Below are 71706 nucleotides of genomic sequence, written 5' to 3' on the forward strand. Positions count from 1 at the left end.
AACGATCACAGAATCAAGTCCTTAAAGAAAACTTTCATCATAAAACAAATGTTAGAACAAACGTCTGACGTTATACACAAACTAAATCTCAAAAACAAAAAGAGAGCTCATAGATTATGTCCGGTGTCTTTGACTGTAGGTGAGTTTTTTCACTTGGTCAGTTCACATCTGGAGCAGCTGGATCCACAAACTGCTGTGAGAGCAGGCAGTTCACAGCACGCCATCACATTTTAATTACACGAATGGGAGACAATAGTCTGGATTCAAGGTATTGGAGACATGTACAGCTGGTATAAATTATAAAGGAGGTCAGAGCACAGAATCAGGGAGACTCTGTGAGAAATGATCAGAGTTATTGAGGATTTCCTACCGTTTTGATGTCCTGCTGTTACTGCAAACATCATCAGAGGAAAGACGCACAAAGATAAAAGCTCCGCTAAAAACATGATGCTGAATAAAGTCAGTTCGTCCCCGTGATCCGAACGGCAGCAGCTGGTTAGGAGGTGAAATCTCTGCAGTTAAAGCACCAAATAAAGTCGGAGCAGTTCCTGCAAACCGGAGACCAAAACCTGAGACCTGGGAAGGCTCGCACACCGAGATGGTCGGACACAGACTGCAGCAGGAACCAACAAGTCTTCACTGTCAGTGTGTGTGTGTGCGCGCGCGCATGCGTGTGTGTTTGTGAGTGTGTGTGTGTGTGTGTGTGTGTGTGTTTGTGTGTGTGTGTGTGTGTGTGTGTGTTTGTGAGTGTGTGTGTGTGTGTGTGTGTGTGTGTGTGTGTGTGTGTGTGTGTTTGTGAGTGTGTGTGTGTGTGTGTGTGTGTGTGTGTGTGTGTGTGTGTGTGTGTGTGTGTGTGTGTGTGAGAGAGACACCTAACTCTGGAAGTAGAAACAGCAGACTCACTCAGCAAGTATTCACATGCACATTAAAACTTTCATCACTTTAAATTTTTCTGTGAAATCGCAGCTCTCAGGAACACGATTGTATCCTTTTTCTGATGAACAGGTTCAACTTTCAAAGACCTGCATTCACTGATAAAACAAAGCAGCTGCGCCACATTTCCCAGAAGTTCGTAGTGGGAGTGGCGGCTTTAAGCGTGCGCGGTCCTGCTTCAGGAGCTGTGGGCTCACGGCCATAAGCAGAGAAATCACAATGAGCGCAAACACAGACACACACAGAGAGGCAGGATCAGTTTATCTACACAACAGCCTACAGCCTGAACGACTGTCTGTCCAAACTACATCTGCTGATGTTTGGTGGTTGAAGCAGGAGAGACAGCAGTGATGGAGCTGCCAACCAGTCCTGGCTGCTGTAAAGAGTGTGCGTCATCATATTTATAACTTACAACATAACAGGGGACCAGATACCAACAAAGTAAACGTGAAGCAAACACTGTGTTTGTGAAGCTCAACTTCTTTTCTCTTGCTCCTCATGAAGCTCTTTAATGACTCACAGCTTTATTCCACCTTGATTTTTATTTTACCCACAGTTAGATTCATTAGCCTCCAGCATGGGTCTCATACGCTCAGGAACCCCTCCGTGGGGAGATCTCCTCTAGGGGTTAAAAACCTGGGACTCGGGATAAAATGAAACAGCTTGATGAACCCAAAGGAGTCCCGTGCCCTTCATTTCAAACTCGTGACCTGACCTGAGCATACACAGACAGTCAGAGCTGTTATAACCCAGATAAGCTCAGGATAAAGGATGGACGTCAGTGTTCGCTGATTAGGAAAACCCAGAAAAAAGGCCAGTGAACGCACCCTTTTGCACCCGGGGTCACTGTTACAGCCCACTCTAATCAGCGAGGGGTCCACAGTGAATGGATATGCTGTGAGCACGGTAAATGTTGAAGCATTACAGGTGCGGTTTGTGTAACTGCTGACCTGTTAGTTCTGGGCATGATCAGATCCAAACGTTGTGTTGCACTGTTACACGTGTTTCAGATGAGCAGAGTTCTTGGCACTGACTGGATGAACTTCCACGAACATCTTCTTCCTTTCCTGCTCGACCAGCACACCTTCCACAGATGACGGCACTGATTCACGCGTCCGTGGCAGGACTGAAACACACCTGCTGTTAGTGCTACACGTGAGGACTTAATCTGACTGATTACACACCAACTGTAGATCTGAATAATTAAATCTGTAAATCTGTGAACAACTGCTCACCTGACTGAGCGATCACCGAGCTTATGTCATGGAGAAGCTCATCATCTGTCTGTCCACAGCTCACAAGCATCACTCCTCTTATGATCAGTGTGTTTAATCAAACAGACATGTTTCAGCGCCGGTCCTTCCTCAGAGTTTCATGAAACATGTGAACACACGTCTCCAGCTCTCGCTGTAAGAACCACAGATTACAGATTAAAGCCTTCGAGGTCTGAACTCGTTTCTCTCCTGTTGACTCTGAGCTGTTTCAGTCTTCCTGACCTGGAAGCTACAGCGTGAACGACACCATGAACCTGTATTAGGAGGAACGATCTGTGGCTTTCAGTGTTATGAAGGAGGTTCCCTTTTCACTGGTGCACATCACCAACATACACTGAAGCCCTAACCTGGGGCAGGCTGGACGAGATCCAGAGATTATAGAGATCACAACAGCTTACTGTGAAATCCTAGAAGGAGGGTCCAAAGACTTTCCTGAAGAGCATCAATTTTAAAAAAAAGAATATTTTCAGACCTGCTTTTCTCCTGTTAGCTGAAATTCTGTCTTCAGGCTAAACTGTATCACCAACACAGCAGCTCTTTTCCAGTTTTACTGACCAAAGCACTCAAAGCTCACACTCTGCTGCTTTTAACTTGTAATATAAATAACAGGAAAACCTTCATTTATCCCATATTTAGGAAATTTATTTATTTATTTATTTTTTTATCTCTTCATATTTTTCTGAAGTCATAGTTTTACTTGCTGTGTAAAATCAGTCGCTCTGCTATCAGTAGACCTGTCCGTGTCTGTGATTGGTCAGAGATTGTCAGTGACACTTCTTAACACACTTCTCTTTGATAAGTATTCAAATGTGACAGCAGAAACTGAGACTCATCAGTCCAGGCAACATTGTTGCAGCTTTCTATTGTCCAGTTTTGGTGAGTGTGTGTGTGCAGTCTGTTTCCTGTTCTTAGCTGACAGAGTGGCACTTAGTCTGGTCTTCTGCTGCTGTGGCCCAGCTTCTTCAAGTAGATGCTCTTCTGCACACTTTGGTTGTAACAATAGGTTATTTTACTTCTTGTTGCCTTCCTAGCAGAGAAAGTTGCATAAATATTTTTTCTTCCTTATTCCGATGCTAGCTGTGAAATTCAGCAGGTTGTCTTGACCATGCACATGCTTGACTGCATTGAGCTCCATGAAATGTAATTGGCTGAAATTTGCATTAACACATAGTTGAGGAGGTGTACCTAATAAAGTGGCCAGCAAGTGCACACTTTGTATGAGGTTCAACAGATTTTTTTAAAATTCAGAACTGTTCAGTAAAAATGTAAAAACTGTAATTTTGCCTGCCTCCAGGTTTGACGCTATAATACTTTAAAAAAATAAACAGCTGTCTGTGCAGTGAGTTGAAAGTGAATGATTCATCTATAGCAGGAGTGTGGAGTAAGTACCACAGGATGGCGCACTTTAACTGTGTATGGTAAGGTCATGGATTGTAGTGATTCAGACAAAAAACGAGATGGCAAATGGACTGATTCTTCTATGGGACCTTTCTACTCTCAAACGCAACACAAGCACTGTCTTCTATGCTGCTAAGTGCCTACTAACTACCATTTACACTCTGATGGATGCTAATTGATGCATCGGAGAGCAACTTGGGTTCATATCTTGCTCATATATCTGGCGTGCAGACTGGGGGGAACCACCAACCTTCTGATCAGTAGATGACCTGCTCTACCTCCTGAGCCACAGCCGCCCCAGCAGTGAAAGTTCCTCCAGTGTTTACTGTTATCTCAACTGTCGGTCACGAAACGGACTCACACTAATTTGTGGTAAAACAACAAACAAACTACTAATTAAACTGAACTGATTAAAGATGGGCAGCTACTCTAAACCAAAACTAGCCTCAAAGTTACATCAGTTTCAGAAAAAAACATTTCATTTTCTCTCACAAAGAAAATAAAAGAAATTATTGGCCTGTCTGGAGGCCTTACACCACTTAAAGATGTCTTTCTTTTCCTTGAGTATGAACTCCAAATTCAGTGAAGATGTCTTTACAGCTGATCAAACTGCTGGGAGTATTGTGCCAAAGATGGTTAATTTTAGTTCTTAACCAGCTCCACATCAGCCTGATTTTGTCATTTTTAAAATGAAAAAATAATACTGTTACTTTTTTAAATCTTTCTATTAAATTCGTGTCATCCTTTTGTTTCTGCGATGTTCCACATTTGATGTTGACGTTATTTTTGTTGTTACCCAGCAGTTTGTAATAAAGGTCGTTCAGTGTGACGGGAGATTAAATTTAACATCCATCACTTTTTCTGTTTCTCTCTGTGATGATGGCAGATTAACAACAGTTAAAATGTTCCTCTAAGGATTTCCTCACTTTGCTGTACAACGCGCTGTTTGTTTTCTTTTACTTTTGCTGCTTCACGCAGCATCACAGCTCAGTGCTCCATCTACAGGTGCATCCACAAGAAGCTGAAGGTGGAGAGCAAACAGATGTAATGATGGACAGTTTGAAGATAATATGGTTTCACTAATAAACATTACTTCTGCACAAAACAAACGTACAACACAGAGCAATTATTTAGAAAAGTATCTTTATTGAAAAAGGTGCAAAGATCCACATTCTATTTACGAAAATATACAAGAAATGTGGTTTAGAAAAAAAAACATTTTAAAAAATAAACTTGTCACAATCATATTTGAGCGACTGTTTATGCACAAATTCATTTTTCAGTAAAATGACAAAAACTGTCCTTGTGAATTCTTTTACATGTTACTATGATGCTGTTATGATAGTTTTCAAACACTGATCAAAAAGATAAAAAATAGAATAAAATTTGAGAATGAAATCAAGGTTCAGGCTACGTCCACACGTACCCGGGTATTTTTGAAAACGCATTTTTCTATGCGTTTGCACCTTTCGTCCACACGTAAACGGCGTTTTCGGTCACTGAAAATGGAGATTTCTAAAAACGCCTGCCAGGGTGGATATTTTCAAAAACTGAGTATTTGTTAATTCTACTCTCTGCAGTGTTTAAAGCACAGGTGTCAAACTCTGGCCCGTGGGCCAAATTTGTTCCAGTTTTGAATTTTGGCCCACGGTGTATTTGAGTTTGACACCCCTGGTTTAAAGGCTTACATATACACACAGTTACTGTCCCTCCACACATACGACTCTGCTTCTGCTTCTATGCCCCAGCTTTGTTTACTATTTCCCACCGAGGCTTCTAGACTTCTGTTGGCCAACAACATCTACACAGTTAGGAATATATCGCCACCTGTTGCTTTGACATGTTCTTAGCAGCGTTTTCCTTCATTTCTGCCTTTACATGTGGACGGGATCATTTTTTTAAAACGAAAACGGAAAATCTCCGTTTTCAAAAATACCCGTGTACGTGTGGACGCAGCCTTATACACTTGAAAAACAAACTGACATATTTCCAAGCAGAAAACACTTTCATTCTGAAAAGTCATAGAAGCCGACTGGCTGAACAGCGCCTTTAAAAATATTTACTGTACAACAATTTTTACATGGCGTAATTTACATGACAGACACACACAATGTTATGAGCAGAAGCACAAGAAAAAGTGAGTAGCTCAATACAAGTGCAATGTAAACAAAACCCACAAACATTCTTACATTTAAACAGTACAACTCTCTATAAAAATAGCATGTAATTACCGTATTTTTGGGACCATAAGGAGAACTGGATTATAAGACGTATTAAGCGAAACAAAAACAGCCAGATACATCAAACTTCACAATCACATCCCTTTTGCTGTGATTGTGATTGGCCTGTTCAGCACTTTGAATTCCAACAGCTACTTTTTCACTGCAACTTTTGTAATGTTCAGCCAGAGAACAACAATCAGTATCCTGTCAAAGTAAGGAATAAAAACCATAGACTTAATATAAAGCCTCACAAATATCTTCAAACTCTAGGAGGCTGTGTTACGACCCGGCTCAAAAGTCGCAACATAAAAAAGGAGATGAATACCAGAGTGTTAGTCAGAAGAGGTTTTATCTTAAAATGGCATAGCAGGTTGGCTAAAATAGCTGGTACCACCAAGGCAAAGACTAGTGAGCTCTTCGGGAAGCTTGCCTCAGGTATGCTTTTATCCACACCTGACTAGGTGTGGCCAACTAGCACCAGCTGACCACACTGAGCAGATCAGAGGCTGCAGAGGGACGTAACACCTCCCTTAAAAGGGTTCCTCTAGGACCCCTAAATTTATTAAAACCCCTCTGAAGCCTTCAGGTCCTTGACCCACAAACCTGGAATAAAAGTAAAAGCTAACAGAAGCACAGTGTTCACATTAACACAAAACCAAAAGTGGCAACAAATAACCACAACCAAGTGATCTGTTGTCTCTACCACACAAATGGTCACATACAAGTGGCCTCATACCACAACAAGTTACTTTAATCTAATTCAGTAAAGCAAGCATACTAGTGACCAACCACAAAATGGAGAGCTATGGCCACACAATGATCACATCAAGGGTGGCTCAGCATCCGGCCAACACCACTCACAAGTGATCCAACCACAGTAGCCATATTCCCCACAACACTAAAGGTCACAGCACAAAACACTCACCACACGAGGATCTCATTAGCATCCATCAACACACATTATGCCAACTTAAAAACGACCCATCCGCCTCAGCTACAGACCATCATTAACAAATTGTCTCAAACCTCTTGCAGAGTTTGGTGCCACTTGTTTACTATGTGCAACTCCCAGCCTGAAATGCTACAAAAACAATAAAACTTTACCGGTCTAGTCTTCAGTGGTGTACCGGGCTCGAGGCAACTTTAAACGCAAATTCAAGGGTACCGAACCCTCAAGCGTACCCCCATCCAGGATAACCACCAAACACAATAAACTAAAACAACAAGCAAAACAACAAACAAGTGCTTCGATGGAAGCACAGCCACCCAGAACGGATGCGAGGGAATGCACAAAGCACCACATACAAACACCGGGACATGAACACACGGTAATTATATATGCATAAATGCTGACAATGACAAAGACTTATAATAATAATAATAATGGATTGCATTATGCCCTCAAAGTGCTTTATAATTCCACTATTCATTCACTCTCACATTCACACACTGGTGAAGGCAAACCACAGTTGTAGCCACAGCTGCCCTGGAGCAGACTGACAAAGGCGAGGCTGCCATATCGCGCCATCGGTCCCTCTGGCCATCACCAGTAGGCGGTAGGTGAAGTGTCACAACGACCGAGATTGTCCGAGCCGGGGCTCGAAAAGGCAACCTTCCGATTACAAGACGAACACCCAACTCTTGAGCCACGATTTCTCACAGAAGCCTAAATCAAACCTTAGTCAACATTATTAGTGTTCCCTTTGCAGTTCTCCAAAAGCATAGCACAACACAATGCTTCAAGGATTACAGATATTTAAAAACAATTCTGATGCCAGCAGCAGGTTAGACTTCAGAGGGTGAACTGTGCTGGACGTTTGATCTAAGACAGTTTCATCAGATTGTTTTAGGGGTTTTACTTGAATCAATGTAACAAGCTAATCCACTCACTCTTTTTTAAATTAACGGTGTTATTAATTGTTGAACCCATTCTCTCACACACACACAGATAACTTTTATGTGCACCTTCATCTTTGTACACAGTGCTTTCTAACTAACTGGCACATACACACGGAGAATCTGTGTTTCAGTAGTTTGCCCATGAACAGTGTGAAGTAGCTGGGGATCAAACCACTGAACCGTTCCTTAGAACTTGTAATTCTTCTGGGCCTGTCTCAGAACCTGGTGCTGTTGTCTTCTCTGAGGAACTGTTTGCCCTCCCAAGGCAGCCTGAAAACACATTTTCATGAAGTTAACTTTTAGAAATCTTACAGAAATTATTTGCTATTCTAAAAACATTTTAATCTCATTCTAATTCAACACACACAGACAGAAACTGACTCAAAGTCTGTATCCGGGTTTAAGTGGCTCAGCGATTTATTTGCCAGGAATCAAAGAAAAACCTGCAGCTAATCCTATAAAATTAAAAAGTTACTGAAGCAGAATAAAAACAAAACGAGCAGAAAGCATCACTCTAAAATCAGATTAGAATACTTTAAAAACCACATACGAGGGCAATCCCAAAAGTAAGATCTCGAAAAAATTGGTGACATAGAGAAACTGTACAGCTGTTGGCCACATTGTTGTAGTTGTTGCTTCCTCCACTCCCAAATAAGCATGCACAGCTTTGCTGGGAAGCAGACCAGGAGTGACATGTTTAGCCGCATGTTCTGCTTAAATTGCTGGCTGTCTGAGTGGTGTCCCAGAAACGATGTGGGCTTCATAGATAATTGGCAAACCTTCTGGAGGAAACCTGGTCTTGTTAGGAGAGACGGCATCCATCCCACTTTGGATGGAGCAGCTCTCATTTCTAGAAATATGGACAAATTTATTAAACCCCCCAAAATATGACTATCCAGAGGTTGCTGTGTGGCAGCAATTTTTCACACCAGCCTATTAATCAAGTAAAGACCAAGACAGACTTTTAATTCATTTGAAAGCCTGATGCTTAGCCTCGTCCACCCCAGCTGTGAAACTCAGAAACCAGTCTTACTTGTTATCATCTATCGTCCACCTGGGCCTTACACAGAGTTTCTGTCTGATTTCTCAGACTTTATATCTGATTTAGTTCTGAGCTCAGATAAAATAATTATCGTGGGTGATTTTAACATCCATGTAGATGCTAAAAATGACAGCCTCAACATGGCATTTAATCTGTTATTAGACTCAATTGGCTTCTCTCAAAATGTAAAAGAACCCACCCACCACTTTAATCACACTCTAGATCTTGTTGTAACATATGGCATAGAAACTGAACATTTAACAGTGTTTCCTGAAAACCCTCTCCTGTCTGATCATTTCCTGATAACATTTACATTTACAATAATTGATTACACAGCAGTGGAGAGTAGACTTTATCACAGTAGATGTCTTTCTGAAAGCGCTGTAACTAAGTTTAAGAATAGTTTTCATGTAAAAATAGTTTGTTGCTTTATAAGAAAGCCCTCTGCAAAGCCAGAACATCTTACTATTCATCACTGATTGAAGAAAATAAGAACAACCACAGGTTTCTCTTCAGCACTGTAGCCAGGCTGAGAAACAGTCAGAGCTCTTTTGAGCCAACCATCCCTTTAACGTTAACTAGTAATGACTTCATGAACTTCTTCACAAATAAAATTTTTATCATTAGAGAAAAAATTACCAATAATCATCCCACAGATGTAATATTATCTACAGTTACTCTTAGTACCATTAATGTTAAGTTAGACTCTTTTTCTCCAATTGATCTTTCTGAGTTAACTTCAATAATTACTTCCTCCAAACCATCAACGTGTCTTTTAGACCCCATTCCTACAAAACTGCTCAAAGAAGTCCTGCCATTAATTAATGCTTCGATCTTAAATATGATCAACTTATCTCTAATGATCAGCTATGTACCACAGGCCTTCAAGCTGGCTGTAGTTAAACCTTTACTCAAAAAGCATCTCTAGACCCAGCAGTCTTAGCTAATTATAGGACAATCTCCAACCTTCCTTTCATATCAAACATCCTTGAAAGAGTAGTTGTCAAACAGCTAACAGATCATCTGCAGAGGAATGGCTTATTTGAAGAGTTTCACTCAGGTTTCAGAGCTCATCACAGCACAGAAACAGCTTTAGTGAAGGTTACAAATGATCTTCTTATGGCCTCTGACAGTGGACTCATCTCTGTGCTTGTCCTGCTAGACCTCAGTGCAGCGTTCGATACTGTTGACCATAATATCCTATTAGAGCGATTAGAACATGCTGTAGGTATTACAGGTACTGCACTGCAGTGGTTTGTATCATATCTATCTAATAGACTCCAGTTTGTGCATGTAAATGGAGAGTCCTCTTCACACACTGAGGTTAATTATGGAGTTCCACAGGGTTCAGTGCTAGGACCAATTCTGTTTACATTATACATGCTTCCCTTAGGCAGCATCATTAGAAGACATAGCATACATTTACACTGTTATGCTGATGACACCCAGCTCTATCTGTCCATGAAGCCAGATGACACACACCAATGAGTTAAACTGCAGGAATGTCTTAAAGACATAAAGACCTGGATGACCGCTAACTTTCTGCTTCTTAGTTCAGATCAAACTGAGGTTATTGTACTCGGCCCTGAAAATCTTAGAAATATGGTATCTAACCAGATTCTTACCCTGGATGGCATTACCTTGGCCTCCAGTAACGCTGTGAGGAACCTTGGAGTCATTTTTGACCAGGACATGTCCTTCAATGCACATATTAAACAAATATGTAAGACTGCTTTCTTCCATTTGTGCAACATCTCTAAAATGAGAAATATCCTGTCTCAGAGTGACGCTGAAAAACTAGTTCATGCATTTATTACTTCCAGGCTGGACGACTGTAATTCATTATTATCAGGAAGTCCTAAAAACTCCCTGAAAAGCCTTCAGCTGATCCAAAATGCTGCAGCAAGAGTCCTGACAGGGACTAGAAAGAGAGAGCAGATTTCTCCTGTTTTGACTTCCTGTTAAATCCAGAATTGAATTCAAAATCCTGCTCCTCACATACAAGGTCTTAAATAATCAGGCCCCATCTTATCTTAATGACCTTGTAGTACCATATCACCCTATTAGAGCACTTCGCTCTCGCACTGCAGGCCTACTTGTTGTTCCTAGAGTATTTAAAAGTAGAATGGGAGGCAGAGCCTTCAGTTTTCAGGCCCCTCTTCTGTGGAACCAGCTTCCAGTTTGCTGTGGTGGTGTGGAGAGCTTACAGCCGGTTGTTTGGCATGAATTTCAGTACGAAGGAGCGGGAGACCATCAATTCCCCAAGAGTCATGAAGGTTGAGGAAAAGATCGGCGGATTACTCTGGATGCTCACTGCATTTTAGTTCTTGAGGTTTCCCAAAGCACCATCCACAGGATTTTAATAGACAAGTTGCAATATCGGAAGGTGTGTGCAACACGGGTACCACGAAGACTGACAGAAGACCATGGCAATGAGTTGATTCTTCCCGTGAATTTCTTCGCCGCTATGCAAATGAAAAGGACATCTTCTTGGACTCGATTGTCATTGGTGACTAAACCAAGGGGTTCCACTTTGCACCTGAGACCATACAACAATCATGCAAGTGGCGGCATACCTCTTCGCCCAAGCTGTGAAAATTCGAACAAACACAGTCTGCTGATAAAGTCATGGCAACTGTGTTTTGGGACCGAAAGGGGGTATTGTTGGTCGACTTTCTGCCTGCTGGGACCAGAATAACTGCTGACAGGTACTGTGAAATACTGAAAAAAACTCAGAAGGGCAATACAGAACCGGAGAAGAGGAATGTTAAGCAAGGGCGTAAGCATTTTCCACGACAACGCTTGTCCACAAGTTGCCCATCAAACCGTCGCTGTCCTGCAAAACTTTGGTTGGAACCTTATCACCCACCCTATAGCCCAGACTTGGCACCCAGTGACTACCACCTGCTCCCCAGATTCCCCAAGAACATTTGCCCGGAAGGCGATTCTGCTCTGACAAAGAGGTGAAACGTGAGGTTCAAAGCTTCATGAAGGACATGACAGCGAGCTGGTATGACATGGGCATTCTAAAACTGCCACAGCGTCTACAAAAATGCATTGACTGAAATGGTGATTATGTAGAAAAATAAATAATTATTCAACCCTTCAAATTATGTAAATATTATGGAAAATAAATGGTTGTTTGTATTTCTAAAACAATAGGAGACCTTACTTTTGGGATTGCCCTCATAATAATACAATTAATAATACAATATTAATGTTACAATTTATTAATATATTTAACATATTGGTCGCTTTACACAGCATATTATTAAATAATTACTTTAACTTACCTGAGTGAATTTTGATGGTCTTTGTAGCCACAAGCCATCCAGTGATAACTAAAGGAAAACTTAGCATTCCAATGAACCATCCACCCAGCCATCCAGTGATAACTTTTCCACATGTGCCTGAAAGACATCAAAAACCTTGTGTGATGCAGAGAATGTATTTAAATCATATAATTAATTGAATAAACCTCCAAAGAAACGCTCCTAAAAGCTTTGAAACTTTAAATCCAATGAACACAACCAAACACTGTGGAGATTCTCATCTGACAAATTGATCTTTTGATCAATCTGTCTCATACACAATAATATTTTGTGAACCTGCCTTTAGCTTTGACTTAGCACTGAAACACAGCATATGAGCTTATGCAATGACACAGCATGTACAGCATGTGAGGTAAATCCCCTGTTGAGCTTGTAAGTTTGCTCAGAAATAAACAGTGTCTAACCTTTTTGGTTGTTTCATTTTATTGACCCCCTGCAACACATGACTTACTACATGGTGGAGAAACCTTTGCTAGTAAGCACAATAATAAGACATTTCTCATAGTTTGTCGTCACGTTTGCACTCATCTCAGGAGGTATTTTGGCCCGCTCCTTTTTACAAAAACTCTAAATCCTTCAGGTTTCTTCACTTTCACGTAGCATCTCCTTGCTTGAGCTCCCTCCTCAGATTATCTAAAGAATTGATGTCTGAAGACTGGCCAGGTCACTCCACAATCTTAATTTTCCTTTTCTTTAGCTACTCTTTTGTTGTCTTGGTGATACGTTTTGGGACATTGTCATCCATCTACTACTCATCTTCGATGTTCTTGCTGAAGAAGAGAGGTTTGGGGTACCTGGTCCCCTCTACTGGCCCCTTGGTGAAGTCATCCTGTACCCTTCGCAAAAAACAAAACAAAAAAACAAACAAAAAAAAAAAAACGCCCCAAAGATGAATGTTTTCACCTCTGTGTTTGACTGTGGGGATGGTGTTCTTTCGGCCATTCTCAGCATTTCTCTTCCTCCAAACACGGCAGAAAAGCTTTGGCCCATGCCTTCTCTGACTCGCTTATATTTTCAGTGGCAAACTTAAGACAGTCCTGTAGTTGCAAGATTTCAGTCCATTGCAGTCTAGTGTGTTACCAGTGGTGTTGTTGGTGACTGTGGCTCCAGCTACCTACAGATCATTAACAAGCTCCTCCTGTTTAGTTGGTTTAGCGGATCGTTGAATGAAACGGATGAACCAGAATTGGTTTGTAAAAATGCTGCAACTTCAGTGGTGTGGAACTGGTTTAGCTTTCGTCCGTCAGATACACAACAAAGCACTATTTTTGGTAGAGCATGCTAGCGGGCCGTCGTTATTACCGATATTACCAAAACGATTTTATGTGGTACACGGCGCTCAAAAATCTGTCAAAAAATTTTTTAGTACGACTTTGCTGAGCTACGAAGCCGCACCGCTTGATGGATTGTCGGAGTATTACAGCTATCGTAGGCAGGAGCCTCGCGGAGTGATACGTACTGCGCTTCAACATAATATTACCGTATTGTGTGTGTATAAACTATTTTTAAGTTTTGTGGATATTATACATGGTTATGCTGAGTTTCCACTGGAAATGCCTTTTGGTTAAACTGTCAGCAAGGAATTTGCATTTGCACTGTTAAATTTTTATATAACTTTAATGCACTTAAAAAACAGCTGCTTGTTTAATTGATGGGGTATTTTTTGCACTAAAAAAAAAGTTGTGGAGTTGTAAATTACTGATGTAATCTGTGTCTCAAACTGCCATAGAGCTGGTCTGGAGGAACAAGAATTCTGGTTGGTATTCCAATGACATTCAAAATCAATTCATGAATTTCATGTAATGATGTACGAACCAAAAATAAAATTCACATAGATTCCACTGAATGTCGTAGCAAATATGGAGGAAAAGCACAGCTTTAAAATTAGCTTGAAGTTTTAGTTGAATTAGTTTTTAATAATTCACTTACAACTACAACATCGCAGTTGTAAGTTTCTTGTTCGCGTGGCCGCCATCTTGGCACAGTGTTTACTGTGATTGCTTTGCAAGGGCCAGCAGTAGCAGAGTTGGAGTGGTTTATGCCCCAGTGTCTAAATAAATGGTGCGGCAGTCCGAGCCACAAATTGAATGCCTGTGTCTGACTGGTCTCTCTACAGTGCACCCCAATCAATCACAAGATCACACAATGCAGTCCAGGGTGTAGGGAGACCCCTGCACTGGTTAAGGTTTGACAAACAAGTCTAAGTCTTCAGCTTCACCTCCTCAGCTCAGGCCTGAAAATCTGTTTTCTGCTCTTGATTTCACTCTTTATTAGCTCAGATTAGTTCTCCACAATCTGGACTCTGTTCAGTTCAGCTGCATGTTCTGCAAAGCCACCAAGCCACCCGCTCTTCGCACATTCAGTCACAGCGTTCCTGCTCTGGCTCTGCTCAAATCTCATCCTCAACTTGACAGTAATTATTCATCTTTTATTTAACTACAGTCCCATATATGTTCATTTATCAATCTCATATAGAGAGCTCTGGCTCACATTATAGAAGCCTTCAATGTCTGTAAACAATAATGTTGCTAGGCAACCAAGCATTAATTTCTATGGGGTAACAATGGCGTCCTCGGCAGTTTTAGGTAAATGCAGTCATGTGTGCGTTTTTCCTTTTTAATCCCACACAGCGAATAATTCAATATTTGAGGAATAAGCACATTAAGGTTTTAATTTAACAGAGTTACACAATATTTAAAATTCCAAAAGGGTCAAAACAAAGCCCTTATCAATTCTGATGTTAAAAAAGGAACATCAAATAAATATTTGCTGTGGTTCAGTAAAAGTTCTCCCACGTAGACAAACCTACAAGTTACTTAGAAAGTAGGTTCTTCCAAGCGTTCTGTCAGAAACAACAATTGCAGTTATTTGTTCTACAAAATGCCAAAAAACAAATCTTACCAGAGAAAGCGACGTAGAGCTCATGCTCAGTCTTATGGCCGATCTCCTCCTGCGTGGCTACACAGTGGAAGGGGCTGATGTTTGTCCTGGTCACCGTGGTGAGGAGGGTGATGTCATAGCGCTCTCCTGTGCGTGACACCTGTGGCTCCTCAGCAGGAAGGATGTTCCCATCCCCATCCCTCCACTCTACTTTAGGCTTTGGAGAAGCACCTCTGACCTCACACTTCAGCAGCGCCTCGTCCTCTGTGATGTTCAGGACATGAATGAGTGGCTTCGGAGCTGCACCTGTGAACACAATAAGGCTGTGTCAATCACTTGATCAGTCTTTTCACCTCCTTTACTGTCTCAGAAAGAATAAAGAATCAGCACCTGCTTAAAACCACAGCACTACAACGCTGAATACTGCAAAGAAATGTTTGTATTTGTTAAGCTAAATTACAACGTGAATAACAAATTAATGTGTCACTGCTCTCAATTACTTTGAATATAAAAAAAAAGTGTGATCTCTTCTGAAGAAAAACTACAATTATAGTAATTGGTCTTTAAACTGACTGATTCATTAAACATATGTTAGGAAACAAATCGATCCCAGCACCTCACTAAGTCCTTATAAAAAGAAAAACGAACACTGATGTGGGTTCACATTAAATCAGTCGTCGATGATTTTAATAGTTGACGTAATCGTGGCAGCCCTAGCTGGAACATCATTAAAATGGCAGGAAAAACAAAATCGTACACTCGTGTGATGGTTCACTGCAGCGGCCGTGGCAACAACTTATTAAGTTGCAAAATCATGAGACCAGCGGACGCACCACAAAGATTGTGTTGTGTGACACATGATGTGATGTGAAAATCAGTGCACAACACAACGGACACGTCGAGCATAACCAGCATAACTTAGCTACACAGCATGTGCCTGACACCAGGACCTGCACTGCCATCTTCAAATCCACATCACAGTTATACTAATTCTCAGGTTTATAATATATTTGCTGCTCTCAGGTGTTTACAGTGCAGGAGAGTCATACGTGCGTCAGCTTAAACATGACGTGTAAATGCAGCAACAGAATGATGATATACCATGTTTGTACGCCACAACACTTTCAGCAACAGCCTATTCACATTTTTAAAAAAGGTCGGGTGCTGTGTCAGTCTTCAAGGCGACAACAATAAACAGTGATACTGAAGTCAGGTTCAGGACAGATTTCTCCTTATCTGTCATTACTGACAGGACCACAGATTTCAGTGATATCTTAATAAATTGTTTATGGCAAGTTTAAACATGTTTGACAGATGCTGAGGCTAACAGATGTGTAGCTACACAAGTTACAGATGTAGACAACAGCATCATTACTCACCTGGAATTTCACAGACTCTGTCTCTCATCACAGGCTCTGCAAGACAAATAATAGGCACATGACTATGGGCTCAAATTGTGGTCATAAATATCTTGTACTTGTAAATCAAATGTGTATTTGTGAACTGAGTTTTGTAACCTTGTGAGCTAAAATATGTGAACATTTTATGTTTGTGCATCTACAGATGAGAATTTGTGTGTGAGTAAAAAAGATATTTAATAAATAAATAAATTTAATAAAATATTTACACGAGTTACACATTTTTTGTTAAGGTCTGGTTACAGATACAAAACAAACTTTAAGAAATGAATATAGCCACTACAGTGACCATCAAAACGATGAAAAAATATTGCGGTAAACAGTTTATTTTGCGACACCACGAAACAAACGATAGCGTAAAATGAAACGATAGATGTTTTTATATCGTCATCCGATATATATGTTATTGTGGTGGAAACAAAACAGCAAAATAAGACATTTATCAAATGTGAATCGTAGTTTGGATCTTCTTTTGCTGCTGGTTCAGTGAATTTTGGTTGGAGAGAGACAAACTCTGCAGCTCAGAATCGAGCACAAAAAAAGACGTAACCACTGCGCGGACCCGACACATCAGAATCAGTGAGCTGTCGGCTTTCAGCCCCGACGGCGTGTCCGTGCTGTCGGGTGAGAAAGCTGAGAAAGAGAAAGCTGATTCTGATGCGTCGGGTCCGCTCTGCGTTTACTTCTTTGTGCAGAATCCGTTGACCTGCTCTCATTTGTGGTTTGGTGGTTTTAGAAATACTTTTGTGAGCTTTAACCTGAGATTCTGGTGTTTCTGGCAAAATATATTTATATTCAAAAGTCAATTCAGGATTTAATGAATCGATATCGCTTTATTCAAGCTTCTCACCTCCCTCACTGGGGCTGATTTTTAGCTCAAGAGCCTCATGATTAAAAGTAGATTCTTGATCCAAACTTAATCATTGACTGTTTGATTGACTTGAATTTATGATCCTAAAGCAGAGACCCTCTTTGCACTGTTAGCCTTTATTTCCAATTCACATGTAATCTAAGTCTACATGCAAATTTGAATTTGTAATGAAATTGTTGCTGCGTTTGCACACACTGTTTAATAAAAGTACATTTAAGCAAATGTTAGTGTATAAGGAGTGAATTGTATTTTGTTTTTCCACATACTGTACAACTGAGTGTGGACAAAACAACATCAGCATTTAAAAAAAATTGAAATATGAGTTTTTAGAGAAGGTTTTTTTTTCCAGATGCATTAAAACTAAAATACTCACCAACAACAAGTTCAATGCTGAATGTTTGTTTTTGTTGCAGATATAAATCACAGGTGTAGTTTCCACTGTCAGGCACCAGGGTATTGTTGATGATGATGGAGGCGTTACCAGACTGCAGCTCTAGTGGAAAATGTGACACCCGTCCTCTGAAGTGCTCGTCTTGACCTGAAAGGCCGTCATTGTAATGAAGGCCTCCATCATACCTGAACACCTCCTGTTCATTTGGATCAACTTTCTTCCAGTTAAACAGCTTTTGTTCAATGTTCTCCTTGGTGCTGAGTGAGCAAGGCAGGACGGCGTCACTTCCTTCTAATACAACCACTTTGATCCGTGAACCTGAAGGACAAAACATTTTTTAATCACAATGGGGACCAAATGGGGATAGTGAGCAATGGGGTTCCATTGCTCTGTAAAAACAGGTTACATGTATGTTAAACAATAGCCTGGCTGCTGGCTATTATTTTTTAAAATAATTATAATAAAGTACATTTAAGCAAATGTTAGCCAAGAAAGTTCTCCACAAGACAACAATGAGACCAGATCTATTTAAAGCTTACTTTCAGAGTAGTTTAACATTTGTTCAATTTTTATTCCATTTACAGAAACATTTCACCGTCCTTTTCTACAGGTTTAGATAAAAATAGAATTACTGACTTGCCGTTGCACTCCTGAAAAGTGTTTCATAAGAACTTTACAGTGAAGATGATTTCAGAACTTTTAGGTATAAAAATGCCGTAATATGACTGCATTACTGTTTTGGATCACTCTCTCTTTTCTGATCTCACTACAGTCAAAGTCGCTTTCAGCTGTAAATGCAACCTGTTGCATGTGTGAAGGTGATTCGTTATAACCTAAGTAAGGAGGCTTAGAAAGGACTCCTCTCTTTAAAATATTTCTTAGCCGGTTTAGAAGCTACACCACACAGAATACACCTGAATGAGATGAAGACAGGTGTGAACAGTGAAGGTGCAAGGAGGAGAGGTAGTGAAAGTAGAGTTTAAAGACTTTAGGTCAACCTTCCAAATGCATCTGACAGTGCAGGCGGCTTTTTATCTTAGTTAACTTTACTAATTAACTAAAACTGGATGATGATGATGTTTAGCGAGGCTTTAACTCTTTTTTAAGCAAAATGCGTCCTTTAAGGTTGAGTTTTTAGTGACACAAGTATAAGAAAGCCACTTATATAAAAATGTAAAGTTTAAAATATCCATCCATCCTCTTCCGCTTATCCTTTTTCAGGGTCGCGGGGGGCGCTGGAGCCAATCCCAGCTGTCATAGGGCGAGAGGCGGGGTACACCCTGGACAGGTCGCCAGTCTGTCGCAGGGCCGGTGTTCCAGATCTACTGGCGTTTAGATCAACTGGCGTTGGTCGAACAGATGTGTGTCAGTCTTGCGTTTCAGGAGCTGCTACCGACAAACCAGCAAAAAAAACGCCAAATGTGTCATCTGTGACATTTGTGAGGTTGTCTCAAACACACTCCGTCAGTCTTGATGCTGTTGAACAACAAAATGCTTAAAAATGTGGCGAGTTTACCTGGTGATATCCTCATGCGCGACGCGATCGCGAAAACAGCAAACAAGTAACACCACGCCGTTGTTGTTCACGGGACAGCAAGAGTAAACGATCGGGAGACTCTTGTCGTCGTCATCGTTCCCCTCGCACGGTTTATTTCTCCGAATTCAGCGTTTTTGCTTCACAACTACAGCGAGCAGTTTACTTTGTGCACTAACATGGAGTCGAGTCAACCAGCGCCACCTCTGGCCAAGTGCCACAGCCTACAGCCAGATCAACCTGTGACACACATCTGCAGCACGTTTGAATTCGTGTCATGCACATTTGTACCTTTCAATTGTGTCTGTTTGTGCGTCATGCAAATAAACCTTTGGAAAGAATGAAATGATATCATATATTTATTATCAGCCTACATTTGTACAAAATTCCAAATTATATACACAAAGTCATAGAAATCACCACTCCAGTTGGTCATCATGATTTTGATATTCTCTTTTTCCATAACAATGAAATACGCCTTGGACAAATATGACACATCAATATTTCATTAGTGTTGTCACATCACATCCTGTAAGCATCGTCTGTCTGTGTCTTTTCCCTGGAAATTAATATTTCCAGCCAATATAGGCAATTCATCAACATGGCTGGAGTTATATACAGTCTGTATAAGTGTGGTTAATCTAATGAACATTTGTAAGGAGACGGCAGTTACTGTGAATTCACAGCAGTTACACAGTGATTAGTAATAAACAGCCAGTGAGAGTGAGTGGATATGACTGTTCCCACCACTAACACATGACCATAGCCCACTACTAGATTAACTTGTGACACATCTGCACCTGCTGCTATGATGACATTGAGTAGAGGCTGAGTGGCTGCACTTACCCCTGGTACATCCAAATCTGCCCACAAACATGTTGAAAGATGCAATGCCAGCAATGTGGATTGTCAACACTAAAAACAATCAGTAAGCAAAGACAACAGGGATCAATTTTTTCTGTTTATTTAGCACCCACAACATTTGTAGTCGCCTTCTGCACAAGGGAAGTCCACACACACCGTGTGGTACCACTTTCCACAGAAGGTGCAATCTGCAAGATTGAATGAGATTGTCAGAGTCATTGTCTGGCTGTTTATTACTAATCACTGTGTAACTGCTGTACATTCACAGTAACCGCCATCTCCTTACAAATGTTTATTAGATTGACCACACTTATGCAGACTGTATATCACAACCAACTCTAACATGTTTGTTTGCAGAGGGAAGACACAGGCAGACTACGCTAACGACATGTGATGTTACAACACTGGTGAAATATTAGTGTGTTCACGACATTTTTCGTATGGGCAAAAGTATTGATATCAGGATGGTGATTCTTATGTGTATGTCATTTGGCATTTTGTACAAATGTAGGCTGATAATAAATATATGATATCATTTCATTCATTTCAAAGGTTTGTTTGCATGACGCACAAACAGACACAACTGAAAGGTACAAATGTGCATGACACGAATTCAAACGTGGTGCAGATGTGTGTCACAGGCTGATCTGGCTGTAGGCTGTGGCACTTGGCCAGAGGTGGCGCTGTTTGACTCGACTCCATGTTAGTGCACAAAGTAAACTGCGCGCTGTAGTTGTGAAGCAAAAACGCTGAATTCGGAGGAATAAACCGTGCGAGGGGAACGATGACGACGACAAGAGTCTCCCGATCGTTTACTCTTTGTGTCCTGTGAACAACATCGGCGTGGTGTTACTTGTTTGCTGTTTTCGCGATCGCGTCGCGCATGAGGATATCACCAGGTAAACTCGCCACATTTTTAAACATTTTGTTGTTCAACAGCATCAAGACTGACGGAGTGTGTTTGAGACAACCTCACAAGTGTCACAGGTGACACATTTGGCGTTTTTTTGCTGGTTTGTCGGTAGCAGCTCCTGAAACGCAAGACTGACACACATCTGTTCGACCAACGCCAGTTGATCTAAACGCCAGTAGATCTGGAACACCGACACACAGGGACAGACAACCATTCACACATTCACACCTAGTGACAATTTGGATTATTCAATTAACCTATCCCCACAAGCTGCATGTCTTTGAAATATATACAAATATATTTGCACAAGTAGTTCAGTAAGACATGAAAGCATGTAGTCTGACCCAGCATTCATACTACTTAGCTACCTTAGCATAAGTTAGCTAAGTAGTATGAATGCTGGGTCTGACTACGAACTTATATCCGTAAACTAAAAATTAGCATTGGCATCCTTACCTGGTTCACCTTCAGCTGATGCAGATAGTATCAGAACGGCGAGACACAACCACAAACACTCTGGTGCTGACAACATCTTTAAAAGATTCACTGTCCGACAGGTCTCTTAACGTTAGCGCTTATGGCTACAGAAGCTATCCTCCGCCTTAGCTATCAGGCTGAATATAAGTCAAAGTGACTGTGGATGATTTTGGAACTCCCGATAAGCCATCCCAATATAGAAAAAGTTAGTAGACTACAAGTTAAACGAATTTCTACAGCTGTAGGGCGTAAATGGCACCAAAACAAAAACTTCGTGTTTGTTTACGATTTCCGATTGTATTTCTTTTCCTCCTCCTTATTCTTCTTCTTCTTCTTCTTCTGTATAGGTTTATTGGCGGTTGGCAAACAGCAAAATGGTGCATTACCGCCGCCACTGGTGTGGAGTGTGGACCGAAATGACAAAAATAAAATAAAATATTCAAATTCTCCCGAACAAATGGGTCTGCCTTAAAAACCAAGATACAGCCTGATAGCTTTCACTTATAGAGCTCACGCGGAATAATATGGAACGCCAGGACTGCCATAATGAATTAATTAAATACATCATTAAATAATTAATTAAATGTGGCAATAATTAATTAAAATTGGAATTAATTAATTAAATAAATAGTTATGACACATGTAATTAATTAATTATTGACACATTTAATTAATTATTTATGTATTTCACGTTTTAATTAATTATTGACACATGTAATTAATTAATTATTGACACATTTAATTAATTATTTATGTATTTCACATTTTAATTAATTATTGACACATTTAATTAATTATTGACACATTTAATTAATTATTTAATGATATATTTATTTATTTCATTTTGGCAGTCCTGACGCCTGGCTCTCATCATGAAATAATTTTATCTGTCAGCCTCACCCATCAAACTCAGGGGGCGGGGTTAACGCTGATCGAGTCAAAACCATTGCTTTGGCCTGGTGGCCATTGTTTCTAGCGCACAACAACCGGCATGTGGAAGCTAACAGAACTGAGCTTTGAAAAACCCTGTTTGTGTGTTACCAAATACCGTTTTAATATTTTTTTAGCCGAGAATGTAGTGGTTTAATCTTCATGTGTCTGGTCGGTTTGTCAAGATACAGCCTCTTTGCAAAAGTGTTTCGATGATTTCGGAGATGTCTGCCCAGTCTCACGGCAAAGCGTGGGATAGACCCGCTCGCCTCGCAAGCAATCCCACCGACAAAGCGCAGGCCCCGGTACACAGCTGTAGTAACCCCCGCTGACTTCTTTTACTGAGGTTATATTTATCGATGTTTTATTTCCTGATGTTCTTATGTGTCCTACGTGTTTCAGTCGCCAATTCTGAATTATAACTAACATTAAAAACATGTTTAAGGAGGAGAGAGAGCAAATAAATCTGTTTAACATCTGATCTTTGGGTTTTTGTTCAGTAATCAGCGTGACCTGTGTATAAACACATAAAAGAGATAACGTTGGTGTTTCCGTCATGTAGTAACTGCTGGCTTTAACTGTACAAAGGTTGTTCGACACTATGAAACACATACAGACTTCATGATGTTCGGCTAATATTTTTATTGTGAATATTAATCATGCTGACCTCGCTCTGTACACCACGCAGCGAGGTCAGCATATCCACGATATCCTCAGCTCCACGAGTTAACACAAAGTTTCCCAGCTGACTATCTAACTGCCAACTATTCCAGAGACGTGAAAATATACAGCATCAAGAAAAGTGTAAGAGACTCAGCAGCAGATTAGAATAACAGTTATACATTTAATAAATCACCAAATGAATCCAAGAAACGAGCAAACCTGTTCCGACAATTTGAATTTGTATTCCCTCAGCTGCAGACTCGCTGCTGTTTAAATGTTTGAAAAGGAAGATTAGATATAAAAAACGTCAAACATAGACTCAGTCTGCCTTCACATTTGATATGAGGCCAGCACGTATAGTGGCCTCAGCAGGCTATTACTGAAATACACGTGCTATATCATAAACTATGATATAAACAGGGAGGTCCTATTAACATGTTTAGTTTTAAAGGACACCTTCCTGCCTTTAGTCTCATTCATGAGCAGTATTAGTTTTCTTCTAACATCCAGAAGTCTGCACAATGTGTTTCATAGTTTGTAACAAGCCTTTGACAGGTAAACATAACATGACCGAAAAAGCAAAAAAAAAGAAAAAAAAAAAGAGAGAGAGTGTTGACATAAGAAGAGAAAATGCTCTCAATTATGGAGACAGACAAATGGTTCATTTATGTTTGATGTGTGTTTATTCCTCCCTAAATATCGTCGGTGAAGTTCGCCATGCATGTCAGATTTTCCTGCGCATTTTTATACCTCTGCCAACAGAGAGAGAAAAAAAATCACATTCTAACAGACAGCTGGTGCTTAGAATACAGTTGAATAACTATTAAAAAACAGATGATATTTAGATGATAGTTCAGTCTAACACATGTGCCAGTGAACCATTAAACGTCTGTGAAACTATGCAGTTATGAAACGTAACTTTAACCTCAGCCAAACCGATTTGCTCAGTTGTAAATAAAACAGCGAAGTAAACGTGACCCGACAGACAGAACCTGAGTGAATGAAGTCCAGCATTTAACCACTGAGAGCTAAAACTCAGCTGAGGTTTGAAAGCTGTGTGCCGGTGATTGGACATCAGCCGCTGATAAAGCTGTTCGCCTATAAAGTGCTCTGTAAGGAAACGAGCTCCAGCAGCTCTGCGCTCGGGGAAAACACTATATTTACTTATCTTGTGCAGAAAAATGCGCTGACATTGCGTTATATCGAGCACCGGCTGCCCAGTTAAACTGTGACTATCACCAGGTAACTAGGCGTGTTTCTTGAATTAGCAGCAGGTGTTAAACAGCTGACAGATGAGGAGGAGGATGCATGCAGGTAAACTGAGGGTCTGTTGAGCTGATCGCTGGTTTCGTGAGAAAAATGTCAGCTCGTTCTTTATGTTACAGAAGCACAGAGACACAAGACCAGGCGGAAAGAGACGATCGTTCGGTGAAAATGAGAATCTGCGAATGCAACATGTGGAACACGGAGAGTGGAATATGTAAACAAACCGGTTAATGTACCCCCTCGGTGCACTCTGCATGCTAACTGTTAGCAGAGGTAGTGAAATCTCTGAAAACATCTGAGCACTTTTGCAAACATGTTCTATGTTGACAACCTGACCAGACATACGTCGCGACATTCGCGGCTAAAACACTGTTAAAAGTGTAGCTGGTGACAGAAAAACTACACCACCACCATTGCTGCTTGTGATTTGATCTGCATTCTGGGATAACTGGCTGCCCCAAGTCTGCACAAGCAATCGATTATCTAGGATCGACCTGTTTTGACTTACTTTGCACGGCAACCAATCAAATGTTAGAGAAGCTGCATGGGCAGCGTTAACCCCGCCCCCTGAGTTTGATGGGTGAGGCTGACAGATAAAATTATTTCATGACGAGAGCCAGGCGTCAGTACTGCCAAAATGAAATAAATAAATATATCATTAAATAATTAATTAAATGTGTCAATAATTAATTAAATGTGTCAATAATTAATTAAAATGTGAAATACATAAATAATTAATTAAATGTGTCAATAATAAATTAATTAAATGTGTCAATAATTAATTAATTAAATGTGTCAATAATTAATTAAAATGTGAAATACATAAATAATTAATTAAATGTGTCAATAATTAATTAATTACATGTGTCAATAATTAATTAATTACATGTGTCATAACTATTTATTTAATTAATTAATTCCAATTTTAATTAATTAGTGCCACATTTAATTAATTATTTAATGGTGTATTTAATTAATTCATTATGGCAGTCCTGGCGTTCCATATTTGGTCGCATGGCAATGATGTAAATCGCGACCTCTTCCATTTAAGGATTCACTGCTCAGTTCTGACACTGTAAACTACTTAACAATATATCAGGAGTCCCTTTACCACTAAGAGACAAATCCTAAACAGTTTATGTGTATACATGTTTGTTTTATTTACAATAACAGGTGTACTTCCAATATAATCACCGCTGTATAAGGAAACCGGAGACAGAATGTGTCGTAAGTTTTAGCTGAGGAAACCTTAAAGCATTAGGTGTATGGGATGCACATTTTTAATGCCAGAATAAAAATGATCACTTACAAGAATGAAAAAAAAGTTTTTAAAAATTAGCTGTTTCCATTTTAATAAACATGAAAAGATTTTTATTTCGTTTACTGTCAGAGCCATAAGGAACCCTGTAAAAAAGGTGTGGTTGGGACGTTTTATAGGAGTGGTTCTCAAACTTTTTCTGACATGCCAGGGTTCACACACAGAGCCACCTGAACACAGCTTAAACTAGAATATTTGGTTAATAACCGACAACAGTTGAGAACAGCGTGATGATCATATTATTTGAAATGAGTAAATGTGTCTGTATATTAGTGTATTATGCATTTACCTTTTAGTTTTTGTAAAATATGAAAGCCATCACAAAGAGTCGTTAATGGACTCTTCACCCTCCTGCCCTCTGGGAGGCGCTACAGGAGCCTCCGGACTAAGACCACCAGGTACCGGAACAGCTTCTTCCCCACAGCTGTCAGACTCCTGAACTCTGCCTCCTGACATCTGACCCACGTTAAACTCATGGACTGAACATACACACACCCACAATGGACAACTGTACCCTCAAACACAATAATAACATGGACTGAACCACCACTCACAACCACTAGCACTTTATATACCTCTGTAGAAACTATCTACACCCTCACTTATCTTAACTGCACTACTGTATAGCTCTGTGTAAATAATCATTCTGTACATACGATAATTTTCAACCCTACAACTGTTTACAACTTGCACAGTTCCCATTTCTGTATAGCTGTATATCTCAGATTCTGTAAAGTTATTTATTTCATATTCTGTATAGTTTTTCACATTTATATCCTGTTCATAGCCTGTACATAGCTTGTACTCACTACAGCCTGTACATACTTATAGTTATAGAATATTCACAACATACTTCATACCGTGTACATTATAACATAATAGACCCATTTCTGTAATATACTTACATATCTATACTATTGCTAATATATATTGTAATATATCTATATCACTAAAGCACTTCTGGATGGATGCAAACTGCATTTCATTGCCCTGTACCTGTGCATGTGCAATGACAATAAAGTTGAATTCTATTCTATTCTATTCCAATGCGTTAATTAGAGAAATTTGGTGGAATTTGTTGATTGAAAATTAGACTTGTTTTGAGATAAAACTTACTTCATTGTTATGATTTTAGCACAGATTGATATTAATCACTGGATCGAAAGCATCGAACAACACAGTGATTACAAATACGCTTATCCCAACAACGGGAATTTAACCCTAAAAGTCTTGTAAACAACCTTACTCGTCAGTTAAAATGTGAGCAGCTAACAAGCCAATCTTTACCTCGTGTCCTTATTCAAGTCCTTTCACCACAGAGATCAGCCACAGCTTCATCCTTTTTTAAAAAATAATATCCATTTTACATGCAAACCTTATAATAAAACTGTTTTCTTTCACTCTCTCACATGTCGTTTCTCGTCTCTGAATAATTTTAACCGCCTCTTGAAGAACTGGAGCGTCTTCTCAGCAGGTTTGAAGCGCTCCTTCTTCTTCTTTGAGTTTGGTTGACAAACCAGCTTCCCAGTGCATTAGCGCCACCTATCGCTATGTGAAATGGCCTGTATCCCTAAGGACCCCAAAGCGCTTTACACATTCAGTCATCCACCCATTCACACACTGGTGATGGCAAGCTTTATTGTAGCCACAGCTGCCCTGGGGCGCACTGACAGAGGCGACGCTGTCGGACACTGGCGCACCCGGGCCCTCTGACCATGTGGTGTGTTTTTGTTTTCTCTGTCACTCTCCTCTCCACTCCACTCACTCTCCACTGTGTGCCTGGGTTGCTATTTAAGTTTGCGAAATGTGAACAGGCTAGTTTGTCTAAGTAACTGGCTGAATGAGACGGACAGTAAATAAGCATGCACAAACACAGAAATGGAAATGAAAAAGAGAGTAGCATGACAATGCAGCGTGTGATCTGGACACAAGCGATGGAGGCACAACTTGTAGAGCTTTGGCAAGCTCATCCTAGCCTTTTCAATCTGGCCTCACAAAATGATCACGACTGCACCAACCGTGAAAAGAGCTGGATGGACATTGCTGCTCAATTATGTTTTTCATCAGCAATTTAGCAAAGTTGATGGTTATGATGGTGTGTGTGTGTGTGTGTGTTAGTGAAAGACAGAGAGGGAGAGCGAGAGACAGATTTTGTGTTACATATTAGCTTTGTAATATAAGTTTTGGTAACACTTTATCACCAAGTTCAAATTTGGATGCAAAATGTGAGCACTCTGTGATTCTGTTGTACAGTTTGAGCAGGAGCTGAATAACGCAACTGGGGGAAAATAAATAAATAAATAAATAAATCGCAGTGTATGCCCAGCTTAGCTCCACAAAGAAAATGAGCTAATAGGAAATACCATTTTTTATCAATACATCTGGAATTTAAGAATACCCTGAAATATTTGGTTATATATGATGGATAATATTTCATAATGATCTTTTTGGAGGGAAAGAGGTTAAATGATTTAAATGAACAAAAGATAAAAAGGAAATTCACTCTTCTGCACTGTTTGTGTAGAATGCAAACTTGTTGACTGTGACTGTATATGTTGTTGACAATTTGTAAGGAGGAAATAAAGATCCCAGTTGTTCACTTCCGAGACAACCCCCTTTTGTAAATCTCTAAATCAAAACCACCTCAATGTCTAGGATCTCTACTGAAATTGATATTGTACTGGTCCTGACTAGAGGCACTACATATACCAGATATTATTTTGTGTATAAAATCAGTCAATAGAGGATAAGAGTCCTGGGTTTATATGTTTTATTAAAATGGTTTCCTGGCCTCAAAATGTCTTTTATCAAAGCACAGCTGCTTCAAAATAAGAATTTTTTTGAAATTTGACTAAGACATTAATACATTTCCTCTCTTTATGAATCTTTAAAGAAACACATACACCAAAAACAAAATAGTAGACACAGAAGTTTGTTGTTTCATCTCTTATTCAGACTTGTGCACCCTTAAGCGCTCTCTGAAATGGCATGAATATAAAAAAAATCTGCCAACAATTAACAGCATAAATATAACTTGTAAAAAAAATAAATAAATAAAAAAAATTCAACGGAGCCAACAACAACATACTACAGCACACGTGTACCTGACAGGCCTGCTTGGCAAACAGATATATTTTTATATAATAATAATGACAATAATGTATTCTTAATTGTTCCCTGTGGGGAAATTCCTCCCTGCATTTTACCCATCCACTCAGTGAAGCAGTGGGCAGCCACTGGGCGCTGGGGGAGCAGTGTGTAGGGACGGTACCTTGTGCTCAGGGATACCACACAGTAGCCGTTCAGTGGATTTGAATCCACGACCTTCCGATCATGGGGCCACCACTCTACCTACTGAACTATCTCTGCCCCTGCAAAATACTCACATTGATTTACAAGAGAAGTGCTGCGGGTTCAGTTTAATCAAGTATTCCAACATGAGTACACATGTTTAACTAACCTGAGTTAAATATGAGTTTATATTCTTCACCATCTGTATGACAGCTTTGGACTGACAAACCTGATATTTTAACATCTCAAGTCTTAACATTATGGGTCCCTTTTATCTTAGGTAAATTTAATTTTGCATTTCTTATTATTTATCAATTTTTGTTAGAGCTACAATTATCTTAATCTGTTATGATGAAAACAAACCATCACTGTCCGTATTAATAACATAAATGTCAGAGAAATCTCCAAAAGTTGATTCTGTTCATCTGGACGTTTTCAGTGGGAGAAACATTTCGTCACTCATCCAAGTGACGTCTTCAGTCTCAGCTGACTGCAGGTTTCAATCTTATAAACAGTACATTTGCATAATGACTGAAACCAGCCCACTGAAGGAACAATGGGCTGGGAGGTCAGCATGTGTCAAGAAATGTCAGAAAATTTGGTCAGCAAATTATTTATAGAGCTGCACACTTTTATGTAAGAACACATATCACAATGACATGAAGTCATTTTGCCATTTTGACAAAAGTCAAAATGTGTTCTTCTAACAATATCTGAGTAAGACAGTATAATTACTGTTTGGAAGCACGCTTTGATTACTTTAAGCTTAAAGTTAGGCAACTACAGTAAAACCTTGTACTTTGGTGCATTTAAAAGAGGATTTCTTGAAACATCTTCATGTCATTAGCAAAGCTTTCAAATGCAGCTCAGATCTGTACTGAAAATGGGAAAGTAGTCAGGAGTCAGGAGGAGCAATGTCCTGAGCCAAGACGAAGAAGAGTTAACTCAAACCAACTTGTTCACCTGTCCTGATTAAAATCTCAGATGTATCAAAGGGGGGAAAAACAGATTTAAAGTACCACCACTTCACACTTTTGAAGGTTGTTTAGAATCAAGAGCACTTTACACCGCACCATTCTCTCTTCTTTGTGAACCTGCAGGAAGGAAATCAAAATATTCAAGAAGCACACAACTACACTGGTCACCCACTGAATGGAGCAAACAAAGTATTTATCTTCTTTGACATAAATCAAGACCTAACATCAGGGAGTCATGAAGAATTTGTGATATTATAGTACAGTAGTAAAACTCACCTTTCTTCACACAGTGTTTTTTAAATGTAAGCCCAGCCACAACACCAACAATAACACCAACAATAACACCGATGAGTGCAGCAGCCCATACGGGGAACCCTGAAGAAGAAGAGAAAAAAAATTCCAACTGTGACTACATGTCAGCAACAAACAGCAGGTTTAAACAGCGACCTGAGTGATGTCAGCATAGATAATTCTGTGAAGGAGATGTTCTCACGTCTTAGTGGGTGATGCCATTGACTAGCCAATCAGTGGCATCCAGTCTGTTGACATCACATTTTCGACACTTGCTTGGAATCTTAACCAAGTAGGTACGAGAAAAAAACAACAACCCTTAAATCTCTGTGTGGCGGGGGCGTGGTCTCTGACCTGCTGCAGAGGAGGGGTGATGCAGTGTGCTCACGGGGTGGAGCGAAGAGCATGTGTGCCTGGGCAGGGGATTAACGTGGACTTGTGTTTTTTGTTGTCAGTGAGAAGCAGAGAGGCAGAAGGCAGCAGTGAGCCACCAGGGGAGTTTCTGTGTCCCAGGCTGAATGAGCAAAAACCACAGTGTATTTGTGTGTGGCAAGTAAAAGGGCTGCTACCCAAATTAACCATCTTGTGTGGCGTATGCTTTGGAGAAGAGTTACGTGTGACACTCTAACTTTGTCTTAGTTGCATTTTCATGGAAGCTTCATCTGGACAAACATATTTATCACCTCACTGAAACGTGTAAAATGAATAATTACAGGTTTATATTATCCTGCAATCCAAAATCTTCAAATAGGATTAATATCATTTGACTCTAATAATTTGTTATGATGAAGACAGTGTCCTATCTTTTAGCTTCATTATAATTTTAATTGAAAAATAAAAACAGTAGAACCAAAGTTGTATTAGTGCCCTTATTTTCTTCCACATGTGTGACTGTAACATTGCTGGGTTTTTACATTTTTTCCCTCCATCTAATCTGCCGAGTTATCACTAAAACACTCAGTGGTACATTTGGCTCAATGAGTTTGTTTTCTTTTCACTTGTGGTTTAGAACATATAATTGTTTGTCATGATCTTATTTCCTAAGGATGTCTTTTTATGTCTTTAACAATTGTGTCACACCAGCTTTTTCTAAATTCATCACTAAATTATTGTGAAGTGTATGAGATTACTGTGAGTGTGTTTGAGTGATTTCACAGAAGAAATGTCTTTCATGTCACTTCATACTGACTCATTCCTCCTCTTACAACCGCATCATTAAAACAGAGTCTGTTTTTTTGTTTTAAATTAAGTGAATTTCTTTGAAGGTTAACCCTAAAAAGTCTCAGTCGTCATCAGTGACCTTAACCCTCAGACTATTAGAATGTGATTTAAAACAACACCAACAACAACAACAACAACTAATTAAATACCACCAAAATAATCACAGATCGGGCTGCCTGGCATTAATGTCATCCCCTCCCTCCAACCAGAGGCTGTTCTGTTGCCCCCTTGTGTCTCTCCCCATTTCTCCCCTGCTTCTCTCTCCTCCTTCTGTGCTCACTGGATCTGGTTGTCTGTGGTTCTCGGTGGTGGGGGCTCGCCCAGTGTGCCTCTCCTGGTGGCTCCATGGGAAATGGTATGCCAAGGTCTGATGGCTTTGGGAACTTCCTCTTCTTTCTTTTCCTTTCCCCTTGATCTAACCCCCTGTGCTATGCCCAGTCCTCTAGAGTTGGGTGGAAACCTTCCACTCTCTCAGGAGGTGGCGAGCTGGATGGGCACTCTGTGGGCTGGGTCATTCTGTGACACTTGTGCCTTGGTTGCACCTGTTGGATCTTGGGAGGTGCCTTGAACACTGGTGAGGCCTTCTTGCATGTTTCTAGCTTGGCATGCTGGTGCCCACAGCGGCTTGGTCTTTGCTGTAGGTTGCAGCTACTTGGAGTTTCTGCTTGTGTGGGTTTCTGTCACAATTCTGTGTGTTTGTGTTCAGGCTCTGATAATTTGGAATGCAACAAACATGAGCCACCAAACTACTTGCTGTTTTGTCTGTCCTTACTACGGTGTTTGGTTTCTGGATTTCATGGTGGTGTATTTTGCCCTCTTTGATGGTAGATGGTTTTTCAGGATATTGGGGGTGAGATGTTTGTGAGGACCTGCGCACATATTCACAGGGGACAGACGGGGTGACTGATGTCTCACGCTTTACCAGCTGGCTTATATGACATTTCAGTTTGCTAATACTTTCTTTCTTCCTTGCTTAACACTTAAGCCCCCTCCCCCTCGGCCCCATGATGCTGCCATCACCATGCTTCACTATAGAGATGGTGTTGGTCAGGTGATGAGTGATGCCTGGTTTCCTCAAAACATTATTTTTGGCATTCAGGCCAAAGGGTTTAATCTTGTTTCATCAGACCAGAGAATTTTGTTTCTCGTGGTCTGAGAGTCCTTCAGATGCCTTTTGGCAAACTCCAGGCAGGCTGTCATGTGACTTTTACAGGGCTTCTGTCTGGCCATTCTACCACATAGGCAATGTTCCCTCTAATTTTTCATGTGTTTGAGCAAACACACAAACTCCCTGAGCGGTCCCTTGGACCACTGTGAGCGACATCAAACGTGTGCACTGTGGTCACGCCAGCATCCAATCCATCCAAGTCACATGGTTTATTAAAATAATCAAATTACAGCATTTATGTTAGACTACTTTTAATTGACTGCTTTAGCCCACTTACAATGAAAATGTAAAAAAAAAAAAATTCTTGTTCATGACCTGTGTAGTATGTTAACACTATTGGAAGTAAAAATAACTTGAACTCCAATTTTAAAAACACAACTTTTTTTTTTTATAAAGCCGGCACAAGGGGCCGCTCAGGGAGTTTGTATGTTCGCTCAGACACATGAAAAACTAGAGGAAACATTGATAAGGACGCTTTCATGGCCTGTCAACGACGTTGATTAGCTGCGTATATACGAATGTGAATTGCATTATTGGCTGAACTATGGGATAAGGTGGCATCGTTTTAAGATTTTTTTTGTGCGCAACGCAGATTTTCTGTGCACAGAGACCGTGCCAGCAGTGTGCAATTGCGCATGCAGCTTAGAGGGAACATTGCTTATAGATGTGATTGATGAAGTGCTGCAGAAAAGTTTCTTCTTGAAGAGTTTCCTCTCCACAGAGCAATGCTGAAGCGCTGCCACTGACAGATGACTGATGCCTCTGTGCTCACTGGGTCCTTCAGTGTTGCAGTCACTTTTTTCTACCCTTCTACCAAATTTTCATTTTTCTTATTGAATTGAAAAATTAATTTAATCCATTTTGGAATAAAGCTGTAACAGGACAAAATTTGGAACAAGTGAAGTGAGACAAAGTTTTTAGAATCACTTCATTTATAACTCAGCACCATAAAGTCTCATCTGTTATAAAGTTTAAATTACATTTAAATTAAATGTTAAGGTTTTTCTGACATTGTTATAAAGGTATTTGAGGCTGAGTAAATGTTGATATATCATACAGCATTAAATTATAATGACTGGTACTCCTAATGTTGTGACCCACACAACACACAAAGTTACTGAAATCTATTAACTCCTTTGCACAATATAAATATGGCATTCTGAACAAATCCAACAAATTATAATATGATAAATGGTAAACCTGCACTGTGATTTCTGTAAAGGGATCGATATCTGATTTTACACATGGAAATATGCAGGTCCTGAGCAGTGTCACTCTGCCTGTAAAAACTGCTGTAGAACATATTCTGTCGCTCAGGAGAAGCTGTGTATAATCTTTAAATAAAGTCAGAATAAAGCCATCAGTGTTTTGTCTCCTTCTGAAGAAGTCAGTGAAGCAAATCAAATATAAAACTGACAGTTGCAAATTCCATTTTTTAACGTCATTCCTCTTTGACTTTATAATTTCTGCTCACTTTGCACTCCTCCCTATTTCTCTTTTTACATTTCTAGCCTTCATTAATCTAAAAGCCTGTGCCTGCATAACTTGTAATTTCAACTGCTGAAGTAAATTAAATATTTTTAAACAACAAATATTTCTCCTGTACTTCTAAAAAATTAAACATTACATTATTCGATTTTTTTTTAAAACTTTACCATGACTTCTTTATGTTCCTAACAGATCTTTTTGTGTGACTTATTGTGCTGGTTCCTGGAGTTGGTTTTTTTTTTTTGTCATTTACCTTGCTGACTGGCTGGTATTTTGGACTTTACCTGAGGGTGGTTGATCCATCTTGTCAATGGAAAATTGTATTTAGTAGTCAGTATAATCTTTTAGTGATATAAGTTTGCATATGGTAGAATACTGCATGTAGTTATTTGTATTAGAAAATATTCAACCATGTATACTTAGAGGCATATAATTAATTGTGTGTGATCTCTAACAGGCTGCAGGCTTGGGGTGCATCCCAGGAATGCACCCCCACGTCTGGGAGCATGAGAGCTCATACCTTGTTTTATTGTTTTACGGCAGGATTAACGTAGCTATGTCTGTTTTAGTTTAAGTGCTTCTTTACATATAGATGAACTGCTGGACTTCCTCACCATGTTATCTAGGGTGGGGGAGACTACCCCCTTTCCTGACCAAGGATGTACCTTTTGTGCTCTCATGACCCTTTGATCAGCAGGACACACACACACACACACACACACACACACACACACACACACACACACACACACACACACACACACACCTACTGAAGTATAAATAAAGATTGGGGCAGTTTCTTAGTGCGAGTCTCAGTCTGGAGGCTGCCCTTGCTAGCAAGAAGTTCTGTGTGTTTCTCTTCTCTGAGTCTTTACTGAAGAAGTGTTTTAGAATATTTTCCCTAACACATCTTTTCTGTGGAAACAGTACAAAAAGTTTCTCATTAGACAAGTGTAACAGACAATGATGCATACACATCAGAAAACAACATGAATTTGAGAAAACAAATTGTGTAAAATGGTGACCAAACCTTTCCAACATAAATGTTCATGATCAAATAGATGAGGTGGCTCATAAAAATACTTTTCATTTACTACACTTACTCCAAATAGTAGCAATTATTTCAGTTTAGGTAACAAGCTCCATGTAAAGTTTGGCTACAATAGGTGACACCGGGAGCCCATGGCACATCCATGTTTTTCTCTGTAGAAACCTTGTTGTATTTAAAATATGTGGTGGTAAGGCAGAGGTCTAACAGTGTGCAAATCTGATCAGACGTGAAGCTGGTTCTGTTTTCTAAAAAGCTGTCTTGTTGTAGTCATTTTCTGACAGTCTCCACTGCCTCAGTTGTAGTTATGTATGTGAAGAGAGAGACTACATCACAGGAGATTAGTTTCATCATGATCCATCATCTCGAGTTTTTAATGTGATGGGGCATGTTCCTCATGAGGGGAGCTAGGATAGTGGTGAGGTCCTTGGAAATTTTGCAGTTAGCTGAGTTAATATTGCTAACAATGGGGCAACACTGGCCAGAAAAAAATCCCTCCAAATTGGAGTCTATTAGATAGATATGATACAAACCACTGCATGCACAGTAAAGAAGGTCAGAGATCAACTAGGGAGAAAGACAAAGTCAGCCCTTATGTTGCAGGTTTATCAGAGAAACTCCGGAGATTCTTCTCCAAGCACGACATCCCAGTGTACTTCAGACTCAGCCACACACTCAGACAAAAACTGGTTCATCCAAAAGACAAAACTCCTAAACACAAACTTAAGAACGTAGTGTATGGTGTACAGTTTAGCAAGGAGTACTCAGATCTCTAGACTGGGGAAACCAAACAGCCACTCCATAAATGTATGGCACAACATAGAAGAGCCACCTGGACAGAACAAGAATCGGCTGTACATCTGCATCTAAAGATCAAAGCATCTACATGGATGTTGAAATCACCCACAATAATTATTTTATCTGAGCTCAGAACTAAATCAGATAAAAAGTCTGAGAAATCAGACAGAAACTCTGTGTAAGGCCCAGGTGGACGATAGATGATAACAAGTAAGACTGGTTTCTGAGGCTAAGCTTTCAGGCTTTCAAGTGAATTAAAAGTCTGTCTTGGTCTTTCATTAATTAATAGGCTGGTGTGAAAAATTGCTGCCACACCGCCGCCTCGGCCTTCGAGGTTTCTGGTAGTTAGAATGACTCGGGGGTGTTGATTCATTTAAACTAACATAATCATCCTGCTGCAACCAGGTTTCTGTAAGACAGAGTAAATCAATTTGTTGATCAATTATTAAGTCATGTACTAACAGAGACTTGGAGGAGAGAGACCTAATGTTTAATAATCCACATTTCACTGTTTTACTTGTTGGTGCAGTTTTCTTATGTTTAAGTTGGTTTGTGCAGATTTTTATTTTTATTTTGTCTGTTTGGAAGCTGACACAGTCTCTATGGAGATGGGTTTTTGGGGGGGTAGCAGGAGGAGAGAAGCTGCAGAGAGACGTGCAAGACTGCAACTCTGCTTCCTGGTCCCAACTCTGGATAGTCATATTTTGGGGGGTTTAATAAATTTGTCCATATTTCTAGAAATGAGAGCTGCTCCATCCAAAGTGGGATGATGCCGTCTGTCCTAACAAGACCAGGTTTCCTCCAGAAGGTTTGCCAATTAAATCCCACAACGCTTTTTGGACACCACTCAGACAGACAGCAATTTAAGGAGAACATGCGGCTAAACATGCGAGTCATGGTCTGACTAGGGAGGAGACCAGAGAAAACTACAGAGTCTGAAATTGTTTAAATTTCCATCAATGTTGCCTGCTCTGACCCCTGGAAGACAATTGACTATGGGTGCTGTTGTCTTTACCTCAGGGCTGAGACAGATTTTGGTAGCCCGACTGGAGAAATTTTGTGAGCCCTGTACCTTCATATGTCTCAGAACAGAATCACCAATTACCAGAGTTTGATCCCTGGCAGGTGTGTCGCCAAGTGGGGAAAACAGTTAGATACATGAATGAGTTGGTGGTGTACCTGGAGCTTCTGTTTAAGACTGTGCTTCCTCCTCACCGTCACCCAGCCATCCTGTTTACCTGGCTGCTCAGGACAATATGCTGGGGCTTATGCTACCTTCGGCTGCACCGGCTACAGGGGCCTGGCTAGCTTCGGTTGTTCAAAGCCGTGATGTTAAGTCTCCAATTCAGTAATCCTCCTGCAAAGCTGCAGAGCTGCGGCTACATTTATTACAAGTATCATTATTACTAAAGGAGGCCGAGGAGTAACCAGATGTCTCACACACTGAGCAGGAAAGTGCAGAGGTACAAGTGAAGAGGACACACTGCTAGTGAGTCAGCTACGAGTCAAGCTAGCAAATCCCTAAAGAGATAGTGAGTGAATACTAGGACTATAATTAGCGAGTGAACAAACAGAGTGCTTCAGACAGGGCATACGAAGATTATACTATGAAATAAGACAATAAGACAAGTTTTTAATTAAACTGGGTACACAGATAAGTTACACAAAAACACCACTGTGTCCTAACAGCAACACAAAATGATACTCTAGAGAGAGCCAACACCAAGTAATAGCACCACCCAGAGTGTGAATATGATGCCATTAATGTTTAAAAATGAAAAATAAAGCAGAGTGAGATTTACCATGGAAGTGTTATTTCAAGAGTCTGCAAGCATGCTCAGGTTTAAAAAACACCAATATTTTGATAGAGAAATTAGCTTGGGGCATCATGTAAGAGTTCATAAACAAATCAGTCACAACAGCAAGTTCATCTTCTATAATATACAGTATGTGTTTGCGAGTTTAGTTTTTCAACATTCAGTTAGAAACTGACAGCTTTTTTCCAGCATGCACATCGTCTTTTATGTTCATGTCTTTCCTCCCCGACCACATTCTTAGTGTTCAGTCTAAGCACATATTCACATTTTAGTGTTCACACTTATTTGAAGAATTATATCTCACTCACCATGATGCACACAGATCTCTGAAGAAATCCGATGCCATTTTTCCATCTGTGTGGCTACACAGTGATAACAGCCAGGCTCAGTTACAGTAGTCTGGACGGTGACGTGGAAGCGACCTTGTTGTTCTTCATCCTGCACCGTCTTAAAAGGAAGTGTTTTGTTGTCACTGTCCCACCACTCAACTGTAGGTTTAGGAGAAGCACCTGGAACTTGACACTGCAGCAGCCCCTTTTCTTTAAGTATTGTGACATAGGGTTTTGGAGCTGCGCCTGTGAGCACATCATAGACAACAAACAACAGTGTTAACAATGTAACAATATGACATGTTGTCATCAATTGTTTCTACTGTTTCTGCATAAAGGAGTTAGTTTGATAAAGAAAAAGCAAAGCAGAGTACCACCTTAATCCTCCAGCATTGTTAACATGAGTTTTTACTGTAAATAACCCTCGTACCTTAAAAAGAGATGAGTTTGGGCAAATTTGCAGAGAAAGAGAGAATGATGCATTAGAGCAGCTAGTCTATATATCCAAAATCAATTATTTAAATGTATCCTCAGATGAACAATAATACATGATGTTATGCAATGTTATTATTTATTTAACAAAAAGCAAACTAAAATACAAAAAACACTAAGTATACCCTTACTGCATATGCATATATATATATATGCATATATATATGCATATATATATATATGCATATATATATATATATATGCATATATATATATATATGCATATATATATATATGCATATATATATATATGCATATGCTAGCCTTTTAGCCTTTGATCTTCACAGGAGTGGACATCCCACCAAATTCACCTCAAGGTCAGACCATGTGATCCTCAGATAACCTACAATCATCAGATAACCCTTGCCTTGCAATTAATATTAACAGAATATGCTGCTTGCAAACATATGCAGTCTTTTTCAGCTTTGAAAAACTTAATTCAACTTTGTAAACATCAAAATTTTACCTTTGAAAATGATATAAATCTGTTAAATGACCTATTGTCAGAATTATCTGGAATAAATAATCACAATTTTTTTTAATATAATACACCGCAAAGGCTCATTGGGGTTGAACAAAATTTCCAAAGTAATTTTAAAAACTATTTGCACCATAGAAGAAAAACAATAACTGTGGAGCTACTCCATGTTTATGTTTGGGAACATTGATTTCTTTTTTGGGGGGTTTACAGGGTTTATTTGGAGGTGTGCTCCTAAACTTTAGATCAGCTGTAAAACAGCCAGTTTCAGTTTAAGTGTCGTTTTCAATAAATTGCATGCTCGTTTTTTTTGTCTCATTCCCATGTCTTCTTGTTGCATGGTGAAGCTCTACTTGGAACCTTGTTAAGAAAAATTATTTCCAAAAAAAAAAAAAATCATTAAAAATATGATTTTGTGCCCTTTTTCAAGTTGCCTTAAACTTTTGATTGGGACTGTACACTGAAAAAAGTGATATTGTCTCCTTTTAAATATAGCATATTATATTTTGGTATATCTTTTCAATTCAAATGAGTAATTCCTGTCTACATATATAATTCGAGTAACTCCAGAATACATTCCCTGCGTTTTAATCCAATTAATTTTAGTTAATTAAATGTAGCTCAAAATGCTTAAGTATGTTTTTCATAGCCTCCTGCTGGGCCATTTTGCGCATGCGTTAGGACAGGCCACCATTTTGCACGCGGACTGAAGAAGCGGACTCTTTGTGTGCTGCAAGCGGGCTCAAGTTAATCGCACAACTTCATATAAAGGTGGTCTAGCTTCGGTAAGTAAACCTTTTACGGTCGTTTTTGTTTTATTTTTTTTTTACCTCAGTCAAAGCATGTTGACTCTTTAAGACGTGTGCACATGGAGAAAGAAGTCTAAGTAGTTGTACACCTCTGAACTTTGTCATGAATTTGACTTAAGCTAGCTATGTGCTCTATTAGCTACTGCTCTATTAAAAGAGTAATTGTATTGATGCGTTAAAATGTCATATGTTTTTAGCTTAGTTCTTGTGGCACACTTTGTACTAACAAATTATGGAACGAGGCAATTTCTCTGTAGTTAGCTGTAAAGTTCACTGTACAGTCGCCTGCAGTTTTAAGTTGAGAAATCGTCCCTCCCGCCACAACATTGGCATTAATAGTCGGGCGGGGGAGGGGGCTTCTGAACGCACCTGCACAGTCAGGGGTGCAGTAGGAAATAAGTAGGATTGGCGTTGCACAACGTCTTTTGTGCAGAAAAAAATAATGGTTGTAAACTGTGGAGGAGAATAACTCAGTGGTTGCCAAAAATGTGAGATCAAAAGGCACTGAGAGTGATGTTTGTCAGAACTGAAATTAACTCAGAAAAGAAGTTGCTTCACTTGATAGAGCTGTTGAGTGCAAGACCTGTCAGCGGTCTGGTTTAGCATTTAAAGCCTCGCTACGTGCTTCCAAACCGCTGCATTTAATCTCAGAGAAAACTAACACAGAAGTAAAGCAAGTGTGTAAGTTCATCTCTTTATGTTTGCATAGTATTTCCATGTTGAGCTTAACAACCGATGTATGGAGCCACAGCTGGACTGGCTGTCGGAGTTTTGTATTGTGGGGGAAAGGAAGCGATTTGTTTTATACTTCAGCTAGAATGAAAAAAGACACAAAGCTGGAGTTATTCGGTGTCTTCATGCTGAACAGCTAAAACTTCTTCCCTCATTCTCCCCCCTCCCTCTCCTGTTGCTACTTCAATCATGAAACTGATCGATTATCAGCTGATCGGCTTTTCTGTCGCTAGTCTCTCTCATTTGTTAGTCACCCAGTTTGCGCTAGAAAGAGGAAAACGGCAGATAAACAACAGCAGCACGTTTAAGCTTGATAAGCTGTTGCTAGAATTTTTTTAATATTACTTCTAGTATCCGCTTATGTTTTCTGGAGCCACAGCCGTAATAGCTGCTGGTCATGATAGTTTGGATATGTGGTGAGAAGGAAACATGAAGGTGAAACCAGGAGAAGTTTTTACTGAATCATTAGAGCTGAACAGGTAATGAAGAAACAGGTTTACATTTTAGGTCACATGAATGAGTTGAAGGGAAGTTATGAACTGTTTCTGAGAGACAAATAACACCAGGATCCTTTTCTATGTAGCTGACATCTGGTAACTGTGCAGGGGCGGATCTAGCAAAGTTTTGCCAGGGGGCCAGGTAGGGCATTAACAGGGAAAGGGAGACACAAAGACATAATTTTCTTTCTTATTCTCATTTAAAATGTCTAGCTTTTAATAAATAATTATTCTAAATCTTACTACCAAAGTGGTGATCTGGTTAAATGTATAGAGATCCATTATTGTATGTAGTAAATATTAAGTCTAATATATGCCCTAGTAATAGTAGTACATATAGCACTTTTTCCTTTGGGAAGGTACGCTGTCTGCGCTGTCTGCAACTGTATTGAAGAAAAATGTTGAATCAAATTATTATAGAAAAATAATTGATTTCTGTGCATTAAAGTAGATTACGTCAATTAAGCATTATCAGGCGAAGGGTGCGGGGTGGTTTCCTAATATTTTTGCTGGGAGTTGGCAGTCCTATTAGTTAGTTTAATATTTCTATGTACTGTTTAGAATACCTGAATAAGGAGGATGGTGTAAGTTTTTTAGGTTGATCAGTATTGCTGAAGTATAAAATATTTTGGGTGCAGTGTATTTTTTGCATACAGGTATAACAGAATAGCTTTAATGTTTTGTTTTTAAAACTGAGTATGAACTTATACAAAATGCAGCAAAATATTTATAAAAACAGTTTTATTTATTATAAAATACACTATATCGGATTCATATCGGCAGATAATCAAATTTATGATATCGGTATCGGACATAAAAAAGTGGTATCGTGCCATCTGTAGTTTGCACAGAGGCACAAGTAAGATTTGTTTTGTTACAAGGGAGTATCATGAAGTAATGCACTAATGGCTTGGAAACGGTAATTGTTTGTCTTTCTAAAGTTTTTTTTTTTTTATTTGTCTTCCTTTTCTGGCAGATTTTCTTCCCCTTATGTGTTACTGTTTATTCAAGAAGATGGTGTTATTTTGGTAAGTACATGCAAATTCCTTACATATTTATCACAACAGTATTTGTCACAGTATTGCAGGGACAAGTTTATCTATCTCATCTTAAGGGTTCTTGTGATTATTAATATTGATATTAATTAATATCAATTAATATATATGATTAAATTTCTTTTATCCAGGACAAAAGAAAAAAAAAACTTGCGAAAGTGAAATGAAAAACAGGAATTTAGTTCTTGTGAGTTAAGAGGATGCAGAGCATAGGGTTAGATGGAGGTGGATCATTCACTGTGGTGATCCCTGAAGGAAACAGCCAAGAGAAAAAGGATCAGATTGCAAAAAAAAATGTGGTTTGTTTGCATACATGAGTCCTTACGGTACCCACAGGACTCCTGAAGTATAAGTACTCTGAAGTTTGCAGAGCAATTTCAGAGATGTTTGGGGCTTACATGGCAAGCATGTTTTTAGTTGCACATCTAAATTTTCTCTGCTCTCTGTTGCTGATGGCAGAGTTCTGCCCCGCTGACCTCACAGGTGAGACACTCCCACCAGTGGACAAAGAGCACAGGAAAATGTGTTGCCAACCACCTGAAACAGACAAATATCTGCTTTTTAAAACCCTTTAAACCCGTTAAATGGACTGATGCCATTCATTTCTTCTTTGATTAACAGTAGTAACATCCTTCATGCACTGTATACTAACCCATATGATAATCATGCTTTATGAAGTGATGGCAATTGCATTGTAGCATTTAATGAAGAAATAACAAAATAATCATACCAATGATTAAGCACCAGTCTTCTTTTTTTCTGTGTGTGTGTGTGTGTGTGTGTGTGTGTGTGTGTGATACAGGTAAATGCTGAATTCCAGTGTATTACAACACTTCAACTGGAGATGACCTTCGCGGCACAGTTAGACAGAATTACACCTCAGTTGATGACAGTTTTCCAGAAGAAGGGCGGTGTTTCTGGGCAGAAACTTGCCCACCACTTGCAGATCATGCAAGAGGTAAATCTGAATATTGCAAATTCTATTTGGATTTCTTTTGTCTTAAGTGGCAGGTCACTGGTGAGTCCAATAAGCCGTTTTAGGTGACCAGCCAAGCAATCTAAATTTTGAAATTTCATATATAAATTTTATTTACTATGTTTGAACTGACATATGATAAAATTTACTTATTGCGAATGTCAGACATTGTTCTTTTTTCCAAATTGGTTTAATCAGCAACTCTCTTTAAACAGGCTGAAAGTGATGTTAAAGTGAAAAGGGAAGCAGTTCTCAGGGCACTTTGCCTCTACCTTGGTGAAGAGGACGGAAGCCTTATTCGGGAGTTCTTTGTAAGTCATTTAAGTCATTGTAAGCAAGTCATCTATACACACACTTTTTAGATAGATATCTGTGTGTGTGTGTATTACACACACACACACACACACACACACACACAAACGACTAGATTGGAATTTAATTGTAGAGTTAATTGTTTTTTCTTTTACCTTTTTATTAAATGTTTAGGACATTGAAGGAGATGATATCCAGAGAGACCTGAAGAAGCACACCATGGGCATTTATGTCATCAACAGGGAGGATGGACAAAATGGACATTATGATGACATTGGAATATTTGTTGAAGGGGAGATAGTCATGGACAACATTGGATCTCTGGCCCAAGCTTGTGCATTGATGCTTGGAGTAATCTATGCACTAAACCTAGCCTTCCCCAAGGAATTGAAGGACTATTATGAATTCATTTAGAAAGTGTTGATGGGATTCGATGGTGAAAAGCTCTCCCCCAAAGTCTTTGGGCTGAAGAACAAAATTGCTACTGGATAGGAAGATTTCTAAAATAACACATCAAGAGAATGCTGTTATGTAAATTACCAATGACTGGTGCTCTTGTGAATAGGAGTGAGACTCTTGTACAACCATCATTTGTTCTGTGTTATGTTTCGATTGAACATTTTAACTTTCAATAATGAATGTTTCACGCGTGGTACATTTGAGTAGCTTGAAGAGCAACTTTGTAATTATTCAGTAATAGCTGCTGCCCTGCGTATAATCAGTGTTAACTCAACCGGCAGTGCCGTAGCAATCGTGAGTCACGATTGCTAACGTTATCGTGATTCGTGAGACTAGCATTTCCCTCCTCAGGTTGCTAGCTGGCTAACGTCATGCATGCTACTGATTAACCTTAACTTTGGGATAGGTCAGTGATGCAGTCAAGTATTATTATCAGATTAGACAAGATTACTTTGTATGTTGCTGCATTTCAGGATATCTATAAAGACGCATATCTTATTTATGCCATTGACGTCTGAACACATAAATAGTTCTCGTCTTTCTTTAGGTTCATAGATCAAGGGCGACATCTGTTGGTGAAACTGTAATATGAAACCTATATCTTCCAGTAATATAGATTTCCTACTTGCGCATTTATATCAAATTATGTACAGCATGTTTATATTGCCATTTGCCATTATGAAAATCTATACATGTAAAATATAGTTAGTAATTTTTAAATGTACCAGTGACTTACTTAATTTATTAGTCTTATAATGCAATCTTTCGTAGGCCTACTGTAGATTCAAAATTGTATTTCTGTAAAATCCCTGAATATTTTCTCTTGTATGCAGGGTCAATGCTTAAATATGTTCAAGGAGGATCTCAAGGACAGGATGAACCATCCAGTAGTAGTGCCATCCCTGGACATCAACCACCAGCCATTGTAGACCCTGCAACAATCCCTAGCCAAGAAGAACAAGAACCATCAACCACCAGTTCAGGTACAGTTCCATACACAAGTACCACTGAGAGTCCTGTCACTGAGAGACTATCAGAAAGTGACACTGTGGAGACATGTGTGCCCCCTTCAACCGATCCTGCTCTTTGGCCAGCTCACATTGTAGATGCTGATCGTGTTGAAATTGTGCGGAGAGGTCCTTTTAATGTCAGCTCTGATTTTAATTTTCCAAAGGGGCCTGATGGAAGAGCATTTCACACTAGCCTTAAGTTCAAAATTCTTCCCAATGGAGAAAAGGTTCACCGGAGCTGGTTAGTGTACTCACCGCAGAACAATGCTGTGTTCTGCTTTGCATGTAAGCTTTTCAGTGTGAAGGATATAAAGCTGAGTACAGAGGGCTTCAGTGACTGGTCGAACATCAACATCCGTTTGAGGGGTCATGAGTGTAGCCAAGACCACATACAGTGCATGCTTAAGTGGAGAGAACTGGACACACGGCTAAAGAAAAGCATGGCATACTCTGACAACGAATTGTAAAAATGTTTAACATAGTTACTTAAGGAATGTGGCTTTTGTGTTCAAATTCTTATTTTTCTTATTTAAGTTTCTTATTTAAATTCTATTGTGAAACTATTTGTAAATATATTAATAATAATACTATTATATTATATATATTATTTTTTTATAAAAAAAATTACACATTATTGCCAGGCTCTTTGTTCTTGTTCCAATGTTCAATTTTTGTTTCAGTATTTATTTGTAACAGTATTTTTAACCTCCTTTAACCTTATTTATTTGTTTAACTGTCATGTTTGTTGTTATTTAATTAAACAAATTCCACTGAGAAATTCAAAAGTATTAATGGTTTTTTTTTGTTTTTTTCAGTGGCGGGGGGCACCATAAAGCATTTGTGCTTAGGGCACCCAAATGGCTAGCAACGGCCCTGCATGGCAGTTCCCTCTGCAGAGTTTAAAACCAAACACACCTGAGCTTACTTCTTCACAAACACAGAAGCAAACATGGACCACGACCTGAAACACGAGTCTGAAGAGAAAAACGGGGCTGAGGACGCTAAAGCCAGTCATGAAGTGGCCACCATCCGGCGAATCTACAGGTTAGAGGCGTTGGAAAAGCTACGTGAAGATGTGACGAGCATCATTGAACACTTCATGGAGGATGGCTTTCCGGTTTTAGACCGCTTCATGGAAGAGTTTCTGGAGAGCGATGGAGACACGACAGAAAGTGACGGAGACACGAGAGAAAGTGACGGAGACGAGAGAGAAAGCGAGTTCAGTGAGAGCGAGCCTGAAATGCTGCCGGATCAAACTTTCCCTGAGGAGCAACCTGTGACATCATCTGTTTATCCTGCAAGGGAAGTCGTGACTCTTAGTGAAGGAAAGCAAACAGTTGCTCCCGAGGGGAAACCTTCAGCATCTGAAGAGCGAGAACAGGAATCCGATCCTGAGATCAGACCTCAGATGCCCCAGGACAGAAAACGCACAGTCAGCCATGACCGTCAGGGTCTGCGGAGGGAACAAGGAACCCAAACAGAGAGTGCCGAGGACGCACCTGTGAGAGGGTTACTGCGCATACCACTGAGGAGAACACTGAGAGCACTGGGAAGGAGGCTCCAGCAGGCTGGGGAAGAGTGATCTCCACCAACTCACCGAGCACGCTTTGGTCGTGTTTGTGTTCAAAACAGCAAATAAAAAAGAAAAAACAATCTAAATTGTCCTGGATTTGTCTTGTATTTAAATCCACAGCAGTGAACCATGTAAAGGTGCTTTTTGATATCTGGACTGGACTCTGATTGGATGAGTGTTAGGTTTGTAGCTTGAACCTATTCGCTGGAACGTTAAGACAATATAATTACACTGCAAGCAAGACGCAAGTAGGCAAACTTCTTCATGGTACTCGTGCACGGGAGAGATTGGACAGAGCGCCGTCCCTTCGCTTGACCCCAGTAGCTCTCGTCCGTCCTCCCATACACTATCCTTTTATTGAGGTTACATGAATATGTGTTAAAGCTTGCTGTGTTTTTACTGTTGAGAGTTGCTTCACAGGGTTTACAAAGAATCTCATTTTTTTTTACATGAGATGCAAAATGTGTCCATATGTCTGCTCTTCTCTTCCTCCAAACATTAGCATTTTATCATATCTTTTTGAGAAACTGTGAGCAGGGGAGTTAGTGGTACTGCTTACAGCGGGCAATCAAATGTACTCCTCGATGTCATGGTCCCAGGACTTCTACTTGGTATTTTGTGTTTCATTTGATGTTATTATGTTTTAGGTCCACCGTTTATTCTAAGGGTCCCTAGGTTGTTCTGTTAAGGTTATTCGATTTCCCCACGTATCTGTGAGTCCCCGTGCCACGTTTCTCCTCCTTGTGTTTTATTCCACGTTTTCCCCAGCCCGTTATGTCTGTGCTCTCCCCGTGTTCTCTCCTCCCCTCCTGTCGGCGCCTCTGTGTACTTCCTGTTTAACTTTGACAGTCTCCCGTCAGTATGAGTCATGTTGTGTTTGCTCCTGGCCTGTCTCGTTATGATTCTGTGTCAGCTGTGTGTTCCCATGTCCCTCGTTATCCTTCTGTGTATTTATGTCCACGTCTCCCTCCATTCCGTGTCGCATCCTCCCTCATGACTGTGAGCCCCGCCGTGTTTCCTCATGAGTCAGTTCCTTTAGAATCTCCCAGTTTAGTTTTATATTATTTTGTCTCGCCTTAGTCTTCTGTTAGCAATGAAGCTGTATTTAGAGTTCAGTCCTGTTTCCTGTGAGTTTGCGTTTGGGTCCAATTCCTGCCTGCACACGGCCTGATCGTGACACTCGAAACTTATTGCAGATTATTTCTGATTGGATCACTTCCAAACTTTACGTGTCATTATAATTTTGTCCTTGCGCATTCGTTTTTTGTTTTGTTTTGGTAATGTTTTCTTTTTGTCAGAAAAAATGTTATTGATTAAAAACTATTTTGAAAATTATTGGTCAACAAACATTTTGAGACCCAAAAATAAAACTGAAAACTCGTCATGATTTCTTTTGTCTTCTCTTTCTCAGTAATAAAAATGAGCTTGAATCTGGAGGACTTGTCTGTGGATCTGAATGACAGAGCTGTCAAAGCAAACCTCCTAACAAAGGCAAGTCTCTGCAAGTTCTATAAGTGACAAAAATATTGTTAGGACTTCGCTGTAATAATGCAATATGATTTTGTGCCTTATCTAAATGCTGAGAGCTGATAATTTTGATAAATCCTTCAGTCTTCAGGACCTTTGCTGTCAGAAGCAGCCTTTGTGTGAGGTAAAAGCCTTTTTTGTGTGTTTTTAGTCACCTGGAGGCTTTAAATTGTTTACTGTTTGTGTTTCAGCTGCAGGACAAACTGGAGGAAAAAGGAGTCAATGGAGTCAATCTGAAGTGGAGAAAGCTGCCTGATGGAGCAGTCTTCCATAAAGAGGAGAAAAATACTAAGAAGGAAGAAAAGAAGAAAACTGAGCTGTGAAATTTAAAACCAACTTTACTGCCACTTACAGCTTAACAAATTTATCAGAGCCCCATCCAGTGTAAGGTTGCTGATTCTCATTCCCACTGCTTCTCGACAGGGCCATTTACCAAGAGCTACGTCAGAAAACATTCTGTAAAGAAAAACATTTACTGATGTTACTGAACGACGAGGACCCAGTGTTGAGAAAACTGACGGTCGATATCATTAAAAATCACCTGATCGACACTATGCAGAATCCAGCCCTGTGTGAAGCTGAAGAGGCTGAAAATTACAGGTTATCTGTGGAAACCTCTATCAAGAAGGTGGTGACGCGTGTCATTAAAAATGCCAGTTCACCTTGCTGTACTGAAAAAGTTGATGCCATCACCCAACGGCTGTTCATAAAACTCTGGCCTAGACTTAAAAAAATCAAAATCGACAATGTGATGTTCCTCAGTGATATGGTTTACAGCTCTTTAATAGAGAAATGGAAAGAGCCAGATGTCATACTGACATTCATGGAATTAGGCCACAAACATACAGATGATGTAATTGTAAAGGTTTTCAAGGAGCATGCCATCACTGTATTGGAAAGAGAACATTTCATCACAAGTTTCTTTCTCTCTGCGGGTCATGCTGTATGGATCGCAGGCAGAAAATACTTGGTTAGTGTTTTGTAAGTCCCTAAAAGTAGATTCTGTTCATCTGGACGTAGCATTTTCAGTTTCAATTTATTTAACATCTAATCGATTCAGGGTTTTAGAGTGCTTTGTAATGATGTGCGTCCTGTGACGTGACAATATTTAGTCGCTTTGAAGCATGCCTATAGCATAGCCCATCAGTGGTGTCAGTTTATGTGTGGGTATATAAAATATTTTTATATTGTTAAAAAAGTACATCAATGTAAAAAATTTAAAATGATAAATGTGTAAACTAAAGTCAAAAGCTGTGCGGTTTATGATGTCAGTGTGGCCCCCCGCTCCTTTTAATATTATCAGTTATAGCCAAAACAACGAATAGGAGCAGTACTATATGGTACTATTTGAGGTGCTAGTACTAGGGCTGGGCGATATGACCCAAAATTCATATCTCGATATTTTTTAGCTGGATGGCGATATAAGATGTATATCTCGATATTTTTTTAAAGCCATAAGGTAAGAACAAAAAGAGAGTTCTTAGTCAAAGCTGTGTCCCAGATGTCACATGTGCACTTTTATTAACATACAGCATAGATGTACATGAAAAAAACTACTCAAAAATAAATTATAAGCATTTATTAAATAATAATGCTCCATAAATAAAAGAAAACTATGTTGTTTTTGTGCATAACAAAGAGCTCACAATTGTGCAGTCAAAATGTAAACTAAAAGACGCTGAGCATAATAACAAAGACAGATTTCACAGCTGCTCTCTTTCCAAGTTCGTGACTGACAGCCTGGAGTTTGAAATCCGCTTCATAACCGTGTCTCTTAACAGGTGCCATTTATGGTCCTTATACACACACAATACGGTAATATTACGTTGAAGCACAGTACGTATCACTCCGCGAGGCTCCTCGGTAGCAGTGTTGCCAACGTAGCGACTTTGTCGCTATATTTAGCGAGTTTTCAGACTCCCTAGCGACAAATCTGGCGACTTTCTCTGGTATTATTGGAGACTTGTTTATGACGACTTTTTGACGTGAAAACGCGTATCGCTCTAGATCTCACCCTGGGTCAACACACCTGAATCACATGATTAGTTCGTTACCAGGCCTCTGGAGAACTTCAAGACGTGTTGAGAAGGTAATTTATTCATTTAAATCAGCTGTGGTGCATCAAGGACACATCTAAAACCTGCAGGAAACCAGCCCTCTTGGACTGGGATTGGGGACCCCTGCTGTAGCTCAAACAGCATATGAAGCATTTAAATTCAGACCAACCTTATAAGCGTATAACACCGATGGGGAACAATGTGTTCTGCAGAATACTCTTGATACTTTAAGAGCAATTTGCCAATAATACAGATTCATGTGTAATAAGGTGGTTTCATTGCTACTTTTATTAAAGGAGTGCTTCTAAAAATTGAGGTGGTCATCTCCGCTTGCATTTCTGTAAAAGCCACAGCATGCCACCTTGGGTAAGAATATGTATTCTTAACATTTTGCTGTCACAGTTTAGCTGTTTTCATTTCCACTGACACATCAGCTCCTAAGACCACAATACTACTACCAAAGTACTACAAGGATCCGGAGAAAAGGACAGAGGGGGGATATAAAATATACCAAATGTTTCTTGAATTGTTAGCACAAGTGTATATGTGTATGTATCTAGTCGGGTTTATATGCAGTAGTGCTCACTTGTTTTCTTTCATTTGATTACTTAACTGTATTTCATGTAAGTCATTGATATTAAATATTGACTTTACAGAGGGGTGGTAAGAGTTTGGTTTGAGATTTTCCTGTTAATATTTGGATATTTTTCTTGCATTAACAATTTTTTGATTAGAAAAGCAGAATAAAAACGTGCAAATTAGCTTCATTTATAGTTTGTTATACTCCTTCCCTCTAATACAAATATTTCATTTCTAACTCTGAGTGTAAGTGCATCATTTAATAATAAGTGTTTCTGCTCACAAATGTCCACGAGCACAGACATGCACGCAAAAACTGCGTGACTCCTCGCTGGCTGTAACTCACCGCGCGTGTTCACCTGGAACGTCCTCTAAGAAGACGTGTGACCATTCTGATAGCCGTCTGTGTCTGCAGGTGAATGAGTGAAGCTACATAAACAGTTAAATTAGCATAGCTTACCAGCCGTAAACCCGACAACAACACAGTGGGTGAGGGTCGGAGGGGGGGTCGCTTGGCATTCTAACTTTAAAGGAAGGATTTTAACAGTATTTGCTGTGGGTTACAGCAGTGGACCAGCAGGCTACATGTTTGAATCCAAACAAGTTTCACTCAATCCCAACAACTGAGGATCGCCATTGTATAGCGGTCGCTAGGGTAACGTCACGTCGCCGTCATATCGGATGTGGGCGGGGCTTAGCGCTAGAATCCCTTTGATCCTTTCATGTCTTGTGTGACATCACCTTGGTCAAAGTCTATAAATAGAAGCATTTGCACAGGGTTAGTCACAAGGTAAGTTTAGTAAGAGGGAGTAAGAGAGATTAATGTCTAAGACACAAACTCATCAAGTCGAGATTGTAAAAACTTATATCATTTGAAAATATGAATTCTGCCATTGAAACGACCGATGCGATTCAAAGCTGCGCCACTGCAGATGACTCTGAATGTAGTGTCGTCCCTGGCGCAAACATTTTACAGAGCGACGAGGGGAAATCGAAGCACTGTGTGTGCTGCCCTCAGTCGTGCAACCAGCATCAGAATCCGGGGAAACAGCTGCTCGTTAAAGAGCTAATAAATGCTGTTATTACACGTGCCTCCAAAGAGGCAAAGGTGTCGCCGTCTGACATGATTCAGCAGCGCCTCTTCACAGCTCTGTGGGCACAAGTTGAGCAAAAGCCTCTCAAAATCACACAAAGGGGGATTAAAAAACTTGAAAAGGGGATTTTTAAAGACATAACAAAGCGGCTGGACATTAGCCCTGATCTCGTGATCATTGCGCTAGCCGTAGGTCAGCCGTACCTAGAGGTGATCATCTCCATATTTGAAGATCACCTCTTCCGTAAAAACCTACTGGCAAGGTTCTTCTCGTGGTGCGTTAGAGCCGAGGATGACGAGGACGAACAAACTAAAGCCATTTCTCAAACACTTTTAGAAGAATTTAAAAGTAATATATTTCCAATAGTGGAGAAAAAATCATCATCTGGCATTACTGTCAGCGATTATGATGATGATGAAGAAGAATGTGTGAGCGCACTCATTGATGCTGTGCTCACACGGGCTGCGAAGAATTCGCACTACAAACCTTCTAAAAAACTCCACAGGTACCTGTTAAAACACGTGTTGTCTGACAACAGGATCAAAGATCTGCATATACATAAAAAAAACTGAAAGATCTCGACAGGGCCATTTACCAAGAGCTACGTCAGAAAACATTCTGTAAAGAAAAACATTTACTGATGTTACTGAACGACGAGGACCCAGTGTTGAGAAAACTGACGGTCGATATCATTAAAAATCACCTGATCGACACTATGCAGAATCCAGCCCTGTGTGAAGCTGAAGAGGCTGAAAATTACAGGTTATCTGTGGAAACCTCTATCAAGAAGGTGGTGACGCGTGTCATTAACAATGCCAGTTCACCTTGCTGTACTGAAAAAGTTGATGCCATCACCCAACGGCTGTTCATAAAACTCTGGCCTAGACTTAAAAAAATCAAAATCGACAATGTGATGTTCCTCAGTGATATGGTTTACAGCTCTTTAATAGAGAAATGGAAAGAGCCAGATGTCATACTGACATTCATGGAATTAGGCCACAAACATACAGATGATGTAATTGTAAAGGTTTTCAAGGAGCATGCCATCACTGTATTGGAAAGTGAACATTTCATCACAAGTTTCTTTCTCTCTGCGGGTCATGCTGTATGGATCGCAGGCAGAAAATACTTGGTTAGTGTTTTGTAAGTCCCTAAAAGTAGATTCTCTTCATCTGGACGTAGCATTTTCAGTTTCAATTTATTTAACATCTAATCGAGTCATTTTAAAAACCCTTGACCGGTCGAGGCAGATGGCCGTTCCTCACTGAGCCTGGTTCTGCCGGAGTTTTCTCCCTGTTAAAAGGAAGTTTTTACTCCCCACCGTCGCCTAGTGCTTGCTCAGAGGCAATTGTCAAATTATTGGGGTTTTGTTTTGTGCCATCTAATACACAACTTATCGTATTGGGCACTCTAAATGTATTTTTCATCAATAAAAAGATCCAAAAAAGATTATATTTTGAATTGTGCGTGTTTTCATTGTCACACAAATGTATACATTTTCAGCTTAGACTGAACGTGTTTGTTTGTCATTCTTTTCAAATCAAAGATTTTAGTAGCAACTATTGTATTAAAACATTGCACAGACGTTTTACTCTGATTACACAAACCTTATGTAGGAGTAGGTCACAGATAAGAGGTATTCATTTGTAAATTTGACCTCTGACCTCACAGAGATCAAATGTGACAGGATATTTGTACTGTCATTTTCAGGATATTTGTATGTAAACTATAATTTCATATTAAGAATCCACATCAACACGTTCTCACTCTCAAAGTGTAAAATGTTACACTAGGTGACAAATCGTCAGTATGTTACGCTTTTGGCCACCCAACATGTCCCTGTGTTACTTGTTCGGAAAAATGAGGAAACATGAGAACCATTTCCAATCAATCTACACGTGTATGTTTATTTTACTGTAATTGCTTTGGAAAACACTATCTAACACGATTAGGTTATGATACGGGTTAGGATTAAGGTTAGGGTTATGGCTGGAATACACAGCTGGAACGTGTATTACACCGGGAGCGTCATTCTATTGGATATCATCCACAATCCGGCGCGTATCAAATGGATGCGGAAGGTTACCTTTCACGTGTCTGTGGGACACCTCGGAGCGCGACTAATGGTCGGTATGTTACACGTCGGGAATGAGAACGGGCTGTCCACATATATTGGTAAGATAAGATAAAACTTTATTAATCCCTCGGGTGGGTTCCTCGGGGAAATTCGGTTTCCAAAAAAGCACAGCACCGACAGAAGTTACAGAGTTACAGAATATTATATATATATATATTTGGGAGAAGCAACCTGTCACTGAACAGACTCTTCTGGTTGTTAATGGCCGTGTGCAGAGGATGCCCAGCATTGTCCATAATGTCCAGCAGTTTCTTTAGTGTCCTTTTCTCTGCCACTGTCACCAGAGTGTCCAGCTTCATGCCGACCACAGAGCCAGCCTTCCTGATCAGTTTCTCCAGCCTGCATGAGTCCTTCTTTGCTGTGTTGCTCCCACAGCACACTACAGCATAGAAAAGTACTCCAGCAACCACTGACTGGTAAAACATCCTCAGGAGCTTCCTGCAGATGTTAAAAGACCTCAGCCTCCTGAGGAAGTACAGTCGGCTTTGGGCTTTTTTATACAGGTGCTCTGTGTTGCATGACCAGTCCAGTTTGTTGTCCACCCACAGCCCGAGGTACTTGTTGACCACCTCCACCTGTAATCTACTAAATTTTGCCAATACAAACAATAGCAGTAATGAATTAATTCATCAATATAATAATTAATATATATAAATATAAAAACACATTTACAAAAAAAAATTATTCACTGTCTACTTTAGCAGAAGGTTTTTAGCTGAAGATAGTTTAACCAGCTGTTTTGCCAACACCTTCATTTTTATCATTTAGCATCATTTTAGAATATAATACATTACTGTAGATCTCCCTAACAACACCTGGATCAGTTCTTTTATGAAGCCTTCTCTGGCTCCGTGATCTGACTCTGGGGTGAGAGAGGAAGCAATCGAGCCGATGCGCCCCTCCAGTTCTCTGAAGAGGCTGTGGATGCATCGCTCTTGTGGGATACAGTTTTTCAGCAGTACTGCTGTGGCAGAGTCCGCGCAGAGCTGCACCATCTGAGCAGCCATGTGACACATTAGCTGGACAGTGCAGTCATCTGAGCGACCAGCCAGCATGGATCGCACCTGCGACATGTTTAGTTGATCAAAAAAGCCATCTATGAGGGGACCCACAGTGGCTGCGTTAATATTGTCCGAATACATTTTAATGTTTTAAGCTGCAGCAGAGTGAACGACTGTGTCTGTTCTTGTGCTTTCTCCAAACTTGAGGTGACACAGAAGGTTTCTGTTCCTCGGCGGTCACAGCTTCTTCAGACTGTGTGTGATGTTTTCTCTTTTCGGGGATTTCTTGTTCCACAGACTGGCCCCTGAGCTTAAAACTTATATCCTTTTGTTTTTTGTAAAGACCTCATTCCAATCCATTTTATTAAATGAAGTTATTTCTATTAATTTTGTGCTTAATGTTTTGGCTGCTGAAACAGGAAAGTGTATCTCATGTATTCTGTTGACGGTTTGTTCCACTTGTGCGCACCTCTGTATGTATGTTTTCTTGTAAATGTACGACTTTGTATGGATGAAATCTCACTAATAAATATCACAACAGGATGTTCTCGGCATTTTCTACCTAAACAGTTTGGATTGAATGACAACTACTCAACACACGTTCAGTCAAAGCTGTATACACACACACACACACACACACACACACACACACACACACACACACACACACACACACACACACACACACACACACATTTGTCCAACAGACAGTGAAAACAAGCAGAAATCAGAGTGTGATTTTTCTTTTAGAATTTTATTAGATTTTCTGATTTTTGTTCAATAATTTAGAGTGTTCTAGTCAGTAATTTACTGACTAGAAACAAGACCCCAATAATCGGACAATTCCCTCTGAGCAAGCACTTGGCGACAGTGGGGAAGAAAAACTCCCTTTTAACGGGGAGAAACTTCCGGCAGAACCAGGCTCAGTGAGGGACGGTCATCTGCCGCAACCGGTCCAGGGGTGTTTAAAATGACTCGATTGGATGTTAAATAAATTGGCTTGTTTGAATTGTTTGTTGTTAGCCAATTTAAGAGTCACTTTGATGCCAGCTAGTCAATGTCAAATTGTTGTTTTTAAAGGGGAAACACCCGCGACTCTCTGCGGGTGATGGCTAACCTCCGACCTATTAATGAGAAGAACCTTCTGATGCGACCTGCTGGCGCCGCTGCCGACATCAGATGTTCTTTAAAGGTTTCGATGATTCTTTGCTCACCTACTTCATGGTCGAGATTAAAGAGAATCGTGACACACTCGGGGTCCTTATACTCTTTAAGGAGAGATTTGTAAATGACCTTGTGTAAGGTTCTGAAGGACTTTGAGGAGGGCTGAAAATCGATATGTTGGACATCAGCCCAGATTTTCTTCAACAAACGGTTTGTAATTTCAGAAACTGTGTCATCTGTATACAGAACACGTGCCTTTTTAAAAGCACGCCTGACAAGTTCTTCCACACAGACTTCAACTGAAAGCTGCTTCTGAGCTTTGATTTCAGACGACTCTGGCTCAAGTTTCTGTGTGGACACTACAAAGTGTTTCTTGAAGATGGAGATGAAAAGTTTGTCAACTGTTGGCTCTCCTAATTTCAATAGAGTTAAGGTGTGTTTTGGGTTGGAGAGCGCTTCCTTGCAAAAGTCTTTGAAAATGACCTTTGCAAGATCTTGTAGGGCCTTTGGTGATAAAGTCAAATCTGCTGTTTTTATTTCAGAGCAGATTTGATCTAAAAGGCGCTGGTGGAGGGAGTCTGATGGGCAGGCTGTGGATTTTTTTGCAGCCTGGGAAAGGACAGCCTGAAGGACCGCGCTTATGAGCCCTTTTCTCTCTGCTTCACCTCGAGGTGACGCAGAGGGTTTCTGCTCCTCAGAAGCCACGGCTGCTTTTTCAGCCTCTGAGGCTTCTGTGTTTGCCATTTGTGAAGGTTCCACAGACAGCGAGGACTCCAGATTTTTCTCTGGTTGTTCTGTCTGTGGGACCTGCTGATTGTCCTGCTGGCTGCCTGACTGGGTGCACGTGCAGTGTGCAAATCTCCCTAACAACACCTGGATCAGTTCTTTTATGAAGCCTTCTCTGGCTCCGTGATCTGACTCCGGGCAGAGCTGCACCATCTGAGCAGCCATGTGAGACATTAGCTGGACAGTGCAGTCATCTGGGCGACCAGCCAGCATGGATCGCACCTGCGACATGTTTAGGTTATCAAAAAAGCCATCTACGAGGGTACCCACAGTGGCTGCGTTAATGTCATCTGAATACATTTTCGTGTTAGTGTTTTCTCTTACTTCGTGTGTCTGGTTCCGATGCATGGACTCAACTGAATGACAGTACCTGTAGCAGCACCCCTATTTATGGGTTCTCGAGGTCTTTGTAATGATGTGCGTCCTGTGACGTGACAGTATTTAGTTGCTTTGAAGTATGCCTATAAGCCCCGCCCACTTCTAAAAAGAATGCCTAGCAACAGCGTCACACAAACGCACCGGCGCTAGCCGCGTGGATGTGAAACGCGGGGAGAGATCACGTGGAGCCTGCACGTCCACTGCTGTCACCGACACGGAATACTTTTAAAACCCTTCCGTTATAGTTTGTGCTGTCACCAGGCTGTCCGTGATGGCGGGTAAGCGACGGGAACGTAAATGTGCGTGTAGCTTCACTCGGCTAGCAGAGTGGTCACGTTAAAGCGAGCTATACGTGAAAGTTTTCAGCCGTGTGGATTTTTAAAATACTTTGTGATTTCTGTCATTCAGCGCAGCTGTTCAGCTCTTTGAAATGCAGATGAAAATAACGCGTTTTTCTCACGGTGGAGCTCACGTTTTTTTAAGCACAGCACCGGAAATGACTTCAGATACCCACGTGTGCCACTACATATATATTATTTATATGATTTGTTTCTGGTTTGTGAATTGAACTTAAGATCAGATGTGATGGAGTTGGAGATGGAGACACTTGTCGAAACCGGAAATGCTGAGACTCTCAAAGCCCTGTACGTATTTCCTGATATATTCTCTTATCTGCAGGTATCTAAAAAAGGCTCTCCCTTGAGCTTCAAAGTCTCTGTGCTGCTGCAACATGTTTTGCATTTAGATGGTACTGTAAGGTTGAAGTGCTTCGGTGGTGATAGTTTTGGAATATGTATCATTTGCGTCAGTTGGATTTGGTGACTGTACTGCAGAAGCTAAATGCCATACCAAATGTTCTTTTCCAGTATTACTGCTTAGTACTGCTTGACTACTACAAAGAGACAAATGAGATGTTTTTGTACATTAACAGCTAAAAGTTGTCATTTTTCATAAATAAAATGGAAATGCATATTTCATGTCTCAATGCGTTGCTTTGTGGTTTGTTTGTTTCCAAAAAATGAAGAAAAAAAGCAAGAAAACAGAGTTAATGGGGGAATAATGATCAGGGGTGAAGAACACAAGACTTGTATGTTCGCGGATGATGTTCTTCTTTTTATTACAAATCCTGAATCTAGTTTGTTCCAATTGATGACCTTACTAAAAGCCTACAATCACTACTCTGGCTATAAACTAAATATTCAAAAAACTCAATCCCTTACGTTCAATTATACACCTCGACCGGAAACTGTAAAGAAATTCAGCTTCAAATGGGACTCTACCACAATAAAATACTTGGGAGTAAACCTAACGAAAGACATGTCTAGACTCTATGAAATTAATTATTGCCCCCTCAACAAAGAGATCAAATCTGACCTAACTCGGTGGTCTCTCCTCCCATTGGATATGAGTAATAGAATAGAAATAATTAAAATGAACGTTCTGCCTCGAATCCTCTATCTCTTCCAGTCACTACCCCTGGAGATACCCCAAAAACAATTTGACGAGTGGGACGGATGGATCTCACGGTTCATCTGGAACGGCAGACGACCGAGGGTCCAGTACAAAACGCTGCAACTAAAAAAAGAGAAGGGAGGGAGAGCTTTGCCGTGCTTACAAGATTACTACTACGCCGCACAACTGAAGCCCCTGGTAAACTGGTGCTCCCCAAACTATGAAGCTAAATGGAAAAATATGGAAATTACACAATTAGACTTCCCACTACAGTCACTTTTAGGAAATAAGAACCAAGCTGAAAAATTTTATAAAGATTTGAACCATTTGACCCGGTTCACCCTGAAACTATGGTTCAGGGTAGTGGGGAAACTACAAATAGAAAAACAGGCTAGGACCTTGAATTGGATAGCTTATGACCCGGAGTTTGTGCCTGCCAGGCTGGATGGGACCTTTAAACAGTGGTCTCTGAGAGGAATTACTTCTTTTTGTTCACTAGCAACAAATGGGGGATTCCAAAGCTATGAAACCATCTCAGATACATACGGACTGGCAAAGCATGACTTCTTTAGATACTTGCAGGTTAGAGACTATTACAACAAGACGTTACTAATCAGAGATGAAAACGAATACGACCTAATTCATATCTTCCAAGAGGCATACAAGAGAAAGGACTCTAAAAAGATGGTCTCAAAAATATACGGTAGTATACAAGCCTCTAAAAATCACTCTACGGTGTACATTAAGCAGAAATGGGAGAGGGAATCAGGCTCACTAATTTCAGAGGACAGCTGGTGGAGAATATGTGAGTCTCAGGCTACCACTGCAAATTCAAGGTCCTTAAGAGAGTTTGGTTGGAAGAATGTAGTGAGATTCTTTATCACTCCTAAACTCACAGCTCGGCAAACAGGCTCACAGAGCCAGGGCCTATGTTGGAGAGGTTGTGGAACCCCCATGGCAAACCATTTTCATGTCTTCTGGGCCTGCCCAAGGATCCAGCCATATTGGGGGGAGGTGGCCCTTGAGATATACAAAATAATTGGGATTAAAATAGTCTATTCATTTGATACGTTGTATCTTGGCAAATTGCCTACGGCACTCCCACATAAAGATAATTATTTATTGAAAATACTTTTGGCTGGCTGCAGGAAGGCCATAACCCGAAGATGGCAAAAGGCAGACCCTCCAACTAGGGCCCAATGGCGTGGGGTAGTGGAAGAAATTTTTGGAATGGAAAGACTTACCTTTGCCCTTAGACTCGAGCTTGAGAAATTTAAGAAGCTCTGGGAAAAATGGGTTGTGTACTCCCTTTGTACTGAATAACTGAATATTACCATGATGTAAGAAGATGCTATTACTGGAATTGTGTATGTCTCCTATGCTGACCGTAAGTTTTGTATTCTCATACTGTAAACTGACAAATAAAAAGTTATAAAAAAAAACAAAACAGAGTTAATGGGAAAAAAAGGTCTTTTATTTCCTTAAAAAAACATATTCACATTCAACAGCATATTTGGTCAGGTCTTGTTACAGGTTTAGTCAGTGAAAAGTTCAGACAGATACATTTGAAATCTGAAAATACACTGACATTAATGGCCTAAACTACTCCATGTGCTGACAGCACCCCAGCAGCACTTTATGATAGTGACTGAAGTCATTTATAAGGCAAAAACTAATCATGAAAAAAAGTGCTTTGTATTTAAGTCACCACTTATGTACGGACTCAAAAACTTCCCTGTAGCCTCTCGCATGTATGGTTTAATAAATACTGCAGCCAGTTTGAACCTTATTTATCTTAAAGGTTGTCATGCATTTGCTTAAATGTAGGAAATCTTGACTACATTGACTACATGCTTTTTATTTGTTTTTGTTTCTAATGTCTCTGTAAAGCACTTTGAATCACCTCATTGTTGAATTGTGCTATACAAATAAACTTGCCTTGCCTTGCCAACAGTAGTTTCCTGATGGTCACATCGGAAAAAGAGAGCCGGAATAAATACAAAATGCAGATTTTAAATAATGAGCTTATTTACTAAGAGGAACAACATCCTTCCTGGAAATGTATGAAAAACGCTCCATCCCAAGTAACTGCCCCTCAAACCAGTTACTATGTTTGAGGGGCAGTTACTTTTTCACATAGCCCCATCCACAAGCTGCATCCATAAACTCTGCATGTTTACAGAAAGAGAAGGATATCTGCTAAAGCACAAATATCTGGAATAGCCTCAGCCACCCCGTATATATGTCAGTACAGTAAAGTTGCACATTTTGATTTGGAAGTCTGTAGTGGATTGACTTGCTTTTTGAACAGCCTCGTGTGGCCATTAGAGGAACTGCAGCTTCTGGGTGCCAGCTTTATTTTGTAACTATTGATGCTTTGTCTTGTCTGGCTTTTTATGTATTAAACAAATACAATATCTCATATAAAATGGTGTGTTCCAGACTGAGAATCAGCCTGAGGATTGTTCTTTAGATATTTGGAAATCTGGAACACTTAGAAATACATTTATTAGTTTTTACATACAAATGTTACAGTATAAATGGATAAAAAGGGGATATAAAGCTGGAATGTGTCAGGGCTATGAGCTTTCACTCAGAGAGGAAGCCACAAGTACATTGTAGAAAACTCAACAGGAATGTACAGCATACACAAAAAAAAGTCAGGTTCCACCCATGGAACCTTTTGGATGTTTCAAACTTCATACTGTACCATGCTTCACTTCTGGGGGATGATGGTGAAATTGAAGCCATGCTCCTAATCAATCATGAGCTTCTTGAGGGAGTTGAGATAGGCTGGGATGAGGGAGCTGACTGACTCCTCGTCATCGTTGAGGATCTTCTCTCCTCCGCCTTCCGAGCCCACTGAACTGGGTGACCGGACTCGGCCTGGATACGGAGTGCTGTAACCCTGTTAGAACAGACACAGGCCTTAGAGTCAGAACAAGTACTTAGTAGAAGAGGCTAACATGGAGTTATTATTTAATAAACCGCGTAATACACCTGATAATATACTGTTCCAGAGAATACTTACGGAGGAGTATCCCTTGCCGAAGCTTCCTCTGTTCTTGGTCCTAATCTTGGTGAGCGCTGATTCAGCAATGTCCGCCCTCTCTTCGGCATCATCCAGCTCGTGCACGGTCTTCCTGTACTTTGCCAGGTTCATGTTAGCTTGTTCCTCCTGAAGTGACAGCAGTGTGAGTTAAAGCCCACAAACACCATGCTTGGAAACGTGTTCAGAGTAAGAGGATGAGGTGATGTACGGCCTCCTCTACTTGTCTCTTGTAGGCCTTCATCTTGTTTTGCAGCCTCTCCACCAGCTCCTGCATCCTCTGCTGGTTCTTCTGGTCCTCCTCCGACTGGAACAGCAGTTCCTTCAGCCGACGCTCGTTCTTCCGCAGCGTCTTCACTGTCTCAGCGTGCCGCTTTTGTTCAGAGTCCAGCTCCAGCTCCAGCTCCTTCACCTGCATGCAAAGAGTATCTACTATTGTGTGCAGGAAGGCGTCATATTTATCCACTGAGTGTTTAGTGAAGACACACTCTGTTACAATTTGCTGTTTGTCAAAAGTTCCATAAAAGCAGAAATGTGCTGCAGGCCAGACAACTTTGGTTGTCTGGCCTGCAGCACAAAGTTATGAGCTGTATGTTACATTGAGTATAACATACAGCTCATAACTTTGTTTTGTCATATTTCTGCATATGCCAGTGTGCTACATGCAAAGGCATGTGCAAATGGCTAGCCACTAGCATGTAAATATAAATCCTTAATCCTATAATTAGTTTTTATATCATCTTATTATATTGACATGTGACATGTGACACATTAGCTGGACAGTGCAGTCATCTGGGCGACCAGCCAGCATGGATTGCACCTGCGACATGTTTAGTTGATCAAAAAAGCCATCTATGAGGGGACCCACAGTGGCTGTGTTAATGTCATCTGAATACATTTTAGTGTTTTCTCTTACCTCGTGTGTCTGGTTCCGATGCATGGACTCAACTGAATGATAGTGCCTGGTAGCAGCACCCCTATTTAAGGGTTTTAGAGTGCTTTGTAATGATGTGCGTCCTGTGACATGACAGTATTTAGTCGCTTTGAAGCATGCCTATAGCATAGCCCATCAGTGGTGTCAGTTTATGTGTGGGTATATAAAATATTTTTATATTGTTAAAAAAGTACATCAATGTAAAAAATTTAAAATGATAAATGTGTAAACTAAAGTCAAAAGCTGTGCGGTTTATGATGTCAGTGTGGCCCCCCGCTCCTTTTAATATTATCAGTTATAGCCAAAACAACGAATAGGAGCAGTACTATATGGTACTATTTGAGGTGCTAGTACTAGGGCTGGGCGATATGACCCAAAATTCATATCTCGATATTTTTTAGCTGGATGGCGATATAAGATGTATATCTCGATATTTTTTTAAAGCCATAAGGTAAGAACAAAAAGAGAGTTCTTAGTCAAAGCTGTGTCCCAGATGTCACATGTGCACTTTTATTAACATACAGCATAGATGTACATGAAAAAAACTACTCAAAAATAAATTATAAGCATTTATTAAATAATAATGCTCCATAAATAAAAGAAAACTATGTTGTTTTTGTGCATAACAAAGAGCTCACAATTGTGCAGTCAAAATGTAAACTAAAAGACGCTGAGCATAATAACAAAGACAGATTTCACAGCTGCTCTCTTTCCAAGTTCGTGACTGACAGCCTGGAGTTTGAAATCCGCTTCATAACCGTGTCTCTTAACAGGTGCCATTTATGGTCCTTATACACACACAATACGGTAATATTACGTTGAAGCACAGTACGTATCACTCCGCGAGGCTCCTCGGTAGCAGTGTTGCCAACGTAGCGACTTTGTCGCTATATTTAGCGAGTTTTCAGACTCCCTAGCGACAAATCTGGCGACTTTCTCTGGTATTATTGGAGACTTGTTTATGACGACTTTTTGACGTGAAAACGCGTATCGCTCTAGATCTCACCCTGGGTCAACACACCTGAATCACATGATTAGTTCGTTACCAGGCCTCTGGAGAACTTCAAGACGTGTTGAGAAGGTAATTTATCCATTTAAATCAGCTGTGGTGCATCAAGGACACATCTAAAACCTGCAGGAAACCAGCCCTCTTGGACTGGGATTGGGGACCCCTGCTGTAGCTCAAACAGCATATGAAACATTTAAATTCAGACCAACCTTATAAGCGTATAACACCGATGGGGAACAATGTGTTCTGCAGAATACTCTTGATACTTTAAGAGCAATTTGCCAATAATACAGATTCATGTGTAGTAAGGTGGTTTCATTGCTACTTTTATTAAAGGAGTGCTTCTAAAAATTGAGGTGGTCATCTCCGCTTGCATTTCTGTAAAAGCCACAGCATGCCACCTTGGGTAAGAATATGTATTCTTAACATTTTGCTGTCACAGTTTAGCTGTTTTCATTTCCACTGACACATCAGCTCCTAAGACCACAATACTACTACCAAAGTACTACAAGGATCCGGAGAAAAGGACAGAGGGGGGATATAAAATATACCAAATGTTTCTTGAATTGTTAGCACAAGTGTATATGTGTATGTATCTAGTCGGGTTTATATGCAGTAGTGCTCACTTGTTTTCTTTCATTTGATTACTTAACTGTATTTCATGTAAGTCATTGATATTAAATATTGACTTTACAGAGGGGTGGTAAGAGTTTGGTTTGAGATTTTCCTGTTAATATTTGGATATTTTTCTTGCATTAACAATTTTTTGATTAGAAAAGCAGAATAAAAACGTGCAAATTAGCTTCATTTATAGTTTGTTATACTCCTTCCCTCTAATACAAATATTTCATTTCTAACTCTGAGTGTAAGTGCATCATTTAATAATAAGTGTTTCTGCTCACAAATGTCCACGAGCACAGACATGCACGCAAAAACTGCGTGACTCCTCGCTGGCTGTAACTCACCGCGCGTGTTCACCTGGAACGTCCTCTAAGAAGACGTGTGACCATTCTGATAGCCGTCTGTGTCTGCAGGTGAATGAGTGAAGCTACATAAACAGTTAAATTAGCATAGCTTACCAGCCGTAAACCCGACAACAACACAGTGGGTGAGGGTCGGAGGGGGGGTCGCTTGGCATTCTAACTTTAAAGGAAGGATTTTAACAGTATTTGCTGTGGGTTACAGCAGTGGACCAGCAGGCTACATGTTTGAATCCAAACAAGTTTCACTCAATCCCAACAACTGAGGATCGCCATTGTATAGCGGTCGCTAGGGTAACGTCACGTCGCCGTCATATCGGATGTGGGCGGGGCTTAGCGCTAGAATCCCTTTGATCCTTTCATGTCTTGTGTGACATCACCTTGGTCAAAGTCTATAAATAGAAGCATTTGCACAGGGTTAGTTACAAGGTAAGTTTAGTAAGAGGGAGTAAGAGAGATCAATGTCTAAGACACAAACTCATCAAGTCCAGATTGTAAAAACTTATATCATTTGAAAATATGAATTCTGCCATTGAAACGACCGATGCGATTCAAAGCTGCGCCACTGCAGATGACTCTGAATGTAGTGTCGTCCCTGGCGCAAACATTTTACAGAGCGACGAGGGGAAATCGAAGCACTGTGTGTGCTGCCCTCAGTCGTGCAACCAGCATCAGAATCCGGGGAAACAGCTGCTCGTTAAAGAGCTAATAAATGCTGTTATTGCACGTGCCTCCAAAGAGGCAAAGGTGTCGCCGTCTGACATGATTCAGCAGCGCCTCTTCACAGCTCTGTGGGCACAAGTTGAGCAAAAGCCTCTCAAAATCACACAAAGGGGGATTAAAAAACTTGAAAAGGTGATTTTTAAAGACATCACCAAGCGGCTGGACATTAGCCCTGATCTCGTGATCATTGCGCTAGCCGTAGGTCAGCCGTACCTAGAGGTGATCATCTCCATATTTGAAGATCACCTCTTCCGTAAAAACCTACTGGCAAGGTTCTTCTCGTGGTGCGTTAGAGCCGAGGATGACGAGGACGAACAAACTAAAGCCATTTCTCAAACACTTTTAGAAGAATTTAAAAGTAATATATTTCCAATAGTGGAGAAAAAATCATCATCTGGCATTACTGTCAGCGATTATGATGATGATGAAGAAGAATGTGTGAGCGCACTCATTGATGCTGTGCTCACACGGGCTGCGAAGAATTCGCACTACAAACCTTCTAAAAAACTCCACAGGTACCTGTTAAAACACGTGTTGTCTGACAACAGGATCAAAGATCTGCATATACATAAAAAAAAACTGAAAGATCTCGACAGGGCCATTTACCAAGAGCTACGTCAGAAAACATTCTGTAAAGAAAAACATTTACTGATGTTACTGAACGACGAGGACCCAGTGTTGAGAAAACTGACGGTCGATATCATTAAAAATCACCTGATCGACACTATGCAGAATCCAGCCCTGTGTGAAGCTGAAGAGGCTGAAAATTACAGGTTATCTGTGGAAGCCTGTATCAAGAAGGTGGTGACGCGTGTCATTAACAATGCCAGTTCACCTTGCTGTACTGAAAAAGTTGATGCCATCACCCAACGGCTGTTCATAAAACTCTGGCCTAGACTTAAAAAAATCAAAATCGACAATGTGATGTTCCTCAGTGATATGGTTTACAGCTCTTTAATAGAGAAATGGAAAGAGCCAGATGTCATACTGACATTCATGGAATTAGGCCACAAACATACAGATGATGTAATTGTAAAGGTTTTCAAGGAGCATGCCATCACTGTATTGGAAAGTGAACATTTCATCACAAGTTTCTTTCTCTCTGCGGGTCATGCTGTATGGATCGCAGGCAGAAAATACTTGGTTAGTGTTTTGTAAGTCCCTAAAAGTAGATTCTGTTCATCTGGACGTAGCATTTTCAGTTTCAATTTATTTAACATCTAATCGAGTCATTTTAAAAACCCTTGACCGGTCGAGGCAGATGGCCGTTCCTCACTGAGCCTGGTTCTGCCGGAGTTTTCTCCCTGTTAAAAGGAAGTTTTTACTCCCCACCGTCGCCTAGTGCTTGCTCAGAGGCAATTGTCAAATTATTGGGGTTTTGTTTTGTGCCATCTAATACACAACTTATCGTATTGGGCACTCTAAATGTATTTTTCATCAATAAAAAGATCCAAAAAAGATTATATTTTGAATTGTGCGTGTTTTCATTGTCACACAAATGTATACATTTTCAGCTTAGACTGAACGTGTTTGTTTGTCATTCTTTTCAAATCAAAGATTTTAGTAGCAACTATTGTATTAAAACATTGCACAGACGTTTTACTCTGATTACACAAACCTTATGTAGGAGTAGGTCACAGATAAGAGGTATTCATTTGTAAATTTGACCTCTGACCTCACAGAGATCAAATGTGACAGGATATTTGTACTGTCATTTTCAGGATATTTGTATGTAAACTATAATTTCATATTAAGAATCCACATCAACACGTTCTCACTCTCAAAGTGTAAAATGTTACACTAGGTGACAAATCGTCAGTATGTTACGCTTTTGGCCACCCAACATGTCCCTGTGTTACTTGTTCGGAAAAATGAGGAAACATGAGAACCATTTCCAATCAATCTACACGTGTATGTTTATTTTACTGTAATTGCTTTGGAAAACACTATCTAACACGATTCGGTTATGATACGGGTTAGGATTAAGGTTAGGGTTATGGCTGGAATACACAGCTGGAACGTGTATTACACCGGGAGCGTCATTCTATTGGATATCATCCACAATCCGGCGCGTATCAAATGGATGCGGAAGGTTACCTTTCACGTGTCTGTGGGACACCTCGGAGCGCGACTAATGGTCGGTATGTTACACGTCGGGAATGAGAACGGGCTGTCCACATATATTGGTAAGATAAGATAAAACTTTATTAATCCCTCGGGTGGGTTCCTCGGGGAAATTCGGTTTCCAAAAAAGCACAGCACCGACAGAAGTTACAGAGTTACAGAATATTATATATATATATATTTGGGAGAAGCAACCTGTCACTGAACAGACTCTTCTGGTTGTTAATGGCCGTGTGCAGAGGATGCCCAGCATTGTCCATAATGTCCAGCAGTTTCTTTAGTGTCCTTTTCTCTGCCACTGTCACCAGAGTGTCCAGCTTCATGCCGACCACAGAGCCAGCCTTCCTGATCAGTTTCTCCAGCCTGCATGAGTCCTTCTTTGCTGTGTTGCTCCCACAGCACACTACAGCATAGAAAAGTACTCCAGCAACCACTGACTGGTAAAACATCCTCAGGAGCTTCCTGCAGATGTTAAAAGACCTCAGCCTCCTGAGGAAGTACAGTCGGCTTTGGGCTTTTTTATACAGGTGCTCTGTGTTGCATGACCAGTCCAGTTTGTTGTCCACCCACAGCCCGAGGTACTTGTACTTGTTGACCACCTCCACCTGTAATCTACTAAATTTTGCCAATACAAACAATAGCAGTAATGAATTAATTCATCAATATAATAATTAATATATATAAATATAAAAACACATTTACAAAAAAAAATTATTCACTGTCTACTTTAGCAGAAGGTTTTTAGCTGAAGATAGTTTAACCAGCTGTTTTGCCAACACCTTCATTTTTATCATTTAGCATCATTTTAGAATATAATACATTACTGTAGATCTCCCTAACAACACCTGGATCAGTTCTTTTATGAAGCCTTCTCTGGCTCCGTGATCTGACTCTGGGGTGAGAGAGGAAGCAATCGAGCCGATGCGCCCCTCCAGTTCTCTGAAGAGGCTGTGGATGCATCGCTCTTGTGGGATACAGTTTTTCAGCAGTACTGCTGTGGCAGAGTCCGCGCAGAGCTGCACCATCTGAGCAGCCATGTGACACATTAGCTGGATAGTGCAGTCATCTGAGCGACCAGCCAGCATGGATCGCACCTGCGACATGTTTAGTTGATCAAAAAAGCCATCTATGAGGGGACCCACAGTGGCTGCGTTAATGTCATCCGAATACATTTTAATGTTTTAAGCTGCAGCAGAGTGAACCACTGTGTCTGTTCTTGTGCTTTCTCCAAACTTGAGGTGACACAGAAGGTTTCTGTTCCTCGGCGGTCACAGCTTCTTCAGACTGTGTGTGATGTTTTCTCTTTTCGGGGATTTCTTGTTCCACAGACTGGCCCCTGAGCTTAAAACTTATATCCTTTTGTTTTTTGTAAAGACCTCATTCCAATCCATTTTATTAAATGAAGTTATTTCTATTAATTTTGTGCTTAATGTTTTGGCTGCTGAAACAGGAAAGTGTATCTCATGTATTCTGTTGACGGTTTGTTCCACTTGTGCGCACCTCTGTATGTATGTTTTCTTGTAAATGTACGACTTTGTATGGATGAAATCTCACTAATAAATATCACAACAGGATGTTCTCGGCATTTTCTACCTAAACAGTTTGGATTGAATGACAACTACTCAACACACGTTCAGTCAAAGCTGTATACACACACACACACACACACACACACACACACACACACACACACACACACACACACACACACACACACACACACACACACATTTGTCCAACAGACAGTGAAAACAAGCAGAAATCAGAGTGTGATTTTTCTTTTAGAATTTTATTAGATTTTCTGATTTTTGTTCAATAATTTAGAGTGTTCTAGTCAGTAATTTACTGACTAGAAACAAGACCCCAATAATCGGACAATTCCCTCTGAGCAAGCACTTGGCGACAGTGGGGAAGAAAAACTCCCTTTTAACGGGGAGAAACTTCCGGCAGAACCAGGCTCAGTGAGGGACGGTCATCTGCCGCAACCGGTCCAGGGGTGTTTAAAATGACTCGATTGGATGTTAAATAAATTGGCTTGTTTGAATTGTTTGTTGTTAGCCAATTTAAGAGTCACTTTGATGCCAGCTAGTCAATGTCAAATTGTTGTTTTTAAAGGGGAAACACCCGCGACTCTCTGCGGGTGATGGCTAACCTCCGACCTATTAATGAGAAGAACCTTCTGATGCGACCTGCTGGCGCCGCTGCCGACATCAGATGTTCTTTAAAGGTTTCGATGATTCTTTGCTCACCTACTTCATGGTCGAGATGAAAGAGAATCGTGACACACTCGGGGTCCTTATACTCTTTAAGGAGAGATTTGTAAATGACCTTGTGTAAGGTTCTGAAGGACTTTGAGGAGGGCTGAAAATCGATATGTTGGACATCAGCCCAGATTTTCTTCAACAAACGGTTTGTAATTTCAGAAACTGTGTCATCTGTATACAGAACACGTGCCTTTTTAAAAGCACGCCTGACAAGTTCTTCCACACAGACTTCAACTGAAAGCTGCTTCTGAGCTTTGATTTCAGACGACTCTGGCTCAAGTTTCTGTGTGGACACTACAAAGTGTTTCTTGAAGATGGAGATGAAAAGTTTGTCAACTGTTGGCTCTCCTAATTTCAATAGAGTTAAGGTGTGTTTTGGGTTGGAGAGCGCTTCCTTGCAAAAGTCTTTGAAAATGACCTTTGCAAGATCTTGTAGGGCCTTTGGTGATAAAGTCAAATCTGCTGTTTTTATTTCAGAGCAGATTTGATCTAAAAGGCGCTGGTGGAGGGAGTCTGATGGGCAGGCTGTGGATTTTTTTGCAGCCTGGGAAAGGACAGCCTGAAGGACCGCGCTTATGAGCCCTTTTCTCTCTGCTTCACCTCGAGGTGACGCAGAGGGTTTCTGCTCCTCAGAAGCCACGGCTGCTTTTTCAGCCTCTGAGGCTTCTGTGTTTGCCATTTGTGAAGGTTCCACAGACAGCGAGGACTCCAGATTTTTCTCTGGTTGTTCTGTCTGTGGGACCTGCTGATTGTCCTGCTGGCTGCCTGACTGGGTGCACGTGCAGTGTGCAAATCTCCCTAACAACACCTGGATCAGTTCTTTTATGAAGCCTTCTCTGGCTCCGTGATCTGACTCCGGGCAGAGCTGCACCATCTGAGCAGCCATGTGAGACATTAGCTGGACAGTGCAGTCATCTGGGCGACCAGCCAGCATGGATCGCACCTGCGACATGTTTAGGTTATCAAAAAAGCCATCTACGAGGGTACCCACAGTGGCTGCGTTAATGTCATCTGAATACATTTTCGTGTTAGTGTTTTCTCTTACTTCGTGTGTCTGGTTCCGATGCATGGACTCAACTGAATGACAGTACCTGTAGCAGCACCCCTATTTATGGGTTCTCGAGGTCTTTGTAATGATGTGCGTCCTGTGACGTGACAGTATTTAGTTGCTTTGAAGTATGCCTATAAGCCCCGCCCACTTCTAAAAAGAATGCCTAGCAACAGCGTCACACAAACGCACCGGCGCTAGCCGCGTGGATGTGAAACGCGGGGAGAGATCACGTGGAGCCTGCACGTCCACTGCTGTCACCGACACGGAATACTTTTAAAACCCTTCCGTTATAGTTTGTGCTGTCACCAGGCTGTCCGTGATGGCGGGTAAGCGACGGGAACGTAAATGTGCGTGTAGCTTCACTCGGCTAGCAGAGTGGTCACGTTAAAGCGAGCTATACGTGAAAGTTTTCAGCCGTGTGGATTTTTAAAATACTTTGTGATTTCTGTCATTCAGCGCAGCTGTTCAGCTCTTTGAAATGCAGATGAAAATAACGCGTTTTTCTCACGGTGGAGCTCACGTTTTTTTAAGCACAGCACCGGAAATGACTTCAGATACCCACGTGTGCCACTACATATATATTATTTATATGATTTGTTTCTGGTTTGTGAATTGAACTTAAGATCAGATGTGATGGAGTTGGAGATGGAGACACTTGTCGAAACCGGAAATGCTGAGACTCTCAAAGCCCTGTACGTATTTCCTGATATATTCTCTTATCTGCAGGTATCTAAAAAAGGCTCTCCCTTGAGCTTCAAAGTCTCTGTGCTGCTGCAACATGTTTTGCATTTAGATGGTACTGTAAGGTTGAAGTGCTTCGGTGGTGATAGTTTTGGAATATGTATCATTTGCGTCAGTTGGATTTGGTGACTGTACTGCAGAAGCTAAATGCCATACCAAATGTTCTTTTCCAGTATTACTGCTTAGTACTGCTTGACTACTACAAAGAGA

The 71706-nt window shown here is 40.4% G+C and overlaps 5 protein-coding genes and 1 long non-coding RNA gene across 10 annotated transcripts in view; 2 read left to right on the forward strand and 4 right to left on the reverse strand.

The window, feature by feature from the left end:
- The window catches only part of LOC146670652 (butyrophilin-like protein 1), a 6919-nt gene extending 6326 nt beyond the window's left edge, over positions 1-593 (reverse strand). For both annotated transcript variants that reach the window (XM_085407685.1, XM_085407684.1), the window contains exon 1: positions 371-593. In XM_085407685.1, coding sequence (XP_085263811.1) covers positions 371-446 — 76 coding nt within the window. In that variant the 5' untranslated portion in view covers positions 447-593. The remainder of the gene's footprint in view (positions 1-370) is intronic.
- A 4357-nt stretch (positions 594-4950) lies between these two features.
- LOC146670653 (CD276 antigen homolog) lies at positions 4951-21923 on the reverse strand. Of its 3 annotated transcripts, none has more exons than XM_085407680.1 (6): positions 21428-21923; positions 17643-17978; positions 16360-16395; positions 15002-15286; positions 12062-12178; positions 4951-7996 (listed from the first exon to the last, which is right to left on the reverse strand). In XM_085407680.1, exons 1-6 carry the CDS (start codon positions 21501-21503, stop codon positions 7893-7895), a joined length of 954 nt encoding a protein of 317 aa, XP_085263806.1. In that variant the 5' UTR covers positions 21504-21923; the 3' UTR covers positions 4951-7892. The 3 variants fall into 3 exon arrangements, with proteins under 3 accessions (XP_085263806.1, XP_085263809.1, XP_085263808.1); XM_085407683.1 differs by lacking the exon at positions 21428-21923 and adding an exon at positions 19177-19407; XM_085407682.1 differs by lacking the exon at positions 16360-16395 and having other exon boundaries at positions 21428-21922.
- A 6463-nt stretch (positions 21924-28386) lies between these two features.
- Positions 28387-38400, reverse strand: LOC146670654 (uncharacterized). The gene is made up of 3 exons (XR_014911821.1): positions 38033-38400; positions 30170-30268; positions 28387-30010 (listed from the first exon to the last, which is right to left on the reverse strand). It is a non-coding gene; the product is annotated as an uncharacterized LOC146670654 (long non-coding RNA).
- A 1265-nt stretch (positions 38401-39665) lies between these two features.
- Positions 39666-44275, forward strand: LOC146670655 (uncharacterized). The gene is made up of 5 exons (XM_085407687.1): positions 39666-39808; positions 42038-42089; positions 42919-43074; positions 43308-43403; positions 43579-44275. The coding sequence occupies exons 3-5, from the start codon at positions 42961-42963 to the stop codon at positions 43816-43818; spliced, it is 450 nt and encodes a 149-aa protein (XP_085263813.1). The 5' UTR covers positions 39666-39808; positions 42038-42089; positions 42919-42960; the 3' UTR covers positions 43819-44275.
- A 155-nt stretch (positions 44276-44430) lies between these two features.
- Positions 44431-46816, forward strand: LOC146670656 (uncharacterized). The gene is made up of 2 exons (XM_085407686.1): positions 44431-44846; positions 45689-46816. Exon 2 carries the CDS (start codon positions 45823-45825, stop codon positions 46453-46455), a length of 633 nt encoding a protein of 210 aa, XP_085263812.1. The 5' UTR covers positions 44431-44846; positions 45689-45822; the 3' UTR covers positions 46456-46816.
- Positions 46817-60952: 14136 nt separating this feature from the next.
- On the reverse strand, positions 60953-64878 carry LOC146670657 (putative uncharacterized protein MYH16). Of its 2 annotated transcripts, none has more exons than XM_085407690.1 (4): positions 63823-64878; positions 61894-62082; positions 61653-61799; positions 60953-61529 (listed from the first exon to the last, which is right to left on the reverse strand). In XM_085407690.1, exons 1-4 carry the CDS (start codon positions 63910-63912, stop codon positions 61377-61379), a joined length of 579 nt encoding a protein of 192 aa, XP_085263816.1. In that variant the 5' UTR covers positions 63913-64878; the 3' UTR covers positions 60953-61376. The 2 variants fall into 2 exon arrangements, with proteins under 2 accessions (XP_085263816.1, XP_085263814.1); XM_085407688.1 differs by having other exon boundaries at positions 60962-61529; positions 61882-62082.
- Positions 64879-71706: the final 6828 nt, after the last annotated feature.

Source organism: Rhamphochromis longiceps, linkage group LG5 (assembly GCF_057381845.1).
Source record: "Rhamphochromis longiceps isolate RC_006_pf linkage group LG5, R_longiceps_female_GT1.1, whole genome shotgun sequence".
NCBI lineage: Eukaryota > Metazoa > Chordata > Actinopteri > Cichliformes > Cichlidae > Rhamphochromis > Rhamphochromis longiceps.

Coding starts and splice junctions, on each gene's coding strand:
- LOC146670653 (XM_085407680.1), bottom strand. CDS start 21,503: ATGTTGTCAGCACCAGAGTGTTTGTGGTTGTGTCTCGCCGTTCTGATA. Junction 12,179..15,001: donor GCTCTACGTCGCTTTCTCTG/GTAAGATTTGTT, acceptor GATGTCTTTCAG/GCACATGTGGAAAAGTTATC. Junction 7,997..12,061: donor GACCATCAAAATTCACTCAG/GTAAGTTAAAGT, acceptor ATGTGTTTTCAG/GCTGCCTTGGGAGGGCAAAC.
- LOC146670655 (XM_085407687.1), top strand. CDS start 42,961: ATGACCTTCGCGGCACAGTTAGACAGAATTACACCTCAGTTGATGACA. Junction 43,075..43,307: donor ACTTGCAGATCATGCAAGAG/GTAAATCTGAAT, acceptor CTCTTTAAACAG/GCTGAAAGTGATGTTAAAGT. Junction 43,404..43,578: donor GCCTTATTCGGGAGTTCTTT/GTAAGTCATTTA, acceptor TTAAATGTTTAG/GACATTGAAGGAGATGATAT.
- LOC146670656 (XM_085407686.1), top strand. CDS start 45,823: ATGGACCACGACCTGAAACACGAGTCTGAAGAGAAAAACGGGGCTGAG.
- LOC146670657 (XM_085407688.1), bottom strand. CDS start 63,912: ATGAATCTGTATTATTGGCAAATTGCTCTTAAAGTATCAAGAGTATTC. Junction 62,083..63,822: donor CGGTGTTATACGCTTATAAG/GTTGGTCTGAAT, acceptor CTTTGCATGCAG/GTGAAGGAGCTGGAGCTGGA. Junction 61,800..61,881: donor AGAGACAAGTAGAGGAGGCC/GTACATCACCTC, acceptor CTGTCACTTCAG/GAGGAACAAGCTAACATGAA.